General features: G+C 55.0%; 1 protein-coding gene across 1 annotated transcript; it reads left to right on the top strand.

The window, feature by feature from the left end:
* Positions 1–28,257: 28,257 nt before the first annotated feature.
* PADI1 (peptidyl arginine deiminase 1) lies at positions 28,258–67,772 on the top strand. Its single transcript, XM_019461532.2, has 16 exons — positions 28,258–28,519; positions 45,554–45,734; positions 46,918–46,990; positions 47,609–47,670; positions 48,997–49,114; positions 49,263–49,388; positions 51,066–51,238; positions 51,388–51,491; positions 52,491–52,614; positions 53,032–53,139; positions 54,676–54,827; positions 59,815–59,959; positions 60,753–60,846; positions 61,835–61,914; positions 62,656–62,781; positions 65,679–67,772. Exons 1-16 carry the CDS (start codon positions 28,428–28,430, stop codon positions 65,910–65,912), a joined length of 1,992 nt encoding a protein of 663 aa, XP_019317077.2. The 5' UTR covers positions 28,258–28,427; the 3' UTR covers positions 65,913–67,772.
* The last annotated feature ends 1,889 nt before the right edge of the window (positions 67,773–69,661 follow it).

Below are 69,661 nucleotides of genomic sequence, written 5' to 3'. Positions count from 1 at the left end.
CAGCTGAGAAGACAGGACTGGTAAGAAGCAAGCTGGGAGTCCATAATTTCGGCCATGATAAGCATCTTGGCATTTAGGATGAAGACTCGCCCTGGGTTAGAGTGATCCAGGAGGGCTTTCTGGAGGAGGGGGTCCCCGAGCAAAGCCCTAGGGAGAAACGGGCCGCGGACAGGCGGTTGGGAGAGTGGAGGGCATTCGGGCAGGGGGACAGGTGCAGAGGTCATGGTGCTGGAGAGGAACAGCGTTGGGGTGGCAGGGCCCACAGTCCTCTGAGGGCAGGAGGAGGCTGCTGATTGGGCCTGTTTAAGGAAGGTCTGACGCTTCCACACCTCGAAGGGTTAAAGGTTTAGCCGTTCAAGGAAGCGACCAGGGGCCTGCAGCCCTACCCAACCCCCTAGCTCTTCTGAACCCCACCCTGTCCCCAAACCACACCCTGCTTCTGAGGCCTTTGCTCCACTGTCCTTGGCCTCGAATGCCCTTTCCCCCTCCCCTGGCGAACCCCTGCTAATCCCTTAAGACTTGGCTTCAAAGTCGCCTCCTCTGTGAAGCCTTCCTTGATCTGCCCAGGAGGAACCGATTCCTTTCTCTCTATGCCCCACAGGCACCCCCAGCCTTCCTTCACCAAAGCAAACGCATTTTGCTCTGCCAGTTACCGGCTGTGTGACCCCGAGCAAGTTATTAAACATCTCAGTGCCTCAGTTTCCTCCCCAGTAAAACAGGGGCGATAATAGTACCAGCCTCAGATGGGTTAACACTTGTAAAGCATGTACATCAGTGCCTGGCATTTAGTAAGTAGTAAATGTTACCCATTATTAAAATAATTACTGTTACCTCATAGGGCTGTAACGAGGATTAGTGAGTTAATGCATGTCAAGTGTTCAGCACGGTGTTGGGCACCCGGTGAGCCCTTGACAAACTGGACCCATCATCCCCACCATCACCGTCATCCGTTGGCTCGGCTGCCTCCCCCCCACAGAACCCCCAAGGCACTGCTGTGACCTGGCCATCTTTGTTCCCAGTGACCAGCTCAGGACCAGTCACACAGTAGGTGCTCAGTAAACGTTTCAAGTGGTGATGAGGACAGGGCAGAGAGACTCAGAGCTGGGTGGAAAGGGCTCAGGGGCGTCATTTTGCCCTCCTCCGGATATTTTTAAAAAATTCTTTTTAGGGGCGCCTGGGTGGCTCAGTCGGTTGAGCGTCCCGACTTCGGCTCAGGTCACGATCTCGCGGTCCGTGAGTTCGAGCCCTGAGTCAGGCTCTGGGCTGATGGCTCAGAGCCTGGAGCCTCCTTTGGATTCTGTGTCTCACTCTCTCTCTGCCCCTCCCCCATTCATGCTCTGTCTCTCTGTGTCTCAAAAATAAATAAATGTTAAAAAAAAAATAAAAAAAAATTCTTTTTAATGTTTATTTATTTTTGAGAGAGAGAGAGAGAGAGAGAGCTGGGGAGGGGCAGAGAGAGAGGCAGACACAGAATCTGAAGCAGGCTCCAGGCTCTGAGCTGGCAGCACAGAGCCCGACGCGGGGCTCGAACCCATGAACCGTGAGATCGTGACCTGAGCCGAAGTCGGACGCTTAACCGACTGAGCTATCCAGGTGCCCCTCTCCTTGGAATATTTTAAAGGCAGTGCCACTGGAGGGTTAGAAATTTCTGTCTAGCTGTGACCTTGCTCCGGGAGGGTTGTCCCGTGAAGTTTTAGAGCCAGGGGTACTCAATTATGCAACCTGGTAGCTGTGTGGCCTTGGGCAAGTCCCTCAACAGCATGAGGCCTCAGTTTCCTGCTCTGTTTAAGGGGGGAGGTGATAACCACGGCCGGCATTCGTTGAGTGACAGTCCCCTGCCAAGTGCTTTGCACCTGGGGGCCAACTGAATCCTCAGTCACTCCGCGAGACAGGTACTGTTGCCACAGAGGCACAGGAGCGCCTGGGTGACTGTCAGCTGAGCGTCTGCCTTTGGCTCAGGTCGTGATCTCAGGGTTCATGGGTTCGAGCCCCGAATCTCATTCACTGCTGTCAGCACGGAGCCCGCTTCGGATCCTATGTCTCCCTCTCTGTGCCCCTCCCCCGCTCTCTTGTCCCTCTTTCAAAAAATAAATAAACATTACAAAGAATTATTAAAAAAAAGAAACAGGCACAGAAGGATTCCGCGCGGTAATGCTGGTGAAGGGTTTGGCTCACACGTCTGACCCTGGGGAGCACTCAGCACTTAGAGTTGCCAGGGAGGAGCGCCTGGCGGGCTCAGTCAGTGGAACATGGGACTCTTGATCTCAGGGTTTTGAGTTCAAACCCCACGCTGGTCTTAGAGCTTACTTAAAAAAAAAAATTAAAAAGTTAAGTCTGCATTAGCAACAAAAACAGCCAGTGAAATCAAAGAGGGGGCATTTATTTCCTTTGCAGAGGGAAGCAACACAGGCCCTAGAACCCTCTGGATGCTGAGTAGGACTGAGTCAGGCCCATCCTCAGAGTTCTGTACCTTCATGATGCCCTTCTGTGTGAGGCAACGTCTGTGCATTTCCAGGTCCTTCTCTGGAGCCTGGTCAGGCCACCTGCCTCTCCGACCTGTCTCGCTGCCCACCCCCCCCCCCCCCCCCCCCCGGGCAGCGGCGTGAGTCACACAGTGCCCCCTCCCTGGCTGTGAGCCCGGCCGGCTACCTACGGAGCCTCACATTTTGATGTCAGTTAATTACAGCCATTACTGTCATGATGAAAAAGGTTCGTGATCTTGCAGGCCCAGGAAGCCCCGAAACGCCCCGAGGGGAGCGCCTCTCTGTGGATGCTTGGGACGGGGGGTTCTTCCTTGCCGGCCAGTTCTGTCTTCCTCCGTTGGACTAGGAACCCTTTGAGGACAAAGACAGTATCTCCCTCCTCAGGCTGCAACTCTGGACAAAAACTCCAAAAGAATGTTTTAAAATGCATGGCCGAGCTGGCAAGAAACCAAAAGAAACACTCGAAAGCAAAAAATAAGCGAAAACAAATGAAAACTAAAGAATGCATACGCCTGTCAAGAGGTTTGTGTACTACAGAACCCGGCGATCTCACTCCCAGCTCTTTACCCCAGTGAAATGGAAAACCTGCACTCACGCCATAACCTGCACGCGAATGTATATAACAGCTTTGTCGTAATCACTAAACACTGCAAACAACCCACCTGTCCTTCAACAAGCGAACGGATCGACAAAATGTGGTACGTCCATACAATGACATGAACTACCCTGCACGGGCAGCTCCCCGAAAAGATGCCTGTAAGCTAGCGTTTGCGGGTTTTGCAATCGAAACCAAATTTACAGAGAGTAAAATTTGCCCCTTTTAGTGGAAAGTTCCTTGAATTTTGACAAATGCGTGTACGGCCGACCCTTGAACGACCTGGGGGTCAGGGATGCTGACAATCCCTCCTTCACCATGCCGTCGAAAATCCCCACATAACTTCTGACTCCCCAAACTCAACAGCCCGCTGTTGACGGAAAGCTTTACTGATAACGGAACAGTCCATTAATGCACGTTTTGTATGTTATATGTATTGTATACCGCGTCCTTACAGTAAAGTAAGCTAGAGGAAAGAAAATGTTGTTAAGAAAATAGTAGGGAAAAGAAAATACTTTCCTGTCCTGTATTTATCGAAACGAAATCCAAGTATAAGAGGCGGGGCGCCTGGGTGGCTCAGTTGAGCATCCGGCTCTGGCTCAGGTCATGAGCTCGTGGTCCGTGGGTTCGCACCCCTCACTGGGCTCTGTGCTGATAGCTCAGAACCTGCAGCCTGGTTTGGATTCTGTGTGTTTCCCTCTCTCTCTGCCCCTCCCCATCTCATGCTCTCTCTCTCTCTCTTTCAAAAATAAACATTAAAAACATTTTTTTAAGTGGACCCGTGCGGTTCAAACTGTGTCATTCAAAGTCAACCGTAGTTCTATACCCAGCACTACGGTCAAGATCCAGAAGTTTTCTCTCTTCTCAAATCTCCCTGTGTCCCTCTCTAGTCAACCTATTTTCTCATCTCCAGCCCTTGCCAAACACTGATCTGTTTTCTGCCCCTACAGTTTTGCCTTTTGCAGGATGTCATATAAATGGAACCATATAGTAGGTCACCTTTTGTGGCTGGCTCCTTTTTAGCATAAAGCGTTCAAGGTTGACCATGCTGCTGTGTGGGGCGCTAGTTTATGTCATGGTGTGGACGCACCACATTTTGTCGATCCATTCGCTTGTTGAAGGACATCTGGGTTGTTTGCTGTTTTTAGTGCTTACGGATAAAGCTGTTACATCCACTCACGTACAGGTTATGGTGGGAATGTAGGTTTTCCACTTCACTGGGGTAAAGAACCGAGAGCGAGATCGCCGGGTTGTATGATCCACACATGCTAGACTTTATAAGTAACTGCAAACTGTTTTCCAAATTGCCTGTGCCAACAATGGGGACCTTTGCTTTTAACACATACACGTGAGGGGCGCCTGGGTGGCTCAGTTGGTTGAGTGTCCGACTTCAGCCCAGGTCATGATCTCATGGTCCATGAGTTTGAGCCCCGCGTCGGGCTCTGTGCTGACAGCTCAGAGCCTGGAGCCTGCTTCAGATTCTATGTCTCCTTCTCTTTCTGCACCTCCCCCGCTCACACTCTGTCTCTCTCTCTCAAAAATAAATAAACATTAAAAAAAATTAACACATACACATGAGACAGGAGACATAGCCCTAGACCTGACCATGTAGAAAGGGGGATCTGAGGTTCCCCGTAAAGTCAGAACTTCTGCAGGCAATATCTTCAGTGAAGGGGTAAGCTTGAAAAGTATCTGTCTTCCAAAGATGGCAGGAAAAGTGTTGGCCTTGGCTTTGACTCAGGACGGAGTGGGGGAGAAACCCTTCCCAGAGCCAGCCTTCAGGGGAGACCAGAGCCCGAATTCCTACTTCTCGCTTGTTCCAGAAACCTCAAGCTGAGAATTAAAATAGTTCCTGGTGAATTATACTCCGGGTATCCAGCAAAAGCAAACTAACATCCTTTCTGGAGGAAAACCTATCAATCAAAACCTCATAAAAGTCCCACGGATAGAGTCCTAATGATCAAGAGCTCACAATGACATATTTTAAAAAACGCACAAACCCCCAAGATTCCGTGAGCAAGTTTCTAATAGACACGAAAAGCAGCAGAATCAGATCTGTAAATATGTCAGGCATGGGAATGAGAACATTCCTGTGAGGAAATAAAGGCGCCGAATAATTTAAACAAATAAAAGAAAGTACAGACAGTATGAACACAGAACAAGAGACTATTAAGAGTGACCAGGCATGGTTTCTTATAATATTGTAGGTATTTGCCAAAGAGAGATGAAAACATACGTCCTGGAAAAAGATTTGTGTGTGAATGCTCATGACAGCTTCTAATAGCCCCAAACTGGAAACAGCACAAACGTCCATCCAGAGGCAGATGGTTGAATCAGAATGCTGCCTAGAAATAAAAAGGAATGAGCGACAGACACCTTCAACTACCTGAGTTCATCCCCAAAACACTATGTGGGGAGGGAGAAGCTAGATGCAGCGACAAACTGTACGATTTCATTTTAGGAGCTTTTATTTATTTTTATTTTAAAGAGAGGGAGAGAGCATGAGTGGGGGGTGGGGGAGAGAATGAGAGAGAGAGAGAGAGAGAGAGAGAGAGGATCTTAAGCAGGTTCCAAACCCAGCACGGAGCCCGACTCGGGGCTCGATCTCACCACCCTGGGATCATGACCTGAGCCAAAATCAAGAGTTGGACGCTCAACCGACTGAGCCACCCAGGGTGGCTCATTATGAACTTGGCGAAGAGGCAAAAGCTAATCTATGGTGGCAGAATGCACATCGGCGGCCACTTTTTTTTTTTTTTGGATCATGGAAACGTTCTACACCCTGATTGATTGTTGTCAAAACTCATCAGACCGTGCACTCCAGATTGACGCTTTTACTGTATGCAAATTATACAGCATAACTACACCTTGGTAAATTATACTTCAGTAAAGTTAATTTAATAAAAGCAACAAACAGGCAGTTTGAAAAAGACTTAAGCTGAGCTTCTGGAGATGAGATACATAAAATCAGAATAGAAAATACAACAGAGAGGTTGCGTAGTAGATTCAACACTGAAAAGAGACTCGATCAACCAAGCGATTGCTACGCAAACACCCAGATCACGGCACAGAAGGGCAACGAGACGGCAGTTGTAAAGAGGAGGTGAGGAGACGTGAAGGAAGACGTGAAAACATCTAAGACAAACGGACGCGGCATTCTAGAAAGGGAGGAACGTTTTTCAAAGGGATAAAGGCTGAGAATTTTCCAGAACTAAGGAGAGATGAATCCTCAAACTCAGAAACCCAAGCAGGAAAAAGAAAAAGAAAGGCACATCTTGGGGCACCTGGGTGGCTCAGTCGGTTAAGGGTATGACTCTTGACTGTGGCTCAGGTCACGATCTCCGTTGACGGGATTGAGCCCTGCGTCAGGCTCGGTGCTCTGCAGGCTTGGGATTCTCTCTCTCTCTCTCTGCCCCTCCCCTGCTTGTGTTCTCTCTCTCTCAAAATAAATAAACATAAAAAAGAAAAAAGAAATACCCATCTCGACGATTACATTGAAATTTTGGAATAGGAAGGATAAAGAGTAGACCCGAAGGTAGGCTGATAGCTAAGAGCTGACCTTTGATCGGGGACATCGGAAGCCAGAGGCCGCGGGAGCCAGAAAGCGCAGGGGAAAACAGCTCACTCCACCAGAACCGGATGCTTCACAAAGCTATTTCTGTGGCGTGAGAGGGAGTTTCAGGCTGTTTCGGATCAAGAAAAGCTGCGAGTGTAGTTCCCAACGAGACACGTTTAGAGGGGATGGTAAAGGATGTGCTTCAGGAAGCCAGAGCACGATCTGAGACGGGAAGTCTGATCTGTGAGTAATAAACACTCCAGACATGTGGCTGAATCTAATTAAACACTGAATCTATAATTAGTGGTAGTAATGTCTTTTTTTTCTGAGGGCTTGAAAAAATACGGTGAAAACACCAGACAACGGTAGCACGTTAAGTCCGGGGGGGCGGGTGGTGACAGGGTTTAACGTTGTCTAAGGTGGCTTTGCTGTTTTGTAGGAACGTGACTTAATGCACATGTGTTTAGGACAGAGGTCTGCAAACCGGGGCCCTTGAGCCAAATTAGGCTCCGTGCCTGTTTTTATACATAAAGTTTTATTGGAACACAGCCACGCCCCTTCCTTGAGGTCTTGTTTGTGGCCGTTTTCACGCTACCTACCGAAGCAGAGTCGAGCGATTGCTTCACAGACGGTATGGCCCGTGAAGCCTGGAATTTTTACTACTGGGCACTTCGTAGGACACGTTTGCCGACCTCTGCTTCCGGACAACTACTGAAAGGAGACAGACAGAGGATATAATGTCTAAATGGAGGGGGAAAACGGAATGAGGAGCAAACTCAGTTTAAAGGGAAAAAAGGTGGGGTGCCGGGGTGACTCAGTGGGTCAAGCATCTGACTCTTGATTTCGGCTCAGGTCGTGATCTCATGGTTCATGAGTTCGAGCCCCGTGTTAGGCTCTGCGCCCACAGTGCAGAGCCTGCTTGGAATCCTCTGTCTCCCTCTCTCTCTGCCCCTCCTGCACTCTCTCTGTCTCTTGCTCTCTCTCAAAATAAATAAATAAACGTTAAAAGATGCCCCACTGTCCCAGCTCTGGTCAGGGTGACCAACAACGTCCCTGTGGCTGAGCCCGGTCATCCAGAGCTTCTCGACTGGGGTGCTGTGCAGGGAAGGGTCCTGGATGCCCAGATGTGGGTTCATTCAGCTCGTGGGGCATCGGGCAGGGCCCAGGGTGGCCGGAGATGCTGAGTCTGTCACATTCTGTCTGTCCCTGAGCAGCCTTGTCTGTTCCCTGTGGCCAGACCCACACTGGTGTTTTCTCTGTGCGCCATGATATGGAAAAAGTTGGGAGGTCTGGCTGGGGTCAATCTTTAGTCCTTTTCTTTCTTTCTTTCTTTCTTTCTTTCTTTCTTTCTTTCTTTCTTTCTCTTTCTTTTTTCTTTCTCTCTCTTTCTTTCTTTCATTCTCTTTCTTTCTTTCATTCTTTTTCATTCTCCCTCTTTCTTTCTTTGTCTTTCTTTCTTTCTCTTTCTCTCTTTCTTTCTCTCTTTTTCTTTCATTCTCTTTCTTTCTTCCTTTCTTTCTCTTTCTTTCTTTCTCTTTCTTTTTTCTTTCTCTCTCTTTCTTTCATTCTCTTTCTTTCTCTTCTTTCTTTCTTTCTTTTTCTTTCTTTCTTTCTTTCTTTCATTCTCTTTCATTCTCTTTCTTTCTTCCTCTTTCATTTTCTTTCTTTCTTTCTGCCTGTCTGTCTGTCTTTCTAAATGTTTATTTATTTTTGAGATAAAGAGGGTGACGGGGGAAGGGGCAGAGAGTGGCAGGGACAGAGGATCTGAGGATCCAAAGCAGGCTCCGTCCGTGCTGACGGCTGCAAGCCCGATGCGGGGCTCGATCTCAGGAACCGTGACATCATGACTTGAGCCAAAGTTGGACGCTCAACCGACTGAGCCACCCAGGCGCCCCTTTAGTCCTTTTCTTAGACTCATGTGCCGCGTTTCACACAACCGATCGTGCCCCTTCCTGAGACACCCTCTCTCCCGGACACACCCACTCCTACCTCCCTGGCTGCTCCTTTTCAGGCTCTTTTGTTCTCCCCAAACTCTGGTTGTCGGAGGACTGCAGGGCACCGGCCTGGAGCCTCCTGTCTCCTGTCTACACTCCCAGGAGCGCTCAGCCAGGGCCCTGGCTTTGAACTAGCCCAACAACTCCCCACACTGCCACCTCCAGCCCAGCCAGGCCTCTGAGCCCCAGCGGGACTATCTGTGCCCCACGTATCACCTCTTGGAGGCTTAAGTGGCACCTCACTGTCAACACCTGCAAAACCGGCCTCCGGATTTCCAGCCCCGCAAGCCTGCCCCTCCCCCAGAGCCCCCCTTTCAGTCAGTGGCAGCCCCAGGCTTCCGGTGGCTGACACCTAAACGTGGAGTCACCGTTGGCCCCTCTCTTTCTCCCACAGCCCACACGTGATCCATCGGTGAACCTGTCGGATCTGCCTCCAAAAAACAGTTTCAATCTGACCACTTTTTACCTGCTCCACTGCTGGGTTCTCATCGGGATTATTACTGCTGTCTCTGACCGGTCTGTCTGCTTCACCCTTGCTTGCCATGATCTGTGGTCGGCAAGGCGGTCAGAGGGATCGTGGTAGAAACTGGGCCAAATCATGTCTCCTCCAACTAAACCCTTCCCGTGATTCCCAATCTCATGCGGATGCGGGAGACCCTTCCTTCTGCCTTCAAGGTCAACACGAATCTACCTTCCACTTTCTGACCTCATCTCCTAGCACCCTGTCCCTCTTCTCCACCCCCTGGCCACACTGGCCTCCCAGGAGGTCCTTGGATGTGCTAACCAAGCTCCTGGCTTTGCACATTCTGTTCCCCTTCCCAGCACTCAGATCCCCTAGACATCCCCACTGCTTGTTCCCTTGCTTCCTTCAGGTCCCTACTCAAATGTCACTCGGCCAGAGAGGCTTCCTGACCCCTGTACAAAACAGCAGCCTGGCCCTGCTCTATGGTGTTGAGCACCGTGCCTTACTGCTGTTGGCGTTAACCTTGATCACCTGGCTGAGGGTGTGTTGGTCAGTTTCCTCCACCTGCTGTGGGTTGAATTGTGTACCACCCCACTCCCTAAATCCATATGCTGCAGTCCTAACCCCCTGATCTGGAGCTCGGGTCTTCACAGACAGAAGCAAGTCAAAATGAGGTTGTTAGCTGGGCCCCAATCCAATATGACTGGAACCAACCAGAAAGAACCAGAAGGAACCCACCCTGTGGATGTGCCAATCTCAAAATTCCAGCCTCCAGAATTTGAGACAGTTTGTGGTACTTTGTTACGGCGGCCCCGGAAAATATATACCCCATTGTGAAGTCACTCTTTCTTCCCCCTTTCCACGCTCTGCGCATTGGAAGAAAGTCATTATGTGCCGCCCATAATTAGGCTGTACCTCCTTGAGGGCAGAGTATCTACATAAGCTGCTTGGAATTCTCATCCCTGGACAATATATGTGTTAGTCATGTGTTTGTTGTCTCCTAGGGCTTGGATTCTGGCTCCCTGGTTCACTGCCATGTCTCAGCCCCTAGACCGGTGCCTGGCTCATAGCAGGGACTTGAATATTCGAATGTACAAAACCGATGAGTCAGCAGCGACAATACTTGGAAGTAGACTATACTATCTACTTTTTTTTTTTGGGGGGGGGGCACAAGTGAACGAGAGGCAGAGAGAGACAGAGAGAATCCCACGAGGGGGAGAGAGAGAGAGAGAAAAGTGGGGCTCACCCGAAGCGGGGCTCGAGCTCGCCCGATGTGGGACTCAAACTCACGAACCATGAGATCATGACCTGAGCCGAAGTCAGATGTTTAAGTGACTGAGCCACCCAGGCGCCCAATATATTATCCATTTTAAAGGCATATATAGTCCGGGTGGATGAAAAAGCACAACTTTGTACTAAAAGAAACCCCCTGGTATTAAATCACAGAAAGTTCGAAGAGTCGAAGAAGAGAAAAGAGACAGATGAAAAGAAATGTCAACCTAGAGGAAACTGGTGTGGCTTTAATAATTGTGGATAAACCATTATGAGGAAACAACACTGTGATTGTTTTAATAACAGAATAATTATACATAAATAAATAGAGAATGAAGGGGCTTGCCACATCATGTTAAAAGGTTCAGCACACTGGAAAGCTGGAACAGTTCTGACATGAGTTCAAAATATATAAAGCTGGGTTTCCTGGCTTTTCTTGTTGCCTTTCTTCTTTTTTTAATGTTTTCAAAAATTTATTTTTGAGAGAGAGAGACAGCGTGTGCGGGGAGGGGCAGAGAGAGACGGAGACACAGAATATGAACCAGGCTCCAGGCTCCGAGCTGTCAGCACAGAGCCCAATGCAGGGCTCGAACTCACAAACCGTGAGATCGTGACCTGAGCTGAAGTCGGATGCTCAGCCAACTGAGCCACCCAGGTGCCCCATCTTTTTGCCTTTCTTTTGTATATCCCAGACTGGATACCAGAGAAGGTAGTAACCCAGAAATATCAACAGGCACAGACAAAAAAAGTCCCACAAAGGTCTATCTTCTTGAGCCAAAGCACCGGAAAGGAGGGAGTTGGGGAACACAGGACCCTCTTAGATAATAAACCACTCTCCTCCAGCTGAACACCGCAGACAGAACCGTCTTCAGGATCATCCCAGCAGCAAAATGGAAAAGAGTTGAGATCATACCATGCGTATTCCCTGACCAGAATGGAATTAAAATAAAAATGAATCCCAGAAGGTAACAGGAAAACCCCCTAACTCCTGAAGACTAAAAAATACACCTGTCAGTGATCCGTGGGTCAAAGAGGAAGTCTCAAGAGAAGTAAAGAATACACGGAGCTGAATGAGAATTGGAATACGTCATATCAAAATGTATGGGGCACAGTGAACACAGTGCCGAGAGCGAAATCTACACTCAATGCTCATTTAGAAAGGAAATGTAGAAGTCTCAAATCAATATTCCAAGCTCCCACTGTAAGAAGTTGGGAAAAGAAGGGCAAAAGAAAAGCCAAAGCAAGCCGAGGGAAGAAAATAATAAAGATAAGAGCAAAAAATCAATGCAGTCAAAACAGGAGAACAACAGAGAAAATCAATGGAACAAAAAGCTGGTTCCTTGAGGAGATCGATAAAATCGACAAATGTCTTGGGGCGCCTGGGTGACTCAGTCAGTTAAGCAACTGACTTCGGCTCAGGTCATGATCTCGTGGTTTGTGGGTTCCAGCCCCGTGTCGGGCTCTGTGCTGAGACAGCTGGGAGCCTGGAGCCTGCTTCTGATTCTGTGTCTCCCTCTCTCTGCCCCTCCCCCATTCTCACTCTGTCTCTCAAAAGCGAACATTAAAAAATAAATAAATAAAAAAATTGACGAATGTCTAGGGACACTGACGGAGGAAAAAGAGAAAAAGCACATATTGTCAACACCGGGAGTGAAGCCAGGGATATCAATAGAGATCCTGCAAATATTAAAGGGATAATAAGGGAAAAATACAAACAGCTCTACACACAAGTTTGAGAACTTAGGTGAAATGGACCACTTTCTCAGAAAACACAAACTGCTAAAATTCGCCTGGTGTGAAATAGGTAAGTTAGTTCTATACCTATTAAAGACATTGAATTCATAATTTAGAGACGCCACAAAAAGAAATCTGTCCCAGATGGTTTCGCTGGAGAATCCTACCGCGCGTTGAAAGAATTAACACCCATTCTACACAATCTCTTCCAGAAAATGGAAGAGGGGTGGTCATTTCTCAGTCCATTTCAGGAAGCCCTAATTACACATAAAAATCTAAAACAGTTAAAATATCACACATATAGAAAAAAAATTTTTTTAATGTCTATTTATTTTTGAGAGACAGAGCATGAGCAGGGAAGGGCAGAGAGAGAGGGAGCCACAGAATCCGAAGTAGTTCCAGGCTCTGAGCTGTCAGTACAGAGCCGGATGTGGGGCTCAAACTCATGAACCACGAGATCATGACTTGAGCTGAAGTCGGACGCCTAACCAACTGAGCCACCCAGGCGCCCCAAAATATCACACATATAAAAACACAAAAGTCACAAAAATATATGAAGGCAAAATGGATGGAACTCTGAGAACTGGACAGATCTATGAATGGGGGGGGGCGGATTTTAACATCTCTCACTAATTGATGAGGCGGATGAGGAATCAGTAGCCAATAGAAAGTTTGACAAGCGCAGAGGACCCCTGGGTGGCTCAGTTGGTTGAGTGTCCGACTTTGGCTCAGGTCATGATCTCTTGGTTCATGAGTTCGAGCCCCGTGTTGGGCTCTGTGCTGACAGCTCAGAGCCTGGAACCTGCTTCGGATTTGTGTCTCCCTCTCTCTCTGCCTCTCTCTTTCTCTCAAAAATAAATAAAAAAAAGAAAGTTTGATAAACACAAATAAGTCTCCATCCGCTCAACAGATCTGAGGCTCTGAAACTTAATCACGGACAAACGCATATTCTTCTCAAGCCCAGGAATGTAAGTGAAAACTGGCCATGTGAACACTGCCCATAAGGCAAGTCTCAACAGAATCGGGATAAATCGTATCATCCAGACCGCATCTGACTCTACTGCAATTAACTTAGAGCTCAGGAAGGAGAGTGAGAAAAACCCGTTCGTTCGGAAATTTTCAAACACGGCCCTTTCAATAACTTGTCGGTCAAAGGAAATTGCAACGGAAATTAGGAACCAAACAATAGTTGGAAGACAACATCTGGAAACCAGTGGGCTCAGCTACAACGGGTCTTTGCTTCTGGGAGCTTCTCCGTCCCACTTGCAAACACGCAAGCAGCTCAGGCCTCCAGGGAGGTGCCTCTGCTTCCTCTCTGACGGAAGCCCCCAGGGCGGGAGCCCCTTCCTGGGGTGATTGCAGAACCGTCAAATCACCCTATGGCTGCCCAGCTGACTTCCAAAGCAGCTACACCATTTTACATCCCCACCAGCTGTCTAAAGGCTCTGGTGTCTCCCCATCTTTGCCAACACTTGTCATTATCTGTTTTTTTTTTTTAAATATATATTTTTAATGTTTATTTATTTTTGAGAGACAGAGACAGAGCACGAGCAGGGGAGGGGCAGAGAGAGAGGGAGACACAGCATCCGAAGTGGGCTCCAGGCTCCGAGCCGGCAGCACAGAGCCCGACGCGGGGCTCGAACCCACGAACCTCGAGATCGTGACCTGAGCCGAAGTCGGACGCTCAGCCGACGGGGCCACCCAGGTGCCACATCTGTGTTTTTCATAGTGGCCATTCTGGTGGGTGTGAGGTGCTCTCTCACCCTACTGACTCGTGATGCTGAGCGTCTTTTCATGTCTGTTGGCCACCTGGATGTCTCCTTTGGACAAATGTCATTTAAATCCTTCGTCCATTGTGTAGGGGCGCCTGGGTGGCTCAGTCGGTTGAGCGTCCGACTCTCGATTTCGTCTCAGGTCATGATCTCACGGTTTGTGGGATCGAGCCCCATGTTGGGCTCCATGCTGACAATGCGGAGCTTGCTTGGGATTCTCTCTCTCTGCCTCTCCCCTGTTCGCACCCGCTGTCTCTCCTTCTCAAAATAAATACATAAACTTAAAGACAAAAATCCTGTGTCCGTTTTGTAATCGGGTTGTCTTTTCACTGTTGAGCTGTAAGAATTCTTGATATGTTCCGAATGTTAGACCCTTGTTAGATGGCAGTTTGGAAATATTTCCCCCCATTCTCTCGATTGCCTTTCGCTTTCTGGATATCGTCCTTTGAGGCACAAACGGTTTAAATTTTGACGAAGCCCAATTTATCTTTCTTTCGTGGCGAAAATTAAATTTACATGAAAGGAAAAATGTCTGCCGGACAAATGTGAAGGCTTAGACGTAATGGACACATCTCTAGAAAAATATAACTTCTCCATACAACCCGTGGCGTGCTGGTGAATGCTTTACACGATTGGCTTTCCAGACCAACAAAACACACCCTCACCCAAGCCAAACCCCCTGCTGGTCGCACTTAACCAATTTCCACGGTATAACTGTTCCCCCACGGCCGGTTTCAAGCTCCCCGTGAGACATCGCGGAGGACAGAGGTGGAAGAGAGGTGCCCCGTCGACTCTGCGGAGCCGGCCTCCAGCACCCCGCTGAGCTATGACACAAGACATAGACACCCGCCGTGTCTTCCTGCACGTGACTTCCCACCAAGCCACCCTCCACCCTCGTAGAGTTGCTCATGCCGCAGCTCGTGAGGGATGGCAGAGTCCTACCAGAGAGGGACAGTCTGGGAACTCACCCCTCCTGTTGGCCCGGTCCCTTCCTAAGCACCATTGCTCAGCAGCGGTCCTGCCTGAACCTTTGAGCCCCATCAGGCATGTGCGGACTCATGCATCGCAGACTGTCAGCGAACAGCATCTGGAAACTGAGGCTCAGAGGAGGCCAGCAAAATGCCCAAGGTCACACAGCAGGACCAACTGGGACCTGAGCCTCTGAACTCCCATCCCAGGCTTGGAGCTGTATGAACTTGAGTGTGGCCACGAACCCTCTTCAGCGGGGCCCCTCGTGCTGCCTGGCACCGGCCTGGGGATCCCCATGGGGTCAAACATACCCCAAGGTCAGCTGTGGCTAGGCCTGCCCCATTGCTCCCTGTGGGGAGTTTAGGTTTGCTCAGGAAGCTCCAGGCCAAGGCTGCAGCATGCGGCAGGAGGCGGCAAGGTCAGCTGTGGGCCACGGCTAGAACCCTGCCTCCACGGGACCTCTATCCTGTGAGGTAGACAGCTCAGAGGAGGCGGGCAGCCCCTGGGACCCTTCCCGAGGCTGCGGGTACAAAGGAGAGCTAGAGCGTGGGCTTCAGAGGCAGACAGCCGGGCTGGCATTCCAGCTCCCCACACAGGTGCTGCATGACCTTGGGTGAAGTGTCTCAACATCTGTGAACCTCCGGTTCCTCTCGTAAACGGGCCCAGCCTGACAACGGTTGTGATGAGCTCATGTTCCAGGGCTCTCTCTGGGCTGGTGCACCGGAGCCGCTCTGTAAATAGCATGTTCCTCTGCTTCCTTCCCCTGGCTTTCTCTTCTCCTCCCTAGGGGATCCTGGTGGCTGATGGTGGGGGGCTGGAGGGAGGGATGACGTGATCCTATGCCCCACCCAAACCTCGGCAAATCCCTACCACGGCCAGAACCTGGGTCGGCCTCCTCAGGGGATACTCTGGGGGAGTACAGAGCCAGGGGTGGGGAAGGGGGTTCAGCCCCAAGCCAATCCCCAAATATCCCCAATACAGAAGATCTTTCTGCCACCTGGGCTGTTCCCACAAGGACAGGTTGAGGTGCAGACCTGTTCTACCTGGCCCCAGGCTGGGAGAGCGCCTGACAAGGGTTAGGGGGCCGAGCCGTGCTGCTGAGGCGCTCTGTGACCTTGGGCAAGTCCTTGCCCTTCCTCTGGTCCTCACTGTTCCCTTCTGTAAAAGGCAGGAGTGGGGCTAACTCAGCCCTGGGGACCCTCTGGCTCTGACCATTGACGATTTCCAGCCCCTGCCCAGCCTTGGCTCACATAGAAGCCGTGCCCCAGGCTCCCTGGGCCAGACCAATAAACCAGGCTCATAAATGCCTGGCGGGACGGCAGGCCTCTCGCGAATAAAAGATGTTTCCCAAATAGGATTGAGAAAGACCAGCTCTGGGCGCCCCTGAGTCAGCCGTCACAGGGGCACTGGTTACGGGGCGTTTAGCTGCCCGGCCTTCTGGGCCAAGGGTATGGGAACATCAGCTCCCTTAGGCGCCCATCCCTCTTTCTTGCCTCCTTCCTCCCCTCCTTCCCTCTGGAGATAAACTTGGGCTCTAATCCTGTCTTCCTGTGTGACCTTGGCCCTGCCGCTTCTCCTTCTTGGGCCACAGTTTCTTCATCTGTCAAACAGGGAGGCCAGTCCCTGGCTGGCCTTGCTTCCGGGTGGTGGTAACACATTAAGCACGTCAAGGAAGCACGTCAAGGAAGACGGTATATATGTGAACGCTTTTTGCCACAAGTTGAGTAAATGTGGGGTTTAAGAATGACGTTCGTGGTAGAACGGGTCCCTTTCACAGCCAGGAAGACTTTCCTTAGGGCTCCTCCATCGAACTGGAGATTCCTCTGGGACAGAACTGTGCCTCCCCCTTTAGATCGGAAGGCTTGATAGAGAGGAGCTTTGCTTAACTCTTATCTCTTACAAGGTAGGAGCTGTGTTTCCCCCATCAGACTAGCTGATCCCTACGGTCAGAGGCTGTGCCTCCCTATCCGATCGGAAGCTTCCCAAGGGTAGGGGTTGTGTCTCCCCCATTGGAGAGGACACTCCTGTTGGACAGGCAGTTTGGCTCTACACTCGGTCTGGGGACCCCACAGAGTGCGGGCTGTGCCTACCCCTTCAGACCGGGGGCTCCTTCACAGCCAGCACGCAGGAGGACTGTGCTGTGGGCGGCTGCTGTGTGCGTGGCTGGCCCTTGGGGACCAGCGCTGGACGTCAGGGAGAAAGAGGCCGCGTGGGGACTCGGGGGAAATAGGAAGCACAGGGAGCAGGAAGTGCACGCTAAAGCTGAGCGGTGGCTCAGAACGAATGAGGTGCCCGCCCTGCCAGGCCACGTTGTCACCAGGCACTCTCAGGCCAGGGGGCTGGGGTCAGGCTGGGTCCTCCAGGCCCGCGTTGGGGCCGGTTGGCTCTCAGACTCGGCCAAGCCCTGACCAGCCTCACTGTGGCTTCCCTGGGGGCGTCGCTGGGGCTGGGGGCCCTGGGATGCTGTTGGGGAGCCGGTGGGGGAGGGGTAGCAGGAGGCGCGTGCCTCACCAGCTCTCAGGGTCAGTGCCGGGGGCGCTCCGAGGATCAGCTACCCCTTCCTCTCCTGGTACAGACGTAAGGACCGAGGCCACGGAGACGGTGCCCGAAGCCACCTGCCAGTCTGCACGCGGCGTGTTGGCCCCGGATCCCAGGGCTCCTGACGCCTGCCCCAGTGCCTCTTCCACCCTGCCTGCCTGCTTCGTGCAGTTGCACTCTTGGGGAGCCTCCTCGCCCATCTGGGGGCGAACAGAACCCTCCCCACACACCCCACTGTTAGCACTGAGCTGGGTGACTGGGGGGGAAGGGGGGGCCATCTGGGAGACTTCCTGCTCCCCTTACCTTTGCTCCGGGGGTCTCCCATCCTCCTCCCCTCTTACCCTTTGTTCTCTGGCTCTGTAACCGGGCCCCTCTTTCCATGAGACTTTGCAAAATAGACCCCCGAGTAAAGGCTCCCGTGGAAGCAGGCCCCCGAGGGGCCCAGGGGTCCCAGCCGGGGAAGCCAGCTGTGAGCACGGACTCTCCCCGAAGGTTCTCCCGCTTGGCATCTGTGGCCCGTGAATGTTGAGTGTCCTACTCGGCTTACTACGCAGGGCTGGTGGTTTCTATTTTTCGTGTGGATTATAGGCCATTTTTAATGTATCCCGGATGTGGGCCTTTTGTCGGATAGGCAGATAATGAGTATCTTCTCCTGCACACGAAAATTTAATTCACTCAGCCATGGGTCGTTCCAGGAGCGTCGGTGATGACCGGCCAGGCCCCGTTGGTGCCGAGGCCTGTGCTGTGCCCCTGCCCTCCTGAGAGCTCCCCTCCGGGGGAGACAGACGTTCAGAAGGAGAAAGAAAGAGCTGTTAAGAGGCCAACGCCTCTCACCGAGCTGATAGGATTTTCTTTACAAACATTTTATTAAGGAGAATTTCTTCAGAACCCAGGTGGGGTGAAAACAAACAAACAAACAAGGTTCCCCTGTGTTTGTTTTCTGGGCTGGGTCTTTATATCCTTTGCAGTGAGTACTGCTTCTAGAAGTTTCCCTGATGCTGCAAGTCCCAGTGGGTGAACATGTGCTCACCTGCTGACCTCGCTCCCCTGGGTTCTGCCCTGGTTTTGCGTGTTACGGCTGGACCCATCGGGACCCGGTGGGGAGCCTGAGGACACGCTTAGCTGATGTCAGCAAAAGTTAGGAACAGCCTCCCTGTCTCTTGCCAGTTCTGTGTGGCAGTCTGAGTCGGAAGGGGGTGGGGAGGGGGGGGTGTGGAGATGCCCAGATCCTGGTTCCTGGCAGAGGTGACAAGTCTGGGGGTTCCTGAGCTGCACTTCCCGGAAACGATAGCAGGAGAGACGCAAGAAGGATGTGGCAGGGGTGTGTTGACAGCCTCTAGGGTGTTGGCGACGGGCCATCTAATAAGACCTGGGTCCCGCTGGCTGAAGACTTAGTGAGATTTATTGTGTCTTCTTTGTAAGCAGGCAAAGCTCCAGAGGGCCCGGCTTTTACCTTTGGCTCTGTGGCCGGCTGCTGTGTGACCCAGAGCCAATCACTTCCCCTCGCTGGGCCTCAGTCTCTCTGCCCCTTGCACTTCCTCCTAATTTACCCTGGCAGTGGTGGATCCAGTTTTATTGACTGAGTAACCTGATGGCTCCCAGCCTCAGTTTCTTCATCTGCGCAGTGGGGATAAACACGGCCACTACCTGGGAGGTCGCAGTGGTGGTGGGGGGTGGGGTGGGGTGGGATCGTGTGGCCACAGGACCCAGGGCGGGTGCTAAGTAGGTGATGGGTACATGTCTGAGTGCGGGAGCAGGAGGCTTGGGGGATGGGAGCTCCTGGGGGAAGCAGGGAGTTGAGAGAGGGACCCTCTGCTCTGGGTCTCACGGAGCTCCTGGGCTGCCTGGCCCCAGCTCTTTCTGCTTTTCCATCCGTGTCTGCCTTTTATTCTCCCTGGTTTCTGTCCCTCCCTCTGTCTTGCAGTTTGTCTGTCTTTGTCCCTGCCGTTCTCTGTGTCTTTCTTCTGTCCGTTTGTTCTCTGTGGGGCTTCCTTTGTCTCTGTCTCTCCCGGTTTCTTCCTGTCTCTGTGCACCTCTCTGTCCCCTCTCCCTCCACCTCTCCTCTCCGGAGGACTGCCTGGCCAGGCTGGCGTGGGGAGAAAGCTGGAGCTCAGCCCCTTAGACGCTGCTGGGCTCCCACAGGGTCGAGAGATAGAGCGCAAGGGCTTGTCAAGGGGTGGCCGGACCCCCTGCCTGGAGAACTTGGCGGCTGCCGCCGACTGGCTGCGGGTGGGTGGCCGAGATCTCCTTTACCGCCTTGGTCGACTGATTTCATTCGAGCTGGCTTCCTGATCCCCCAGAGCTGAAGGCCTGGCCACTCCCCGTCCCTGCCCTCGGAAAGATGTAGTCTTGCTAGAGTGATGAGAAAAATGGGGTTAAAACAGGTGGTTTCCAGGAGCAGAGCCTGGGGCTGCTCCTTAGACAACACAACATTCCCTGGGGGCCAGAGGCATGCGGGGACGGCTTCCTGGAGGAAGTGGACTTCGAGGGGCCAGCGGGGGAACTGATATGTAGAGTGCCCGCCAGGGGCCCAGACCGTACTGAGTGCTCTGTAAACATGACCTCAGTTTCTTCATCTGCACAGTGGGGATAAGCACAGCCACCACCTGGGAGGTGTCAAGGGCAACGTGTTGGAAAGCCCAGCTCTTGGACCAAATGCGCATGTAACAAGCCCCATTTTGCAGATGAGGCCAAAGTAGTCCTAGAAGGGTCAACTTGGTCACCCAGCCAGTGAATGATGGTCCAGGGCTGGACCTGCCCTCTGGACCCACGCTCTGTCCACTGTTGTACAGCCTGACCGACTGCTGACCTCCCTACACCCTCCTTCTTCTTTCCCTGTGTGGGAGAAACAGGATGAGCTGTGTGACCTTGGAAAAATTGCTGGCCCTCTCTGAGCTTATTATTGGTGACAGGCCGTTGGCTTTCGGAGAGGATCTGTGGAGCCCTAGGCTCCTTCTCAAGGGCTGGGGGAGGGGGGCAAGGGTGAGCAGGTGGGCTTTGGGCCCCCACCTCACTTGGTCCTGAGTGTCTCTTTTGTCTGTTTTAAATGTAACCCCCTGAAACTTCCAGCTTATCTCTAAAGCCTCTTCTTTCCCTGACTTTTTAGGAGTCTCTGTGCCCCCACACCCCCACCCCAGCCATCAGGGCCCTCTCTGAGGTGGGCATCTGCCCCCAGGCTGTCCCCCAGCCCCAGGGCTCAAGTCAGACCAAGGCCAGCGGGGGCCAGATGGCCAGGGCCCATGTCATGGAAGGTTCCAGGGTGTGAAGGTGCCAGAGAGAGTTGGGTGACCGGGGCTCACATGGCCTTAATGGTGTGAGGCATCTTGGACTGGGTGTCTCTTGAGTCCTGCCGTCTGGTCTCTGTGTCAGACACAGGACAGTCTTGCCTCCCCAGGGCAGAAGTTGGGGGTGCGTGTGATGCGACAGGAGGGGTGAGGCCAGCGGGCCCTGCAGCCTGGAAGCGCCGACGGCAGAAGACTGTGGCAATTAACACACACGCTCTGAGTCCCCCGGTGGGGCCGCGGCTCCGTTTCCACCCTCCTGAGCAAGGGACGTGTCCTGAAACTCCCTCGGACTAGATTGGCCCCTCTCCCAGCAGTTCGCTGCCTAGGTCGGATACAAGAATGAAAGATAGTGCTCAAAAAACACAGGCTGCGATCATTACTATCTTTCTCTCCTTGCGTGTGTCCCCGGGCCTCAGCACATTTCCCTGTCGTGGCTCTTGGAAAACTTCCTTGTGACAAAGCGTTCATACGCCCGCATTCCCCATTAACCGTGCTCTCCTATAAGGCGGGATGCGGTCAGGATTCGGTCCTCTACTTGTGGCCTGGCCCATGGTAGGTGCCCAAGGGGGACAGAGGATCCGAAGCAGGTTCCGGGCTGATAGCACAGAGCCCCACGCGGGGCTCGAACCCACGAACCGGGAGATCATGACCTGAGCCGAAGCCGAACGCTTAATCGACTGAGCCACCCGGGAGACCCAGGAAAGAAGAGATTTTTAAGGAACCCTATCAGGCAGCCTGAGAATCCAAGCTTCTAACTCTGGGGTTGATTCCCTGTCTTCTACTTCACGAGGCTGTGTATTTTGAGGCAAGTTGCTCTCCCTCTCTGGGCCTCTTTGTCTTCAGCTAGATCTACTAAGCACAGTAGGTGTCCATTCCTGTGTTTTTACTTTCTTCCCCTACTCTCTGACTTAATTTTCTCATTTAAAAATTAATCTTATTCAGGGTGTATTTTGTAAGCTGGCCCAAATTCTTTCTATTAGGACATGGGATAAAAATCCAGGAAAGACATCCGGGTGCCCCGGGTGGCCCAGTCGGTTAAGCCTCCAACTTTGGCTCAGGTCATGATCTCGCGGTTCGTGAGCTGGAGCCCTGCCTCGGGCTCTGTGCTGACAGCACGGAGCCTGGAGCCTGCTTTGGATTCTGTGTCTCCCCCTCTCTCTCTGTTCCTGTCCCATTTGTGCTTTGTTTCTCTCTCTCTCTCCCAAAAATAAATAAAGATTAAGAAAAAATTTTTTAAAATCCAGGAAAGATGTGGAAGTGTTGAGTCTGGGGGGCAGTTGTAGGGGAAGGCAGGAGGGCTGGGGATTGGCAGAGGTTTATGGAGACCCCCCAGGGCAGGGAGCAAAGCCCCAGGGCAGGCAGTTGGTGGGGGCGAGAACAGGAGTCCGGCACTGAGTGAAGAAGGGGTTGTCAGGGACCTGTTCTGGGGGGGCCTTGAACACCAGGCTGTTTCTATTTCTTGATGATCAACTATATCCCAGGCACTTTACATACATCATCTAAAATTTCTACATTATTCTAGGCTTTCCACATTAGAGCACTATGCCTCCAAAGAGTTTAATCATTTGCCCAGGGCTCTGAAATCTAAGAAATGGCTGAGCCCAGACAGGAGCCCAGACTGGAACCACAGAAGGGTCCGTCTCCCATCCAGCCACCCTCCTTTACCTGGGAGCCTCGGGATGCTGGAGCAGCCTTGTCAGGGGGAAGGCCAGATCAGATGCCTGTTTCAGACAGGTCACTGCTACCTGTGGTGTGGGGTGTAGTGAGCCTGGGGACTGGGGGAGCGGGGGGCTGCTCAGGTCTTGGCCCAGACTCGGTGGCCAGGACCAGGGTGGGGGTGGGGGTGAGAGTCAAGGTGCAGGGGGCCAAAGGGGTTTGGGAGTTAGAGCTGATGAGTCAGGTGGGATGACTGGATATTGGGGACGAGGGAGGGGAAGACCAGAGAGGTTGCCTGGGTCTCTGGCTTGGCACCTGGGCTGGAGGCCACACCATTTGCTGAGATGGGACAAAGCCAGCTGGGGGCAGAGAAGGAGGTGATGTGCCTGGGGGGCTGCTGAGTCGGCCACTTGTGGGGGTGGGGCTGACTCCACCTGACCACAAGCCCCCTGGGCCTGTACGTGCCCAGCCCAGTCCTGCACGTGATGCCATTAAAGCCTCTGACGCTGCCCCACGGAGCCTGGGACGTCCCAGAGCCGAGGAGGGAGTCAGTGATTCCTGAAGGTCCGTGGTGCCCGGCAGAGACCTGGGCCTGTGTTTCCGGCTCTGAGGGGATGTGTGGATTGAGTTGGGTGACTCATGGCCCTTGCCGCTTCCTGCTATTAGAGCCACTGGCCCCAGGCTCTCTGGCTGTGCAGTATCGGTGGGTCCCCTGCTTTCTTGCGCGAGTTGAGTCAGAGCCCCCGAGGCCCACAGGGGGTCCAGGATCCTATCCTGGGTGCCCGGGGTGGGAGAGGCGGTTGGGGTACCCTGGAAGACCCCAGAGGGGTGAGTCAATATAAGGAGTTGATGGTGACCGCTCTGATGCCCAGAACAGCAATGTAGACAGAAGAGCCCAGGAGATGTTTTCTTCAATGAATGAATGAAAACCTTGGATCCAGACTTGGCCTCCTGTGACTCCACAGTTGTTTCCCGTCTGTCATCGCCCTTCTCTGAGCCTTGGTTTCCCCAGCTGGAAAATTAAGGGGCTCTCAGAAGCCCTTCCAGCTTGAAATGGGAGAATCCTAGAAGGCAGGCGGAACTGACCCTGTGGCACTCAGGGATGCCGGGAGCGGAGAAAGGCCGCAGGCAGGGGGTCCAGAGAACTGGGCTCTGTTAGCCCCGTCACCCCCTGCCACCTCCCCTGATGGCTATCCTAGGTAAGCTCAGGCGCAGGTGGTGTGTGGGGGCTGGGAGAGGGGTCCCCCGAGGAGAAGAGCCCACACTTGGTATCAGTAAGCATATGGGAGCAGTCCAGAACCCATTCTGACTTCTCACCAGGCTTGAGGCAGACAGATTCCTTGCCCCAATGATGCCAAGGCTTACCTGGGGCCAGGTAGCTTTACCCTCCTGGGCATCAAGTGACTTCCCCAGCCTGACTTTTTCCTTCCACCACCCTCCTTATTCACCAGTTTTTATCTATTTTTTATTTGTTTAAGTTTATTTATTTACTTAGAATAGAGAGAGCAAGCAAGCAGGGTAGGGGCAGAGAGAAAAAGGGAGAGAGAGAATCCCAAGCAGGCTCTGAGCCATCAGCACAGAGCCTGATGCAGGGCTCGATCTCACGAACCACGAGATCATGACCTGAGCCAAAACCAAGAGTCGGACGCGTAACCAACCGAGCCGCCCAGGTGCCCCTTCACCAGTTTTTTAAATAAGTCCATGTTGGGTCTCAAACAATAGCCCAAGGGGACAGGTCTGACTTACAAATGGGTTTTGCTTGACCTATAGTGTTCTGTTTTTAAGAAATACTGAATTTTAATGCATTGGGCAAAGTAGGTTTTATTCCCTTTGCCAGTTGCCAGTTGCCCTGTTGCGATGCTCCTGGCTCTTCCCACACTTACGTTACCCGCCAGACCCCCGAAGGCATCTGAGTCTGGAAGCCCTGCTCTAGCTCAACAACCCCGTTTTGTGAAAGGGGGGATGGGAGGTGGGGGCTCCTGGGTTAATGGAATCCTAGGTTGCCCGAGGCTGGAAGAGCCCTGAGGGTCCCTGAGGGTCTCCTCTTCAGGTCTCTGCTCCAATATCCTTTCTCCAGCGAGCTCTTCCCTGATCAGCCTACTCAAACAGCACCCCTTCTCCTCTGCCCCTCTACCCTGCTTCACTGTGTCTCATTTCCTGACCCAATGAGGTCATTCAGCTCCCCCACCCCTGCTCCTCCCAAATTTGACCAATCAAGCCTGAAATCCCAAGTTCAAATAGACCACAGCATAGGTGAACAGGATGTACCTTTTGCGGGTTGTGGGCAGGGCAGGGTCCCGGGCAGGTCATGGTGTCTTAAAGGAAATGTTCTAAAAGCCCGGGAAAGGAGGGAAGGAGACAACGAGCAAAGAGCCAAAGGTAGGCAGGGAAGCCAAGAGCAGGAAACTCCTTTTATATTTTCTTAAAGAGAGACTTCATTTTTTTTTTTAAGTAGGCTCCATGCCCAATGTGGGGCCACAACTCATGATCCTAAGATCAAGTGTCAGATGACCTACTAACTGAGCCACTCAGGCACCCAAGAGAGACTTCATTTTTTTCCAATAGTAAAAATATTTGCTTACCAAAACTTTCAAATAATACACAGAAGCATAAGGAAGAAGGTAAAAAAACACACCGCAAATCAGAGATATTCTATCTCCCAGGGACCCAGTCAACAGTTAAAAGCCAACCCAGGGTCAGATGGTGTGGGCTCGAATCTTGGCTCTGCCGCTTTCTAGGTTCAGACCTTGAGAAGGTCCCTTAACTTCTCTGTGCCTCGGTTTCTTCATCTGTAAAATGGGAATGCACTGATGTTCCTCTCAGTCTCTCTGCCACCTCTCTTCTATTCCCTCCCTCTTTCCTCTGGCTGTGAGAACATTTCCTTTAAGACACCCTGACCATGGGGCGCCTGGGTGGCTCAGTCGGTTGAGCGGCCAACTTCGGCTCAGGTCATGATCTCACGGTCCGTGAGTTCAAGCCCTGCGTCGGGCTCTGTACTGACAGCTCAGAGCCTGGAGCCTGTTTCGGATTCTGTGTCTCCCTCTCTCTGACCCTCCCCCGTTCATGCTCTGTCTCTCTCTGTCTCAAAAATAAATAAACGTTAAAAAAAAAAAAAAAAAAAAAAAAGACACCCTGACCTGCTCAGGCTCCTGCCCTGCCCACAACTTGAAAAAGGCACATCCTGTACACCCATGCTGTGGTCCATTTGAACTTGGGATTCTCAGCTTAGTTGGTACCTGCCACCTAATATTGTGAGCATTAGGCGAGTGAATACATGGAAGGGGCTGAGAACAGTGCCTGGTACATGGTGAGTGCCAAGCAGGTGTTTGCTAGCATCTCCTTATCACTGTCACCATGATCTTTGTCATTTTTGCAAATAGCTCCTTATGCAACAACCTGCCTTCTTCCCTTCCTCTCTCTTTCCCATCCATCTGTTCATCCATCCATCCATCCATCCACTCATCCATCCATCCACCCATCCATCCATCCATCCATCCATTCATCCATCCACCATCTATCCATCCACCAACCCATCTACCCATCCATCCACTCATCCACTCATCCATCCATCCATCCATCCATCCATCTATCCATCCAGTCATCTACTCATCTACTCATCCATCCATTCATCCATCCATCCATCCATCCATCCATCCATCTATCCATCCATCCATCCATCCATCCATCCATCCATCCATCAACCCATTCATCCATCCATCCACTCACCCATCCATCCATCCGTCCATACATCCATCCATCCATCAGTCCATCCGTCCATCCACTCATCCATCCATCCATCCATCTGTCCATCCGTCCATCTGTCCATCCGTCCATCCACTCATCCATCCATCCATCCATCCATCCATCCATCCATCCTTCTCTAATGGGTATATACCTATGTGCTTTTTGGGAACCTGTTTTTTACACCCCACATTACATTACATATGAACAAAGTGACTCATGTTCTGATGAGTGGGGGTGGGGGTGGGGTGGAAACCATTGTGACCCCCTGGAAACCCCTGTGCTGTGTTGCTAGGTCCTGTGTCCACAGAGTAAACCTAGACTCTGTGTTGGTGCCATTGGGTATAAAGAACTTTGCAGATTAAGAACATTTGTAATTAGATATGTTGGCAATAAAGAAAGATGTTTCAGGGGCGCCTGGGTGTGGCTCAGTCGGTTAAGTGTCTGACTTTGGCTCAGGTCATGATCTTGAGGCCCATGAGTTCGAGCCTTGCATTGGGCTCTGTGCTGACAGCTCAGAGCCTGGAACCTGTTTCGGATTGTGTCTCCCTCTCTCTCTGCCCCTCCCCTGCTTGTGCTCTGTCTCTCTTGCTCTCAAAAATAAATAAACATAAAAATGATAAAAAAAGAAAGACATTTCAGGAAGATCTTCAAAATCAAACTGAACAAATAAATGTTTGAGGGGCACCTGGGTGGCTCAATCGGTTGAACATCTGACTCTTGGTTTCAGCTCAGGTCACGATCTCATGGTTTTGTGAGTTTGAGCCCCACGTTGGTCTCTGTGCTGGCAGCACTGAGCCTGCTTGGGATTCTCTCTCTTTCCCTCTCTCTCCATCCCTCCCTTGCTCGTGCGCTGTCTCTGTCTCTCTCAAAAATAAATAAATAAACTTAAGAAAAACGTGCCATTTTAATGCTTCCTGTCTTCCTAGTCAGGCCGGGGGTTCCTGGAGCAGGGGTTGTGTCCCCCTCCTGCCCCATCTGACTGGCATCCCCCAGGCAAGCGTGTTCCTCCTTTCTCCCTCTCTCTCTCTGCCACCCTTACACCCAGGCCTGTGGACGGTGGGGCTTCTGGTTGTGCGTCCTTATTCTGCCTTGTGCGATGGCTGCCAGGAACGAGGGGACGCTGTGGCCAAGGGGGTGTCCCGTGCTTCTCAAGGGAATTCTCTTCCTCTTCCTCCTCGTCCTCGATGCCCAGTATGGAGGGAGCACGTTACTCGTAAAGCATTGCTTCCCCTGGAGGCCTAATAGACACTTCCTGTCTAACTGGTCCAACATGGGCCGGCCGAGCCCCCTGCCTGCCCTGCCCACCCCCAGCCCTCCCCATGTCTCTATGACAGCTCTATCCTTCCAGCGGCTGCGGCCCGAAGCACTCCTGTCATCCCAGACTCCCCTCTTTCTCTCACGCCCGGGTCCAGTCCGCCAGCCACCCTCCCCCGCCCCTGGGACCTAGCCACCGGCGACTCAACTCTTAATCGTGTCTTCCAGAATACAAACGCTGTCAGGGCAGGGTGTGCGGTCTGTTTCACTCTTAGCTGCGTCCCCATCGCCTAAAGGGGGGCCCAACACGGAGTAGGTGCTCAGCGAATGCTTGTCCACTGAGATTCCACAAACACCCTGACAACAGGCAGGACGGGCACCTGCTGGAGCTGCAAAGAAGGGATTTTGAGAAACGAATCAGCCGTCCCCAGCCCACTGCCCTGAGCTCCCTCTGAGGGGCCCTCCCCACAGGCTGGCCAGGGGTGCCCGCCGGCGGGGCGGGGGGAGGGGGAGGCTTCTGCCATCTCTGGAGAATCCGAACCAGTCGAAGGGAATGGGTATAACTACCGTCTTCGGCGCCGGGAAACAGAGTCTTGAGAGGTGGGGTAACTGCCCGAGAGCATAGGTTGTAAGGGGCTCTAGGTTGTAAGGGGACTCAAGCCCCGGAGGTCTGACTGCCCTGTGCTTTGTATATGCTACCTGATCTCTTAGCGCGTGAGATAAGATCTCCACCCGGTACTTGGTCGGCCCTCAGAGCCAGGAGTCTCAGAACAGAGGCAAAGCTGGAGAACGAGAGACGCGGGGCTGATGGGGAGCTCCCGCTGACCGCTGAGCCCTCCTCCCTCGGGGTCCCTCCATTTCCCCCCATCTCTCTGAGGGACCTCGGTGCCTCCTCTCCCGGCCTCCTGGATTGGTAGCCTGAGTGAGGAGGGCTGGGCACGGAGCCAGGAGGTGGGGACTCGGCTTAGGCAGCTAATCAGGTCACAGGGTGAAATTAAAAGGGAGGAGGAAATCACCGACCCATCAGAATGTGCGCTCCTTCCTGGTGACTTGGTGCCCAGGAGAGGAGCTGGGGTGACCGGGCGCGCCAGGGCCGGGAGCCAGGGGCGCAGGATGGCCCCTCAGAGAGCGGTGCAGCTGTCCCTGAAGAAGCCCACCTATGCCGTGTGTGTGGTGGGAGTCGAGACGTATGTGGACGTTCACAGGTGAGAACATAGAGGCAGCCACCTGGCTGCATTGGGCCGGGCCACCCCGGAGGACCCCAAGGCAAGGGGGGGTGGGTGCCCGGTGGACAGATCGAACATGCTGGAGGGTGCTCGTAGGAGGTTGCTCTGACGGCAGAGTAGGGGGAGTGGGACGGAGAGTCTGGGAGGGAGGAGCTAGGGTATCAGGCCCATCCTGGGGCTCTGTCTCCTGGGCACCTGGGTCAGGTCTCTGGCCTCAAGCCCGTGGTTAAGGGTTCCAGCTCTGGGCCCCGGGCGGTGCGTTCTGACGTCCGAGCGGAACTCGTGTGCAACGGCGGAATGACCTGGGGCTCAAGACCGGGTCGTCCCAAATTCCGCCTTCTGTTTCTTGCCCACGACCCGTATGTCTGAAAGGAGGTGTGGGGTGTGTGGCATCTCGATCCTTGGAGGCCAGCCCGGATGATTGGGATCAGGAGGGGAGTGTCAGAGGGATGATTCAAGGAGTTAATAGAGGACAAGAACCTGGTCACTGAGGGAGCTGGACTTGGGGACCTCGGGTGTGGGGCTTTTCCAGCTCTGACACTGTCTGTGGTCTCCATGCCTGCTGGAGGAGATGGAAGGTCATTTCAGAAACTTAGGCCGCACGTAGTGCTGCTGACGAAGGCCAGAGGCATTTTACTGGGAGCCAGAAGACACGGGTTCTGGTCCTGGCTCTGATGCTCGCGTGCTATCTGGCAGGGGGCCAAGTCACTGGCCCTCGCTGGGCCTCATGTCCTCATCCGAGCCCCGACAAGGTGAGCCGAGCCCCTCTTGAGTTCAGCGTGGAGGTCGAGTGCGCAGATTGTGGGGCTGGACGGACTTGGGTTCCCCCTGCCATCACGTCTCAGAGGGCGGCAAGAGCAGAGGACAGATCGGGGCATGTGTGGTGGGAGCGGAGGGCAGTGCTGTCTGGGGACCCCCTTCGGGATCACCAAGCATCTCGGCACCCTCAGATTTGGGCGCTGGCCCAGCCGTGGGGCAGGAGGAAGCTGCCCAGCCTGGCCCGCGCTGCTGTGCCTCTGGTTGACTCTGGGAGGGGGTGCTCCTGAGTGAGCGTTTTGAGAGCCCCCCCACCAAAGAGCCTTTCAGGAGCCTTCACCGGGGCACGGGTGGCGACCAGGGACATAGCCACCGAGAGTCTCGAAACTGGAAAACAAAAGTTTATTCTGCAGCAAGCTGGCTGAAAAGTAGACTGAAGGCAGGGCTTCCTGCCCATGGGGTCTGTGATAGACGGAGAAGGGCCATGGGACTGTCAGCCTGGGAAGGTTTGAAGAAGAAGCCTGAAGGTCCCCCAGGGCCTGGGCTGACCAGGAGGAGGGGACTCCACCCCATGATGAACTTGGGGCTCCTCTGCCCCATTGCCAGTTGTCTGGCTCCGGCTGAGGCCAAAAGCAAGGGGTTTCTACTTAGCCTTACTGGTCCAAGGGGGAAAGCCCTCCCGAAGAGGGGGTGTTTCAGTCGCCAGGGCAGCCCAGGAGCTAAGCCCTCTGGCAGGGCCGGTGGCGATGGGCATGTGGGGTGACGTCATGGGAAGTGATTAATTCCCCCCGGTGCTGCGTGGACTGGTTATTTGGAGAAATATTTGTGTTCGAGGTAATTGTGCGCCCCGGCCCAAGGAAGCTTTAGAAATCCCGTGACTCAGGGGCGCCTGGGTGGTTCGGCGGACCGAATGTCCGGCTTTGTCTCAGGTCGTGATCTTGCAGTTGGTTCGTGAGCTCGAGCCCTACATCGGGCTTGGTGCTCTCAGAGCAGTGCCCACTTTGTTCGGATTTGCTGTCTCAAAAAGAAATCAAACGTTAAAGAAAAGAACACCCTGCCTTAGCATGTGCTACAGATTCTGTCCCCTTCCCTTCCCTCCAATGGACTAGCTCACTGCCCTGACCCAACCCCCCCCCCCCCCCGACCTCCCCCAGCGGGCTAGCTCACCACCCTGACCCTCCAGGTCTGGTTAGACTACCCTGGTGGTCCTTGTCCTTGCTCAGAAGTGACCCCTGGAGGACTCAGGCCAAACAAGAGGGGGTGGGCAGTGTGGGGAATCCATGCCTGGTGCGGTCTGGTCTCTTTGTCTGCCCAGAGGCCATAATGAATGTTTATTTTCTGGAATGGAGGAGAAGGCTGGCTGGCTGGGGGACAGAGACATTCTCCTGGATCTCTCCCAAGCCTCCCCGAGCCTCCCCGAGCCCTGCACAAAAGCATCAAAGCAAAATAGACGCTTCCTATCGGACGGGTAGGATTGGATGTGTGCAGGGAGGGGGCACTCTGCAGGGCCTCTCTGATGAGCCAGCGTGAGGCCCCAGGCTGCTGGCTGCTTTTTCCTGCGGTTCTGTGTATTTCAAAGAAGGAAAGCACCAGAACAGAGTTCTGAAACTTGTGGTGGAATATGTATATATATATATATATATATATATATATATATATATATATGTATATATATCTATATATTCTTAATGTTTACATGGAGTAAATTGATGCTTTTAACTTGCACAGAAGTACAATGAAGCATAATTGTGCTGCTCATGGGATAATTACAGGATTGATGCAGACACTAATTCGTCATGACTGACAGGCTCCGAGAGCCAGGCTGGGACCTGGGTTTAAAAGCCGGGTGAGGACCTTCTCTCCTCCTGGCTGCATCCTGTGCCACACGGCATTCCTTTATTAGAAGTAATCTTACAGTTTAAGTGTGAGGTGTCTAGAGAATGTGAGGCCAGGGTCCTCCCTGTGTTCCACGGAGGGGTGACGGGCCGGCGTGTCGTGCTGTCTGGACAAGGGTGGGGGGTGATTTCTTGGAACAGAAAATGCTGGCATCTGGGTGGACCTCTGAGGTCAGCCACTCCTTAACCCTACAGGTGCCCCTGCCTCCCTGGTCTCCCTGGCCACCTGCCGTTTGAGACTTCGGGACCCTCCCTATCAGCCACTCTGCCCTCCCCTCCCCGCCCCTCCCATCATTTTTGGCCCTGGAATTCCATTCTCATTCTTCACCTCCCAGTCCCTGCCCTTCCCTTCTTGGTGGGCGGACCAGCCGGGGACCCCGAGAGGACACTTGAGACACAAGGAATGGGGGTGTTGCTCATGTGTGAGGTCGATTCCTCTTGACCCCCCCCCCCCCAAATGGTCTCCTTGCGACATGTCCTCAGCTTTGCTCCGTCCAGAGAAGCATCCACTCCCTTCTCTTGGGGCTGCTAAGCAGCTGTTCAGCTCTGTCAGGTGGCCCTGATGCTCGAAGTTGTGGTGGGTAGGATGTGGGGCTCGAAGGAACTGGCAAATCGCCACCCAGCCTAGGACAGCGGCCCCTCGGGGAGCTCCGCGCCTGTTTCGCCCACGCTAGATGGGGGTAACGTTTTTTGTTGCTGTGACCTGCGAATTTGGGCCCCGTTTTACAGATGAGGAATTCCACAGTCCACAACACGCATAAGCACAGCCACACTTGCTTTTCCTTCCGCACACGGGGGGCCTGCGGGGGACAGGGAAGCAGTAACTCATGGCTGACTCCCCATTCAAGGCTCTCTCGCGGGGAGGTTTGCCCCTGGTTTGCCTCTGCTGGGAGGCCTGTGGGTGACAGCCGTCCGCCCCTCCCCGCCTCTAGCCCCCACTCCCAGGAAGGCAGGGGCCCGCTTGAAAGAAGGGCCTACCCAGCCTGGGGCCTCCTTCCAGGCCCTGGGTGCGTCCTCCCTGAACAACGACAGAGCAGAATTTACCCATAATCATTATCTCTGGGAAGGAAGGAAAGAGGGAGAGGATACAGCCGCACCCTAGATTTAGGAGAAAATGCCTGCCCGTGACGTGGAGTCTGTAAGGTGCCAGTCATTGCCCTCCCCGACCTCTGTCAGCCACTGCCAGCACCCCGGGAGGTCCAAGGAGAAAGCCGCACCAGGGTCGGGAAGTTGAAGGACTCTCTGTGGCCTTTTACCCCACGGCGCACAGCGGTCATTTAACAGATGTTACTGAACAGCTCCACGCCGACCTTGACTCTGGAGGCGATCCATCCAGCCCGTACCCGCCGGTGAGGGGCTCCCATCCTAGTCTGAGGGCAAAAAGGACTTCAGGACGTGGATGTTAACAATCCACAGTTTCGGTCAAGTGGGCGAGTGAAGGGAGGTACCAGGATCCTCTGAGCCACCAGCCCTCTCTCCAGGATCTGCCTGTTCCCCACGGTCTTTGTGACGGTAACGGCCGTGGGCAGGACTGCAGTCAGTGAAATGTCACAGCAAGCCTGTGAGACGCGGGCAACTACGATCCCCACTTTGCAGACAAAGAAACCGCGGTACAGAGAGGTCGGGAGACTTGCCCCAAGTCACGTGGCCCTCCCGTGCTGGAGCTGGGATTTGAATCCAGGTGTGCCCGACCCTAAATTCTCTGAGTTCGACCCCCAAAAGCTTCGTCAGCTGGGAATCTTCTGTGTTGCTGGGTCAGTTCGAGGGGCGGAGTGGCGGTCGAGGCGGAGGCTGAGCTTTGGAGTCAGGCCCCGAGTGGGGTCCAGTCTCAGCTCTTGCGCTGGGTCCCTTTGAATTTCAAGACGTCTTCTGTCAAATGAAGAGAGCAGCTCAGCAGGCGGGGGGCCGTGGGGATGGAATTAGAACAGGGTCAAAGTGTGGTGCAGACTGTGGATCACCTGCCCCGTGTGGACCCCCCCCCCCGCCCCGTGCAGGGCTGGGGTGAACCATCTCCGCCCTCCCCGTGCCCAGCAGGTGCTCAGGGAATGCGTGTTGAGGCCGAGCAGCCCGCAGCACTCGCAGGAAGCTCCGTGCGCCCCTGGCGAGCTGCCGTCCTTTAGGACTGGAGCCTGTGGGGGCCGGCCAGCTCTGTGGGACTCTTGGCTCCCAGCAGAAGCACTCACAGAGCTGGCCGCGTCAGAAGGGACTTGCTGGATCCTGCTGGCTGGCCCTATGGCATCTCTTGTGGCTTCAGTCTAGAAAACTTCAAGTCTAGGGTGTCTGGAAGGTGGCACCTTGGGGGCATCCAGTGGGCAGGTGGCTGGCCGGGCTTGCCTGGCCTGGTCTGCTCGAGAGCTGCCCGCTGGCTTGCTTTTCAGCCTTTCCCTCCAATTCTGCATTATTCTCCCCTCCTGCCCTTGCCTCTCCCCAGCACCGGGCCCTGGGCCACCCTCCAGGGCGCACTGGTCCTTTGCCACGATGCTCCCATCCCCCGAGACCGGGTCAGCACCACTCTGCCCTCCCGCCCGGACCCTAGGCTGGGAAGAGGGGCCCCAAACCTCCGAACTCTATCCCCGGGGGCTGGTGAAGTCCAAGTGGCAAGAATGACGGAGGGCACGGGAGAGACTTGTCCAGGATTGCCGTGTTTCTCCTGTCCTTAGAGGTCAGGCAGTCAATTTCTGAGTAGTTGAGAGAAGAAGGTGTGGCCTGCTGAACCCCAGTGGGAGGAAGCTTCTGGGAGGCAGGGTGCAGCTAAGCAAAAGGAAAAGCTTTCTAATTACCTGAGCTGTCAAAACACAAAGGGGTGTGAGAGAGTGAGTTGTCTGTCATAAGAAGTGTTCAAGCATAGAGCCCTACCACGGGCAGGAGGCGGGCCAAGATGATCTCCGAGATCCCTTTCTGACCCCAGGCTTATGCAGATACTTCACAGGCTCGTTGTTTTAGGGCAGGCAGGAGCCAGGAGTTCCCGGGTGCTGCCCTCTTGGCCTTCACTGACCTCACCCCTGTAAAGTTCAGGTGCGTGTGTGGGAGGAGGGGACATGACTTTCCTGACTCAGTGCCCCACATGCTGCCCTAGGCCTCGCCTGTCCACTGCCGAGGAACCATACCGAGGAGCTCATGTTGCAAAGTTTCAACATTTTCCTTTTCCCTTCCTGTATCTTCCCCAGCGATCTCATCCTTCCGGTCCCCGCTGGGGACGTGCTCAGGGCACCCGCGTTCCTTTTAACGTCAGCCAGGACAGCATAAGAGAGAAGACAAACCTGCTGCTCCCTCCTCCCTTTGCCAGCTGTGTGACCCTGGGAAAGTTACTTAACCTCTCTGAGGTTTTTTCATCTGCTAAATGAGGACAGCAGCACGTACTGGGGAGGGTTGTTGCGAGGATGGATGAGATCATGAGCATCAAACACAGAGCACGTGCCTGGCCCATGGTAGGTGCTTGAAAATGCCACCCCCGATCCACCCCACCTCAGTATTACCTGTGGCACATGCCACCCTTATGCCCTACCAGGTGGGTGGACACACACCTTGCCAGAGCCGGTGGGCCTGGCGGGGAATTGCCCGTTGACTTGAAATTCCTCGTCCCACCCTCTGCGCCTCCTTCTGCGAGATTCTCTAGGAATCTACTCTGTTCTCCTTGCAGCCTCTTTATTAACCTGGTCCCCCGGGCCCGGGCTGGGGCGTGGGGTGCGGGGACGTGCAGGGTGAGTCAGGCAGGACGCTGCTCTGGGCGACACAGACGAACCGTGAACGGACCCCAGGGCAGGTGTGAACCAGCCCCGTGGGAACACCAAGGAGAGGACGCCGGGATCTGGCCCGAGTGGCCTGGGCTGGTAGGGGGCTCTGGGGGGAGCAAAGGTAACGGTGACAAGGGCAACCTCATGCCTCTTAAGCACCCACGGTGTGCCAAGCGCTCTAAATGCATCATCTCATGGAATCCCTCCAACAGCCCTAGGGAGTAGCTCTTTGGATTAAGCCCATTTCACAGAGGGGGAAAATAGGGGCCCAGGGCAGTTGAGTGACCAGGTTTGAGGGCGCCCACCACGCTCCGCACAGAGCCCACAATTCCCTCCACCGAAGGGGTGGCATTTGAAACGGGTCTTCAAGCACGCAGAAGGTTTCTCCTCCCCCTTCCCCGTCCTCATCCTCCACCCCTGCAGAGATAGGAGGAGGGCGCTGGGGAAGCAGAGGGCAAGGGCAGGGCCCCGGAAATGATGATAAAGACAACAGTGGTTACATGTATGGTAATGACTCAGACCCTCTGATCTAAGGGGTGCTTTCAAACCCGTGACCTCACCTGACTGCGAGTTTGGGCTGGATCTGGGGGCTGCGGGGTGAGACTCCCCTGGAGGCAAGCAGGCGGGTAGGTGTGACCCGAGAGGCTCCTGCCGCCGCTGCGGGTGGGCCCGGAGCTCGCCACAACCTCCCACGCCTGCTGGCGACACCCCCAAGAGCCGCCCTGCATCCACGGCCCCGCCCGCAGATCCGGGAGCCTGAGCGACGAGGAAAGGGCGCTGCGAACCCTCTCATCGAGGCCCGGGGCTCGGGTTCGTGGGTGGCGGATGGCATCGAATGAGAATCTGAGGCGGCAAGTGCCTGCCCGGCGTCACCTGCCCAGTGTGGGCACCACGGAGAAACAGCAGCCCCTCCGGGGGTTCCCTTCCTCTCCCTCCCCCTCCCAGTTTGCGAAGCTCCTGGTGGGATAGCCTTGGCTCTTTAACACCTTTTCCATCCCGAGAGGCAGCCCAGGCACGGGAAGTTGCCGGGATGTATGTGAGTGACGGAACCTGGAAGGCGGGTGGGTGGGCACAGGGCAGGGGAGACCTGCAGAGGCGGCCGTTTAGGGACTCATCTGCCACCTGCAGGGAGGAGACAAGCCGAGCCCGGACTCCCGGCACCCCGGAGACTGCGAGCTGAGACGCAGTGACTGAGCAAGGTGGGGGGCGAGGAGCAGGCTGGGCTCGGAAGGTCCGCTCTTCGCCCCTCTTCTTTTACCCCTGTTGTTGTCCTCGCTGTTTCTATTATTTCTTACTCCAAATAAGGGAGCTTTGCGCCAGGGCCGTGACTTGGAAATGTCAACTTTTGCCCAAAGCCGGGGACCGGCCCCCCGGAACCCCGCTCCCCTTGAAAGGCTCCCACGAGCCGGGAACCTTTCTGCCGCCAGCTGGGGGCCCGGGGCTCATGCCTACTCGCTCTCGGGATCAGCGGGCCCAGGCTCTGGGGCCAGGAGGTTTGGATTCAAATCCAGGGCAGTCTTGGGTTCCGGGGTTTATCCCGAACACAAGGGCTCATTGTGCTTCCGCTCCAGGCCAGGTGCTGAGCTGGATGCTCAGGTGACAGCAGCATTAGAGAGAGTCAAGTGGGGGTGGGGGGTGGGTGGGAAACGGCTGCATTCTAGAGGGAGAGACGGGAGGGGCAGGCAAGAAGCAAATATGTCAAAATGAGCAGATGTCGGGGGCAATGACGTTGGGTCACGGGGCTAGGGAGCATGGGGTTCGTGGTGTCCTCTCTATCGCACTGTCCTAAATTGGGCAGAGACGACGTCTCGGAGAAGGAGCTGAGGGAGCGAGTGGATATCTGCGAGCCGAACATTGTGATTAATGAGAACTGCAGGTGCAAAGGGCCTGGGGTGGGAGTGCGCCGAGCATGCCGGAGGGGGAGCAAGGAGGTGGGTTCGTGGGAGGGGGAGAGGAGTCACATGGCCAGGAAGCCAGTTGGAGGCAGACCACAGAGGCTCTGTGGAAGGCTTACGAGCAGGAGGGACACCATGGCACTTAAAAAAAAAAAAAAAAAAAGCGTGTCGAGAACAGACCGAGGGCGGCAGGAGACCAGCCATTTTACAAAATCCGCGTGAAAGCAATTGGTGGTCCGCACCAGGGCGTTAGCTGTGGAGGAGGTGAGAGTGTCAGCTTTGTAGATGTTGTGGACGCGGAGGCGTTAGGGTCTGCTGGGGTGCTGGGTGTGAGTGGGAGGGAAGGGGGGAGGGGGGGCACCCCAGGATGAACTTGAGGACAGAGAGGGAGTGCAAGGTGTTGGGCACGTTTGGACGGGGTGGGGGTGGGGAAGTAGGAGTTCGGTTTTGGACGCTTCACATTGATTTACTTATTTATTTATATTATTATCGTTTTCTAGAGTAGGAGGTCTTTTTTCCCCTTCTTTTAATTATTCCAGTATAGTTAACATGCAGTGTTGGCTAGTTCCAGGTGCACGATACAGCGACCCAACAATTCTGTACGCCCGTCAGCGCTCCGTACGATAAGTATGTTCTCCGTCCAATCCGCTATTTCCCCCATCCCCCCATGGGTAACCTCCCCTCTGGTAGCCATCAGGCTTTTTGTGCAGTCTGTTTTTTCGCTTTCTCTCTCTCTTTTTTTCTTTGTTCCTCTGTTTTGTTTCTTAAATTCCACTACGACTGAAATCGTTTGGTATCCGCCCTTATGTTCCTTGGCGTTGTACTTTCTAGATCCAGCCACGTTCGCATACGGCAAGATTTGTGTCCTTTCTTATGGCTGACTAATATTCCACTGTGCGCATGCGTATACGACACGTGTCGCTAGCACGTCTTCTTGACTGTTCGTCTAGTGATAGACGCTTGGGCTCCTTCCATAATTTGGCGATTGGTAAATAACGCTGCGACAGCGCACGTATCTTTTCAAATTCGCGTTTTCGTGTTGCTTGGGTAAACACTCAATAGGGAGATGACGGGATCCTATGGTAATTCTATTTTTAGTTTTTTTTGACTCACCTCCGTACCGTTTTCCAGAGTGGCTGCCCCAGTTTGCGTTCCCACCAAAACGCAAAAAGTTCGCATTCACATCCTTGCCAGTCCTTGTTGTTATTTCTTGTGTTTTTGATTTTAGCCATTCTGATAGGTGTGAGGTGATATCTTACTGTTTCTTCCTTCCTTCCTTCCTTCCTTCCTTCCTTCCTTTCTTTCTTTCTTTCTTTCTTTCTTTCTTTCTTTCTTTCTTTCTCTTAGAGAGTGAGAAGGCGAGGGGAAGAGAGAGAGGGAGAGAGAGAATCTTAAGCAGGCTCCGTGCTCAGCTCAGGGCCCAATGCAGGGCTCGATCCCACAACCCTGAGATCATGCCCTGAGCCACAGTCAAGAGTTGGACATCCACTGACTGAGCCACCCAGGAGCTTCTCTCACTGTAGTTTTGATTTGCATTTCCCCGATGATGAGTGATGTGGAGCATCTTTTCACCTGTCTGTTGGCCATCTGGATGTCTTCCTTGGAGAAATGTCTGTTCATGTCTCCCGCCCATTTTTGATTGGATTGTTGGTTTTTTGGGGGGTGGAGTTGTATAAGTTCTTTACATATTTTGCATACTAACCCTTTATCAGATACGTCATTTGCAACCATCTTCTCCCATTCAGTAGGTTGTCTCTTAGTTTTGTTGATTGCTTCCTTTGCTGTGCAGAAGTATTTTATGTTGCTGTAGTCAAAGAGCCGATTTTTGCTTTTGTTTCCCTTGCCTCGTGAGACATATCTAGAAAAATGCAGCTATGGCCGATGTCAGAGAAATGACTGCCTATGTTCTCTTCTAGGAATTTTATTGTTTCAGGTCTCACATTTAGGTCCTTAGCCCATTTTGATTTTATTTTTGTGGATGGTGTAAGAAAGTAGTCCAGTTTTATTCTTTTGCATGTTGCTGTCCAGTTTTCCCAATACCATTTGTCGAAGAGACTGTCTTTTCCCCCAGTGCATATTTTTGCCTCCTTTGTTGAAGTTTAATTGACTATATAATTGTGGGTTTTTTTTTTCTGGATTCTCTATTCTTTTTTTTATTTTTTTTAATGTTTATTTTATTTCTGAGAGACAGAGAGAGACAGAGAACGAGCAGGGGAGGAACAGAGAAAGAGGGAGACACAGCATCCGAAGCAGGCTCCAGGCTCTGAGCTGTCAGCACAGAGCCCGACGCGGGGCTCGAACCCACAAACCGCGAGATCATGACCTGAGCCAAAGTCGGACGCCCAACCAACTGAGCCACCCAGGCGCCCCTCTGGATTCTCTATTCTGTTGCATTGATCAACGGGTTTCTTTTTGTGCCAGTTCCACACCATTTTGATTACTATAGCTTGGTAGTATATCTTGATATCTGGAATTTTGATACTTCTAATTTTGTTCTTCTTTTTCAGGATCGTTTTGGCTATTCAGGGTCTTCTGTGGTTCCATGCAGATTTTAGGATTATTTGTTCTATTGTGTGAAAAATGCTGTTGGTATTTTGGATTGTATTAAATCCGTAGGTTGCTTTGGAAAGTATGGACATTTAAACAAGATTTGTTCTTCCAATTCAGCTGCACGGAATATCTTTTCATTTGGTTGTGTCATCTTTAATTTTTTCATCAGTGTTTTATAGTTAACAGACTACAGGTCTTTCACCTCCCTGGTTAAGTTTCTTCCTAGGTATTTTATTATTTTTGGTGCAATTGTCAATGGAATTGTTTTCTTAATTTCTCTTTCTGCTGCTTCATTATTAGCGTCTAAAAATGCAACCGATTTCTGTATATTGATTTCGTATCCTGCAACCTTACTGAATGCATTTATCAGCTCTGGTAGTTTTTTGGTGGAGCCTTTAGGGTTTTAAATATATGGTATCATGTCGTCTGAGGATCATGACAATTTTACTTCTTCTTTACCAATATGGATGCTTTTTTCTTTTTGTTGCTTGGTTGCTGTGGTTAGGACTTCCAGTGCTATGTTGAATAAAAGTGGTGAGAGTGACGTCCTCGTCTAGTTTCTGACCTTAGGGAAAAGGCTCTCAGTTTTTCCCCACAGGGTATGATCCTAGCTGTGGGTTTCTATTTAAGGCCTTTATTATGTTGGCGTATGTTAACTCTAAACCTACATGTTGAGGGGTTTTGTCACAAATGGCTGTTGAACTTTGTCAGATGCCTTTTCTGCTTCTCTTGAAACGATAATATGGTTTTTTCCCTTTCTCTTGTGTAGAACAGGTATTGGCTTTTCTTTGAATGTTTGGTAGAATTCACTTGTGAAGCCATCTGATCCTGGACTTTTGTTTGTTGGGAGCTTTATTTTATTTTATTATTACTGATTCAATTTCATTGCTGGCTATTGTTCTGTTCGATTTTTCTGTCTCTTCCTGTTTCATTTTTGGTAGGTTGTATATCTCTAGGAATTCATCCGTTTCTTCTAGGTTGTCCAGTCTGTTGGCACATAATTTTTCATCATATTCTCTTATAATCCTTTGTATTTCTGTTGTGTCCCTTGTTATTTCTCCTCTTTGTTTCTGATTTTGTTTATTTGAGTTTTCTCTCTCTCTCTTTTAGGTCTGGCTAAAGGTTTATCAATTTTGTTGATCTTTTCAAAGAGCCAGCTCCCGGTTTCATCGGTTTCATCGATGTGTTCAATTGTTATTTTAGTTTCTACTTCATTTGTTTGGCTCTGATCTTTATCATTACCTTCCTTCTACCGGTTTTGAGTTTTGTTTGTTTTTTAGTTTCTAGGTCCTTTAGGTGTAAGGTTACATTGTTTAGTTGAGATTTCTCTTGCTTCTTGAGTGAGGCTTGTACTGCCATAAACTTCCCTCTTACAACCACTCTTGCTGCATTCTGAAGATTTTGGACGGTTGTGTTTTCATTTTCATTTGTCTCTAGGTATTTCTTTTTAATTTCCTCTTTGATTTCTTGTTTCATTCATTGAAACATTCTTTGTTTAGAAGCATGTTATGTAACCTCCAAGTATTTGTGTTCTTTCCAGATTTTTTCTTGTGGTTGATTTTTAGTTTCATAGTGTTGTGATCAGAAAAGATGTATGGTATGACTACAGTCTTTCTGAACTTGTTGAGGCTTGTTTTGTGGCCTAACATGTGATTTATTCTGGGGAATGTTCCATGTGTACTTGAGAAGAATGCGTATTCTGCTCTTTTAAGATGGAATGTTCCAAATATATCTGTTAGACCCATCTGGTCCAATGGGTCATCCAAAGCCACTGTTGCCTTGTTGATTTTCTATTTGGATGATGTGTCCATTGGTGTAAGAGGGGTGTGAAAGTCCCCTACTATTATTGTGTTACCATCAATTACCTTCTTTATGTTGGTTATTAGCTGCTGCATGTATTTGGGTGCTCTCATGTTGGGTGCATAAATATTTAAAATTGTATCTTCTTGCTGGATTGTTCCCTTTATGCTTATATACAGACACATTAAATTTAAAATGTCTGTTACTCACCTAAGGGAGATGTTCAAAAAACAGTTTGCTATAAGGGTCTGGAGATGGAAAGTGGGGTTTCTAAGCATCTCAGTGTGGCAGGTGGAGATCATCAAGGGGATGAGTGTCACCAGAGAGGACTGAGCACCAAGCCCTGGGGCCAGGTGGGCTGGAGCCCCCTGGGACACACTCATAGGAATGTCTGTAAGGTGGCCCTGCCTGTCGTTGGGTGTCTACTCCAATTACGTGTTCCAGATCTGGGGGATAACCCCCCGCCAATAGAATGGGTTTGGGGATAACCCCCACCCCCCAATAGAATGGGTTTGGAGACCCACTAGACCCACTGGGAGCTGGACCTGAGCTAACCCCATTGATCACCTGACTGCTAAAAGCCTCTGCTCTGACTAGCAGGTGGCCGTGACATGTGGGTCTCTTGGAATTAGCCTCAGTTCGGAGCCAGTGTCTACTAAAACCAGAAAAGTCTGATTATTTCCTTTTCCCCAGGGCACGTCACCTGGTAAGGGCTGTGAGTTCCTTTGGAGAAGGCTAGGAGAGAGGTGAACAGGGCCTATTTTTAGCAGGCAGGGTCCTTCCCTAAGAGCACCTCATTGCCCATTTTTAGGAAGTTTACCAGCCTGCTGCTAAACACAGCCATGACAGTATTTAAAATGAAACTCTACGTGTTTGCAATCAAATAAATTATATTTAAAACAACGGTAACAACTCAAAACGCACTGCTTCCTTACGATGTTACTGGACTCTACTGCGATCTATGCTCCGACATCATTCACCTCCGTCCGTCCGTCCGGGAGAACTAGTTGCACACCAGGTGTGATCGTGTATTTCTTTGCAACTCTGAATTCGTTGATGTTACATTGGCAACTTGAATGTGGCTGTTGCTGGAAGCCTCTGTACCACAGAAATTGGCAAAGGCTACAAACCAGGACTCACATTTATTGCTTTATTGATGAAGGAAAGGAGATCAATGCAGATTAACTTTAAAGGTGTGTTAGGTTGAGATTAGCACAAAAAGGCGGGGGTGGGGGGGAAGCTGTTAGTCCAGCATTAGCTAACTCAGCAAAGAGGTTGCCCGAGGCACCGACGGAGTGAAAGTTTTCACTGCTTCCCTTCCATTTTCTTCTTCTTCTTTTTTTAATGTTTATTTGTTTTTGAGACAGAGAGAGACAGAGACAGAGCATGAGTGGGGGAGGGGCAGAGAGAGAGGGAGACGCAGAATCCGAAGCAGGCTCCGGGCTCCGAGCCGTCAGCACAGAGCCCGATGCGGGGCTCGATCCCGTGAACCGTGAGATCGTGACCTGAGCCGAAGTTGGACGCTCAACTGACTGAGCCTCCCAGGCGCCCCTCCTTCCATTTTCTTCTTGGACACAAATGAAAACATCAATCCACATTTATGTCCCTGATTAGTGGCAGGCCACAGGGACCACAGGGAGACAGAGTCGGACAGCAAGCACACTCAACTTCCGAGGCGTTTTCCTGTAAAGGAAGGGAGCTGAAGAGACGAAGGCCCCGCCACCTCAGGCAGATGGGTCGTAGGCAAGAAGCGGGGGGAGAAATTTGGGGCAGCCCAGTCCTGTCCCCATCTTGAGCACCAGGTCATTCTAGGGCCACACCCAGGTTCCACTCGGACGTCAGAACGCAGAGCCCAGGCCCCAAAGCCTGGCCCCAGGGCTCAGAGCCGGAACTCTGGAGATGGAACCCCAAAATCGGCCTGACACCCTAGCCCCTCCCTCCCAGGCTATCCAGCCCCCAGAAATGTTGTAAGGCTGCTGGGCAGTGACAAGGGTCCCTTGAGGACAGTGATGGCGAATCTGGGTGGGCTGCAGTCAACTGTGTGGGTGCAGGTGCACAGTGGGGAGGGAGGCAGTTTGATGGGGGCTGGGGCGGTGCTTAGGCAGTCGGATGGAGAGCAAGGCGCGCAGAGAGTCAAGCGGTACCGGGGAGTGACTGTGACACAGGCTAGGGACTCTAAGCCTGCGAAGGGGAGGGAGAACAGGCAGCCCTGGGCTGCCCAGGGGGGATGGTGAGGGCTCCACCTTCAGTGGCTGCGGAGCTGGGGGCTTCATGGGGTTGGTGTGTTAGGGGAGGGAGCTGGCAGGTGAGCAGGAGGAATCCCCGGGCTGCTGGTAGGGGAGTCTGTGGTGGGCGCAGTTCTCAGTGATGACAAAGTCTAGGGTCTGCCCTGGGAGAGGGTGGAGGACAGGGTCGCTGGGGAAGGAGGTCAGGCACTGGGACGCCCGGTGCCGGCCCATCACCCACCTGGCTTCTGAAATTGTAGGTAGTGGCAGACGTCGGCCCCCTCCAGGAATGAGGGCAGAGTGACAACGATCTGGAAGTGACAGGGAAGAAAGAGCACACAGGACCCCCACCCACCTCTGGGCCCAGTCGGCGGGGAGTGAGGGGGAACTGGCCACCGTTGAGAGGGCTGCAAGGGGACGCTGCCCACTGTGGGGAGCAGGTTTCTGAGGCAGCAGGAAGGTCAAGGAAACACTCTGAGATGAGATGAGCCCCCCCCCACCCCCCCACCCCCCCGCACACCTGGTGGCACATGGGATGGTCTGGGAGTGGGGGCAGATGGGAGGCGGGGTCAGATCAGAGGGTGAACATCAGGCGGTACTTGGGTTCCCGTGCTAACTGTTTAAACGAGGACGAAGGGCGTGCGAGATGGGGGTTCCCGAAGGTACCATGGCTCATGGGGACGAGTGGGGGTGGCGGGGGCGGGTCTGGCCAGCGGCCTGCAGGGCTCCAGTCTCTTCTCTGTCCCGGCTGCCTCTGAGAAATGAGGAGAGTGATAACTGCTTTGCAGGGCCGTGCTGAGCATCAGGGAGCCAGGCACTGAGTGGGACTTGGGGTTCTTATAACCACAACCCCCATCAACATTGTCAATGGAGGCAGTTTGATGGGCGCAGGTGACCGTGGTGGTGGTTTCGGAGGGGTGTCTGGTTTCTCCAGAGGGTTTAATATCTGGCTGGGTTCTCAGCAGCCCAGGAAAGGATAGAGGCAGGACCCCTCTGGCCCAGCATCTTTGCAGACAGGTGGACGTCTGCAAGTGGACTTGACCTTGAGCCTTGAGGCTGATGGCTCTGTCCTGGGGAACGGCAGGGAAGAGCCCTGACATGTAGGGGGAACGGAGAAACACTGACGCATAGTTCTGTTGTTCAACTTCCCCTCTAGGGTATGGGCTCCGCATGGCCAAGAGCCTCATGGAACCCTGGGGCCTAGCTATCAGAGCGGAGTGAGAGAGATAGGGTGGAGGGGGAGAAGGTGGGGGCAAGGTGCAGCATTAAATGGAGTGATGGGGGGCTCACTGAGAAGGCGACCTTTAAGCAGAACCCTGAAGAGGGTAAGGGAATGAGCCCTGTGGATATCTGGGGGAAGAACATCCTATGCAGAGGAAACAGTCAGTGCAAAGGCCCTGAGGCAGGACAGACTGGCAGCTTCATGGACCAGCAGGGAGGTCAATGTGGCTGGAGCAGAGAGGATGAGGGGGAGCAGAGTGGGGGAGGAGAAGGTCAGGGAGGTGGCAGGGGGCATATCACAGGGGGCCTGGTAAGCTACTGTGGGACAGGAGCCACGGCTTTTGAGCGAAGGAACAGCACAATCTGCTCAAGTGTGCTGTGTGTGGAACAGAGGGGGCACGGGTGGGGCCAGGGAGACCAGTGAGGAGGCTGCCCGGCCGTCAGGTGGTGAGAGGTGGATGGCCAAGTGGGTTCCCTATTGGGTTGGAGAATTTGCAAGTATCAGAACGGGAAGCCTTGGGGTGGGGGGTGGGGACTCCAGAGGTTGGCGGTCTCCGCTCTCTGGAGCCTCGGGGACCACTGTCAGCGTGCGGGGGTTAAAACCGTGGCTCAGCTCCATGCCCCGCTGCCTCTTGGATTCCACCTGGGGTCCGCTGAAGGGGCCCTGTCACTAGAGCCAATGCTCTGCTCCAACCCCCCAGGTTACAGTCAGGGAGACTGAGGCCAGAGGACAAGGTGCCCAGGGCGGGGTCCTGGGGAATCAGTGGGGAGCTGGGATGGAGTCCAGGCTGCCTGATGCACAGCTGGGCTGGTCTCCTGGCCAGTGGCAGGTTAGGGGGTGCTGAGGCTTGTGTCGCTTGGCTGCCCCAGCCCCCACTACCCTGCTGCGGCCTCCGTCTCGAGTCCCCCGGAAACTGTCCTCTCTCCTTTCTATCAGTGATGTGCCCAAGGGTGCCGAGACCTTCGGAGTCTCCGGGAGCCCCGGAGTGGAGGTGTTCGTGATCTATGACCCAGCACGGGTGACAGTGCCCACAGGCAAGACCCGCTGGCCCCTGGACGCCAACGTGGATGTGACCGTATCCGTGGACGCGGCCAGTAAGGACTTACATGATCTCAAGGTAAGCGCCCCCCCCCCCCCCCACCTCCCCGCCCTCGTCTCCACAGTCAGAGGCTGCATCTCCCAACCCCCACCCAAGCTCAACCCCACCCACGTATCACCCTCTGACACCTCCATCCACGTAACGCGTCCCGATACAGCTCCACAGACACCCCGCACACGCAAGCACACCCCGGCACGGCAACGTCACACGTACACGCGCGGATGGATACGCCCATAAAAACGGCCCGCCTGCGCGTCCGCTCAAGTTCACAAGCACCTCCCACTAAGCCCCGTGTCCGGGCTACACACAGACCCGGAAACAAGCCCCCGTAGCGGGCGGGACCCCGCAGCAACACCGCGGGCCCGCGCATGCGCGCGTGCCCGCAGACGCAGGTGCCTTCCTGGATGTGTGTGTGTGTCCCCGTAGCGAAGGGAGAAGAAAGGCTTCTCTCCTTCACGGATGACGCCCTCGTCACTCACCCCCGGGCACCCACGGCACGCACGGCGACCCACTGGGTCACTGACTTGGCCCTTTCTCCCCCGACAGACAAGAGGCAGAGGCTGTGCGGCTGTTCTCCCCCTCCAGAGCAGGGGCCCTGGAGCCTGCCAAGGGTTCAAATCCTACCTCCTCTGCTTCCTAGCTGCATGCCCGCAGGGGTGGGGGGAGGGGGCCGGAGTGGCCCCACTGTGAATGGGCCTGGACTCCTGGGGCCATGTTGGGGGCCTGGACCCCCTGGTGGAGCACTTGGCGTGCATTCCGGGCCATGGGAGAAGCCGTGACCATTGGCTTTTATTGGGGGGATGTCCCATTTTCCAGATGAAGACACAGAAGGCTAGACAGGCCGAGTAACTTGCCTCCGTCAATGGCGTCGGCGGCCCCTTCCCTCCCTCGTCCTCTTTGACGTCTCCACGGATTCCCGAGGGTCTCGTTGCTCCCTCTGGGATGCGCCCCGCACGGCCGGGCCCTGCTTGCTTCTTCAGCCCGGCCCTGGACCAGGGAGCCAGGCACAGCCTCTCTAGCAGGGAAGGCAGCCCTGAGTCCAAGCCGGGAGACTGTGAATCTTGGACCTTCTGCGGCGGGGAGCGTCTTGGGGTGCCCAGGGGTCCCCACCTCTAAGCAGGACCGTCCCTCCTACTCCCTCTGCCGCTGCCACCTCTAAAGGGGTGGCCGTGCTGGCTCAGGGCTGACGATGTCCCCACAGGTGAAGGTCTCCTACTTCGGGCGGCAGGAGGCTGGCACCCTGGGCCACAGCGTGCTTTACCTTACCGCTGTCGGTAAGTACTGCCCCCCCCCTCCCCTATATCCCCTCCCCCCTCCATGTTGCCCCCCTGAGGGCCTTAGGGGAACCCCTCAGTGCAAGGCCCATGGCCATCTTCCTCCACCAGCAAGGAGCTTCTTCAGAGGCCTTCCATTCGTTCTAGAACCTCAGGGACGGAGACCCAGCAAGACTTAGGGCCACCAGAATCTAGAAACTGCACTGCCCACAGGTCACCAGCTAGACCCACCATAGGGCTCCTTTCTCTGGAGGCCGTTCTCCCACATGTCACGCTGTCGGAACCCCAAGATTCCCTGAGCCACGAGCTGCCCTCGGCCAGAGCCCGGGCAGCAGGCTCCGAGGACCGCAGAGCCAGCACCTAGAACCCGGGCCTCGTTCCAACTGCCAGAGTCAGGGCCGCCCGGAGCATGCACGTCAAGAGCCCGAGACTGGGTCCCTCCAATATCCAGAACCAGGGGGCGCGGCCACACGGCCCCCCGTCCTCCCAGGCGTTGGGTATGGTCCCCAGAACAGGGCTTCCTGGGTCTCATGAGTGAAGCTTGCCTCGGCCGGGATGTCATGGGTCTGACGACGGGACCGGGTGAGCCCCTGGCAGCCCCACTCCATCCCTTTTCAGACGTGTCCCTGGACGTCGACACGGGTCGCACGGGCAAGGTGAAGAGGAACCACGACGAGAAGGTGACAGTCTCCTGGCTCCCCCAGATGGAGCGGTCGACAGGCAAACCTGGGGGTGGTGGGTCCTAGGGTCTGTGGTAGCCGAGAGTGTAGGGAACCCATGTGGGGACCTGCCAAACGGGCGCGGGTGGGTGTCACTTCCACCGTGCGATCGACATGCTGCGTGACTCCCGTGAGACCCTCTCTGAGCCTCTCTTGTGCCACTTTGGAGTTGGGATTGGGTCTTTTGCTTGATGTGCCTTCTATTTCCTTGGCTGTATTTGGACCCCCAAACGTGGTAGGTGCTTCATAAAAGGTCGCTGAGTGACTGACTGAAGGCTTCTGACAGAGGAGGCTGGGGCGACAGCCTCAGTTAGACCCCAGAGAGTGAGGAGGAGGGTGGCGTGAGTTCGAGACATTACCGCAGGGCAAGTATCTGGAAGCCATCCTGGAAGGGTAGAAGGTATAGTTTATAGGGAAAGACCCTAGAGAGAAAGCCTGGGCCACAGGGACAGGCTTTGAGGACAAGATGGGGAAGGGTAGCCATGGATGGCTGCGCAGGTTGTTCACTGCACAAGGTTGCTTGGCTAAGCGGGTGAGTGGGGCTATGACACAAGTCATGTCTAGTGCCCAAGCACAGGGCAACATTTACCCAGAAAGGTGGACAAGAGTGCCATATGGGTTAGCAATGGCCCTCTGAAGTCCCCCATAGGAGTTTGAATCTGACCTATGGGACTTAAGGCTCATTTCCCAGAGCATTTCTTTCCTTCTCTGTGAAATGGGGCAAGTGAGCCGTGCCTTGTGGGGTCTGGTGGGCATTAAGTGGAGGTGTGTCAGGGAGAGCTGCGACCAGAGGCGGGGCTCCAGCTATCTTTCCCACCTCAGCTTAGACCTCTTTGCAGGGCCTGCAGGACTGAGGGTAGGTGCCAGAGATGTCTATGCGACAGGGCCCAGGAGAGTGCTGAGACGGAGAAAGTTCCCCTGGGATTGTCCAGCCCCATCAAGGTCAGGGTGAGGTAGCCTCTGTCCCCCAGTCAGGGCCAAAGCTCAGCAGGTTGGTGGAGGTTGTTTCTGGATATGGCGACACCACCCTTCCTCCTCCAGTGTGATGGCCGGGTGAGGCCCCTGGGTATGGTTGCCCAGGTTGTTCACTATACAAGAGTGGGGTGGATCTGGGTCTAGACACCTGAAACTCCAGTCCCCACATCTACGATGCCTCTTTAAATCTTTAAGCAAACCCAGAATACAGCAGTCTCCATTTCAAAGAAGCAGCCAGCTCTAGCCAGCTCCAGAGCCCCTTCCCAGGCCATCCGGGTCCCGCTGACCCCCCAGTCTCTTGTTTTGCCACAGAAAACCTGGCGCTGGGGCCCTGAGGGCTATGGGGCTGTCCTGCTGGTGAACTGTGACCGGGACAGTGTCGTGTCCGCGGGGCCCGACCTCACCAACAGCCAGCTGGCAACACTGGATGGTGTGTGACGGGGGTGTGTGTGTGCGTGGCGGGGGGGGGGGGGTGGTGTCCAGGGTAGTGGCGTGGGGTGGTGGAGGCTTGCGGGGTGGAGGGGGGAGCGTGTGGGTGGGGTGCAGGGAGAGTGGTCTCCAGGTACCACTCTCTCCAGACCTGCAGGACATGTCCCCCATGGTGCTGAGCTGCGACGGCCCAGACAGCCTCTTCGACAGCCACAAGCTGGTCTTGAATGTGCCGTTTCCTGATGCCAGAAGAGTGGGGGTCTTCTGCGCTAGGGGTGAGTGGCCCGGTGGGGCTGCTCTCCCCCCTGCTCCACTCGTTCTCTGCTTCCCAAGCTCTTTTCTTCTCTGACCCCTATCCCCGCTCGCTCCCGGCATCTTCCATAACGCTCTCTACCGCTGATGAACAGCCTCTCCAGCGGCTCGCCGCGTGTTACCTAAGAAGGAGGGTCCGACACGAGTCCCGTTTTACAGAGGGGGCCAACTGAGGCTCAGGCGCACGCATCCACCGTCTCCAGGTCACCCAGCCGACTGGGGTGGAGCGGGCGTCAAACCCAGGTCTCCAGAGCCCCTCCTCTGGTCGGTCAGCACGGGGTGAGCTCTGTCCAGGCTGGGTGAACTGAACCCTGAGCTGCCTTTACTCCTTTTTATAAATGGCAAGAGGTCTCTCCTCTTCCCTTCCCTCTTCCTCCTTACTGTCCTCTGTTCAAACTGACCCAGAACTTGTTGTTGTGGCTGAATGAGCCTGGCGGGAGCCCGAACGTTCCTCCTCGTGTCCCCCTGGTGGAAGTTCAGGCAGACGCCCCGCTCGGAAACACCGTGATACCAGAACATGAGCAAAGTCTCAGTCAGTCAACCGATAGCCTTTCCTGCTGTGAATAAGAGCATGCCAGGGTGACATTTCCCAGACACCTTCGGGGGGGGACAGAGGGGCACAGGACAGAAGTACTGTGGGCCAGGCACTTTTAAAAATAAATGAAGGCAGGGGCTGGGGGGTGGGGGGGTGTCTGGCTGGCCCAGTCGGTTGAGCGTCCGACTTCGGCTCAGGTCACGATCTCGCGGTTTGTGAGTTCGAGCCCCGCGTCGGGCTCTGTGCTGACAGCTCAGAGCCTGGAGCCTGCTTCGGATTCTGTGTCCTCCTCTCTCTCTCTCTCTGTCCCTCCCCTGCTCGTGCTCTGTCTCCCCCCCCCCTCTCTCTCTCACAAATGAATAAACATGAAAAAAAAGTAAAAATACATAAATAAATGAAGGTGAAATTCACGTCGTACAAAATTAACCATTTGAAAGTGGATAATTCAGCGGCCCTTGACACGTCCTCACTGCTGTGCGAACACCACCCCCGTCCAGTTCCTAGACAGTGTCATCACCCCCCAGGGAAAACCTCATTCTTCTCAGCTGTCACTCCCCCTCCCCTGCCTCCAGTCCTAGGCAGCCATTGATCTAGCCACTTTCTGTCCCTACGGATCTACCAATGTTGGACATTTCCTGTCGACGGAGTCATCCAGTATGTGGCCTTTTGCGTCTGGCCTTTCACTCAGCATAATATTTTCAAGGTTCGCCCGCATCGTAGCAGGTGTCAGCGCCTCATTCCTTTTTATGGGTGGAAAACATACCATTGTGTGGACATACTATATTTTGTTCACCCATTCCTCCATTGATGGGCATTTGGGTATTTTGCACCTGTTGTGGTGCCTGCTTTTATCCCCGTATCTGACTTAAAGCTTATGCTGATCCCAAGAGATGCTGCCAGCCATTTTACAGGCGAGGAACGGAGGCTCAGAGAGGTTGAGTCACTGAGCCAAGGTCACACAGCTTGCGCGTGGCCGAGCTAGAGAGGAGCGGCCAAGTAGATCTAACACGAAGGTGTAGTCGGCTCGGCCCTGGATTCCGGGCCTCTGGTGTCCTTCCTCCCATCCTTTGTCCCAGCACTGGCCCCTGACTCTGGCTCCCCCTAGGTGGGACTTCCCTTGAGGACTACAAGCAGGTACTGGGACCTCAGCGTCTGTCCTACGAAGTTGAGCGGCAGCCGGGGGAGCGGAAGATCAGCTTCTTTGTGGAGGGACTCGCCTTCCCCGACGTTGATTTCTTGGGGCTGGTCTCCCTCAGTGTCAGCCTGGTGGACACGGGGGTAGGTACCGTGCCGGTGGCTGGGATGGGGGCTGAGGGTTTGGGGGACCAGTCTGGAGTCTCTGGGGCCGGGCTGGCTGGGGGCTGGGGGATCTTGAGGCCTGATGGGGCTCCCCGCAGGGCCCACTTAGTCCTCATTTCGCCCCCTAGACTCTGCCTGAGGTGCCCCTCTTCACAGACACCGTGGCCTTCCGCGTGGCCCCCTGGATCATGACCCCCAACACCCAGCCCCCCCTGGAGCTGTACGCCTGCAGGTAAGGCCTCACCCTCCTGCGCAATCCCACCATCTCTGGACCGGTAGAGACAGGAACAGAATGCCGTGTCCAGGGCTGGGCCCTCACTCACTGGATGGATTCACCGAGGGCACCCACGGGCGCAGGCTGGGTACGGGATAGCAGCAGGCTGGCTTGGGCCGGTCGGTTAAGGCCCCCAGCTGAGGTCACCGGCTCAAGCTTCAGCACCCCTGCCTCTACCCTGTCCTGTCTGTAGCAGCCCTGGAACAGCTCAGACTTAGTCCGGGCAGTGAGACCAGGCCCTGTTCAGGCAGCTGGAGGTTGTGGGAGTCCTAGCCTCGCTCTGGCGTGGGGTGCTGTGGGGCTGAGGAGAACACGGGACCCAGCTGCTGGTGTCTGCCGTGAGCCCTGGCCCAGCCTGGGATCCTAGTCCTGTGTGGCCCAGAATCCTCATCAGTCCCCTCATGGACAGGTGGGCCTTGATGGGCGAGGCTACTCAAGGCCCCTGCGTCAGAGGTCAGACTAGTGGGAAGGGCTGCAGCTGACTTGGAACATAAGTCACAAGGCCGGGATGGTGTAGAGAAACAGGTTTGCTCTGTGGGTGTTTGGAGGGGAATTCTTTCTTTCCGTTTGCTCACGAACCCCACCCTGGTTCCTTTGCGTAGGCCAAAGGGGCAGGAGTAGAGGGGGCTCCCTGCCCCCTGGCTGCCACCTTAACCCAGTCCCCGGGGCTACCTCCTCCATGGCTGTCACCTGGTTTTGGTGGCCCGCCTTTGGGCTCCACCCACCTGGGTGCCTTTGGGCTCCACCCACCTGGGTGCCTTTGCACTCCACCCACCTGGGCTTGCCCCGCCCCTTGCACCTACCACCGGATATGATGTGGGGACATCACCTGCCTTCTCTAGGGCGGGGGCTGTGTTCGAACCCCGAAACCCAGGGGCCACATGGGGCCCAGTGCCGACTGGACCCAGGCCACCGCCAGAGGTCACTATTACGTTCCCCTCTCCCTGGGTTTTGCAGTGTGGTAGACTCCCATGGCTCAAATAAGAAATTTCTGGAAGACATGTCTGACCTAGCATTGAAAGCCAACTGCAAGCTGATCATCTGCCCTCAGATTGAAAATCGAAATGACCGCTGGATCCAGGTGGGTACGGGAGCAGGCCCGGGGAAAGAGCAGGGGTGGCCTGGGAGGCCTGAGCCCCTGTCCTTCACCCCGACTTTGGGAAATGGAGCCTGCACAGCTTTGGTCTCCCTAGAGAAGCCAGGACTCGGTCAGGGCAGGGGGGTGGGGGGCGGGGCGAGGTGCAGGCAGCTTCCGGAAACGCTTCCCCACTGCCTGTGTCACTCCAGTCTCTCCTGTTCCCTCGAATGCTCGGGTCCCAGACAGAGTCCTCTCCCAGTTGGGGTCCCAAGAGGCCTCACCTCCATCCCTGGCCCCCGTGCCCCCAGGTCTTGGGGGAAATCTGTGGCACCGCCCTGGGCGAAGTCTGGGGGCAGGGCTCACCGTGTCAGGAAGACGACGCTGGGGATACCACTGTGATCTCTTCCTCTCCCCTCCTAGGACGAGATGGAGTTTGGCTACACCGAGGCCCCTCACAAGGCCTTCCCAGTGGTCTTTGACTCCCCCCGAAACAGAGGCCTGAAGCATTTCCCTTACAAGCGGATCCTGGTATGTGGCAAAGGGCAGAGGGGAGGTCCCTTGGGTGGCTCTGTAATAGGACCCTGTAATCAGTCTTCCCTGGTCCTGGTCCTTTAGGGGGGCCAAAAGGACACAAATGGTGGGGAAACGGGGAGTCAGTGGGGGGACTGGGACAGAACATGCAAATAGCTTGCAAACAACATGCAAATCCTCCTCCCCCTTCTGGGTGGGGCAGGCCAGCAAAGTCGTCCTGGGGAACCCTTCTCCCCCACTGGGGAGTCGACAGAGGGGTCAGTCCTGGGGAGACCGCCTCATGGGGGAAATGCACCAGTAGTGAGCCCTCATGACTCTTGCTTTTACGAGGTGGGGCCTCTTTTGGGGTAACACACTTTTTCTGAACACCTACTGCGTGCCAGGCCCCATGCGGCCTCTTCTGCGCAGGCTGGGGACAAGAGCAGCCCCAGCAACCGTGCGGCCCTGACTTTACACGGCCACTCATGTGGCTAGCTGCTGTCTTTATTCCCTCTTTCCTGAGGCTCAGAGAGGTTAGGTAATGGACCCCATGCCACCTAGCTATGGCACCAAGGTGCAAAACCAGAGGGGCTGTCTCCACACCCCTACTTCCAGGCTGAACTGCCTTTCGAGGTGGGCCCGAGGCCTGCAGCCTGTTTACCAGCTCCCATACCCCCACCGCCAGGACAATGCCTGTGTTAGGGTGGGGGCTGGGAGGGAGATGCCCGGGAACTTGTGGGCACACAGAGCAGGGGCATTTACCTCAGCCTAGAGGGGCCAAGAGACCAGTCCCATCGCAGGTGACAATGAGCCCTGTGGGGTGACTCTGAATCGACCAAGGGCTTGACCCCAACCCCAGGCTTCACCTGGCCAGGGCTTCCTCCACTGATCCCTGCCCTCATCTTTTTTTTTTTTTTTATACAATTTAAAAAAATGTTTATTTAGTTTTGAGAGAGAGACAGAGAGAGCAAGCCAGGGAGGGACAGAGTCTAGAGAGGGAGACACAGAATCTGAAACAGGCTCCGGGCTCTGAGCGGTCAGCACAGAGCACGACGCGGGGCTCGAACTCACGAACCTTGAGATCACGACCCGAGCTGAAGTCGGACGCTTAACCCACTGAGCCACCCAGGCACCCTGCCCTCGTCTTTGCCCTGTCCCCCCTTCCACTTTCTCTGGGTCTCATTTGCTGTTCTTTTCCCAGCTGCAAACGGAAGCGAAGATTTTTCCGACCTCTCCTCTTCCGTACCTATGCGTACGGACCTATGGGTGGCTCCCCAGCAGGTGCACCTTCACCAGCATCCTGCAAGTTCTAGTGTGCTGTATCTTTTATCATCTTTTGCTTCAAAGTCTTGCCTCGTTTCCCCCTGGCTTCCTTCTTCGGCCCGTGCGTTCTTTCTGAAGCGTGGTGCCTGATCTCTCAGCATTTGGGGATTTTCTAGTTACTCTGTTGTGGACGTTAATCGCCCCCCCGCCCCAACCCCTGCCAAGAGCTGTCGCTTCCTGTCCCAACTGACCCCTCCTTCTGGGGTGGGGGGCTTGCTGGTCCTCCCCTAGGGTCCCGACTTTGGATATGTAACCCGGGAGATCCTATTCGCTGGTGCCTCCAGCCTTGACTCTTTCGGCAACCTGGACGTCAGCCCGCCCGTCACGGTGGGCGGCAAGGAGTACCCGCTGGGCCGGATCCTCATCGGCAGCAGCTTCCCCAAGTGAGAGGCCCTGGCGGGGGGTGGGAGGGCGCGGGGGACCGCCGTGGCGCCCACCTGTAGCTCCCTCACCACCAGTACGGGTCTCCAGGCTCAGAGGTGGTCTTAAGTCCCACGCTCAGTCCTGGAGTCAAAGACCCAGAGTCCTGGAATGTTAGATTTAAAAGGTCATAGAATCTTGGGGGAAAACTCAGAAACGACTGACCCACGGTCTCTTGGCCTGCCTAGTATTTCGTGAGTGTAATTAGTCACCGACTCCGTATGTGCGGGGAGGCCTTCCATAAAATCCCAGATTTTCAGCTTCTTTAGAAACACTGGGGTTCTGGGGAGGTGATGTGCCAGCTGGAGCAGAGGCGGGAGAGGGACAGGTTGACCTTTCCCAGCAGGAGGTCAAAATAGCTGATGTTCTAGCAATAGCTTAAAAAGCCCCGGGGTCACCCTGTGGCTACCGGTGAATGAGTGGCTGGTCAGGAGACACGGGTGACAGAGGTGACTTGGTGGGTGCCCGCCCCCTCCCGCCCCACCCCCTGACAGCTGTCATCAGGCAGGAAACAAGGTGCCCAGGATTTAGTGCTCAGACAGGTGACAGTATCCTGCTGAATGGGTCCCCACCTTGCTGCGGGCCACCACAGAATGCGGTGAGCTGTGCGGGGATCCTGGTGGGGTCCCCTGTTTCCCGCCTGGAGATGAAGCCCGCTGCAGGCACCGGAGCCACCTTCTCGTCTGTGTGGGGTTGGCATGGAAACCAGGTGAGCCCAGCTTGCCCCTCCCCCAAGTCCCCAAGCCCTGACTGACTATTTAGAGCAGCCAGGCAGTCATAGGAAGGTCACCCAGCCCCTAGTGCTGACCCTGGTGGCCCCAGGGCTCTGGATCAGGTGAGGCAAGGTTTCCTGGCACCAACCGCAGGCACGTAGCTGGGGGCCCGGGGCTAAGGTCGGCTAGAGCAAGAGGAGTGCTCACCTTGGCGGTGACTCAGGCTCAGACACCACTCTGCGATCTGATCCTGCCCACAGCCCTGGAGGCGGGAGGACGCCGGGGCCTCTGGGTAGAATCCTGGACTTCGGGGATGGACCCAGGAGGAAGGAGCACAGTTGGACTCGAGTTCGAGTCCTGACCCTGCTGTATATACTAGCCATGTGGTTTTGGGTATACCCGGCACACAGTAGGTGCTCAGTTAATTCATTTGAAGCAATTTATTTCATGCCTACTATGTGCCAGGCACTGTTGAAGATACTAGGGATATACATCAGTGTGCAGCAGATACTTTATCAAATGAACACATTAGTTTATAGTCCATGCCTCAGTTTCCTTGTCTGTGAAATGGGTCCATTAAGAATCTCTGGGCTGGCTATAAAATCAGCACTAGTGGGGATAAAGAATCCCCCACTAGTTTAGGTATTGTTTAGCCGGGCCCCTAGCAGTGGGTCTGCTTTGAAGCAGGTTGGAACTTATCGGACAGAAGTTATCGATCACCTACTACGATTTAATTCTTAGAGCCGTCCTATGGGGCTGGGACGATTGTTATTCCCATTTTACAGATGAGGAAGCTGAGGCTCAGAAAAGCGAAGTGAGTGCACTCATTCACGCATTCATTTGCCAATTCAGCAAATATTTACTGAGACTTCCCACAGGCTTAGATAAAAGAAACAATCTAGAAGCTCTAGATAAAAGAAACAATCTAGAAGCTCCCAGGGTCAGAGCAAGGACTAGGGATGGGACAGTGGGGGCCTCCAGTGCAGCTGTGAGCCAGTTCGTTGACCATTGTATTGAAAACCAGGAACAAGGTCCTTGGTAAACAGAAGGGGTCCTGAGGCTCAGAGAGGGACAGCGACCGGCTAGGACCGCACAGCGAGTTAGTGGAATAGTCAGGATCCAGGTCTCCTCCCTGGACTCCAAACAAAAGTAACCCTCTGTCCTGTGTTCCTGTCTTGGCTTCTTTCTGTCCTCGGCAGTGAACAAACAGACAGCCTGCATTCATTCTAACAGGGAGAAACGGACAGTAAGCAAACTCAACAAGTAAGTAGATAATATAGTGTGTTAGATCAAGGAAGCCCTGGTGAGAAATCGCCATTTAAATAAAGTCCTGAAGGAAATGAGGGAGTCAAAGATGGGGGTATTTGGGGGGGAAAGCGTGCAAAGGACTGGCAATGGCCAGTGCAAAGGCCCTGAGGCAGGAGTGTGGCGGAGACATTAGAGGAGCAGCGAAGAGGCCTGGGGTTTGGAACAGAGTGAGCATGAGCAAGGAGGGGCTTGATGGGAGATGAGTTCAGAGAGCTTAGCGGGGCAGAGTTCAGATCGTGACCTGGGCCTGTTATTTGTACGTACATCAGAGAGGACTCATGGAGATTAAGCAAGATACTTAGTGGGAGGAGCCTCAGGCAGGCACACACTAGGTGCTCAGTAAGTGTCACAATCATTCTCTGAGCACCTAGGTCTGTTCTCTGCTTGGCTCCCCATAGTTAAAATCATCTTTGAGCAATTCTGCCCCCTAGTGGTGGCTTTGATGTGACTTGAAGAGCGGGTCTGTCCCATCACCCCCGCCCCCACCAGCCTCCAGGCAGAGGGCAGCACAACGCGGGGCTCTGTCCCTTCCCCCACCGTATGTGTTTCTGATGCCTGCCACTCTGCGCCCATGAGAAGTTTCTGGAGTCCAGCGCTTCTCCACCATCTCACCGTGTTTAAGAACTCCTTTTAAATTGCCGGCCCTCTACCAACATAACAGAAATACAAGGAAATAGTTGCTACACTCTTATCCCCCAAGTCAAATCAGCGTTGTCATTTGTCACTGTTTGTCAGGTCTCCCTTCTAATCTTTGTTTATGACATATTTGAGTGATAGAGACCAGGGATTATTACACAGCTGTTCAAAAAAAAAAAACCACTTTTTTTTTTTAAAGCATTTTGAAAAAAGCTGTTCAGAAGCACATCATTCGCTGAGCCTCTATTATGTAAGAGGTGCCGGGGATACAGCAGTGAACGTAGACAACATCCCAGCCCACCCGGAGCTTACATTCTGGTGGGATGCCAGACAATAAATGAGATATCAAATATGCCAGCTGATACCAAGAAGAAAAATAAATCTGGGAAGGGGGTTGAGGGACGGTTGTAATTTTCAAAGGGCTCGTAGAGAAAGAGGGTGACATTTGAGTTAAACCTGAGGAAAGATGGAAGTGAGCCATGACAGATGGGGAGTGGGCGACAGTTCCTGGTGCAGAGAACGGCATGTGCAAAGGCCCTGAGGCAGGAATGTACCTGGTATGTGCAAGGGGCAGCGGGAGGCCAGCATGGCCAGCACGAAGCAGATGAAGAGGAGGGTGGACCGAGGGAGGTGGTAGGGATGGGTAGGGGCTGTGCGGGTTGTCCTGAGGACTTTGCTTTTACAGTGAGGGAGAGGGGAGTGGTGGGAGGGTTTTGTCCAGAGGATGGAGACGATCTGACATATTTAAAAACTCTCCATCCGTTTAGACTGCGGGGGAGCAAAAGGGTGAAAGCAGAGAGACCAGAGAAAGGGGCAAGCCACTAAGATTATTTAGAGGAGGAGGGTGTCTGGGCCAGACGGTGGCAGAAGGGGAGGAGGGAGGGGCTGGATGGTGTTCTGTTTACGGTAGAAGGCACCAGATTCGATGCAGCCTGGGGAGCTTGTCCATGACAAGCAGGCAAGGTCAAGGAATGTGATGCCTTTTTTGGTAAAACATATTGAAAGAAGAAATCTCTATACATACGTATGCGTGTTTCCTCATGGCTACCTGTGCCAGGGGCAGGTGGAAAGTGCCCAGAGTATATAACGCATTGTTCTGACTTTGGAAAAGTCACCCCCTTGAACTTCCGGGGCCTCAGCTGCCTCATCTGCGAAATGGGGACATGGCCTTGCCTGAGGCAGGGTCGAGCTCCACACAGGCGCAGGCAGCTTTGGGTAACGACTCCTCCCACAGCTCTGGGACCCCGGCTCCCGAGACCCACTCCCTGTCCTAGGCCACCCCAGCCCCTCCTTCTGTTAGTAAAGGGTGGTTTGCAAATACCCAGAGCCCATTTCGGGAACTGCTGGGGACGAGACAGACCGTGTTGAACACAAAATGATGGCGACAGGGCTTCTCTGGCGCATGAGTCATTATTATTTTTTTAAGTTTATTTATGTAGGGGCGCCTGGGTGGCTCAGTCGGTCAAGCGTCCGACTTCGGCTCAGGGCGTGATCTCACAGTTGGTGCGTTCGAGCCCCGCGGCGGGCCCTGTGCAGACAGCCCAGAGCCTGGATCCCGCTTCCGATCCTGTCTCCCTTTCTCTGCCCCTCGCCTGCTCACACTCTGTCTATTCTCTCCACCAAAAATAAATACACATTAAAAAAATAAAAAAAAATAAAGTTTATTTATTTATTTAGAGAGAGAGAGAGCCAGAGAGAGAATCCCAAGCAGGCTCTGCACCATCCGTGAGGAAGCCGATGTGGGGCTCGAACTCATGGAACAGTGAGATTATGACCTGAGCCAAAATTGAGTTGACGCTTAACTGACTGAGCCCCTCAGACGCCACAAGACCCCTCCTTGTAAACAAGCACCGCCTGCCCCCCACCCCGAGTCTGCCCCCCGAGTGGTCCAGGCCCCACACTTTGGGAAACTCTGGGCTAAGGGAGGGGTTCACCAGGTGCTGGTCATGTTTTGACCCAGAGACTGGGCATCCTGGGTAAAGAGTCAATGTCTCTGAGTCCCGGGATGGGAAGTGAGGGTCTTTGACAAGCGGAGCTCTCTCATTTGACTCATTTTAGTGCGCAGGAGAGGGCAGGGCCTTCCCAGCCTTGGTGTAAGGAGGGAATGAACTCTCTGGAATGATGGTCCGGAGGGACAGTGAGTTGCTGGGAGCACCTGGGGGCCGGGGCCCAAAGATGACCCGTTCAGAGGGTTGTCGTGAGGCTTGCACAGAGGTGGGATGCTCAGGAGGGGCCTGCAGGGAGCCAGCAGTCAGCAGGCACTGGTGACCCTGCTGTCTCCCTCCTGGGCCAGGTCCGGTGGGAGGCGAATGGCCAAGGTGGTGCGGGACTTCCTCCAGGCCCAGCAGGTGCAGGCGCCCGTGGAGCTCTATTCCGATTGGCTCTCCGTGGGCCACGTGGACGAATTCCTGAGCTTTGTGCCCACCTCTGACCAAAAGGTGCGTCCCTTCTCTCTGAGCCCCCTCTGCTCCTCCCCGACCTGATGGGATGGGATAGGGCAAAGCCACTTGAAATCAGCTCCCCGCCCGTGTCCGTGGTCAGCTCAGAGTCCGGGCACCCGGGGAACCAGGCGGTGTTAATCAGAGGGGGCTTCCTGGAGGAGGTCAGAGCTCAGCTCCGGAGGGTACTCGTTGGCCCCCCTGCTCATACACCCATCCTCACACTTGCTGGGTGTTTGCCCTGATCCAAACCTCTCAGCCTAGACCCAGGAATGACACGGATAGTAATTGGTAACATTCGGCATCTATGATGTGCGTGTGTATTAACTCATTTGATCTCCTGACACTTCCGTGAGGCGGGTACGCTTCTCGCTGACCCCATTTTATAGATGGGAAAACTGAGGCTCGGAAGGACAGTTACTGGTAGGGTAAGACCCAGACCCAGACAGAGGGCTTGGGACCGCTCGGCTGCCACCACTTTAGAGAGAGGGGCCCAGACCTCAGAGAGCACGCAGCCCGGGAGGGGCGGCCTCCCAGTGACCAGTGACCGAGTTCCCCAGAAGGCAAGTGAGGAAGGGCATCCAGGCAAGAGATTATCTTGGACAAAGGCCCCAGGAGTGTGAACCAGCTTGGGGGGTTAGGGGATGCTGCCCGGGGGTGCTTTGTGGCTGGCGGGTGGGACTGAGCGGGAGAGGGGAGCCGCCTGCGTGGTCTGGCCTCCTCCCGAGTTTGGGGTCTCCTGCATCTCGGGGAGAACCCGTCCACCGAGCCATTCTCCCTTCCTCTGTGCCAGGGCTTCCGGCTGCTTCTGGCGAGCCCCATCGCTTGCCTCAAACTGTTCCAACAGAAGAAAGAGGAGGGGTACGGGGAGGCGGCCCAGTTTGACGGTGAGTGCCGATGACCCAGTCACCCCGTGCGTGGGGCCTCTGCCCTCTGATTGCCAGCCCTGAGCACCTCTCATGCCTTGCGTGGCTGTGCTCTGTTTACGGGCCCTTCGCCTCGCTTGGATCCCTCAGCTCAGAACCGGCCATCACTAATTCTCCCAACACCCTCACCTGGGAGCTAACGATGAGCGCTGTCCCTTTACTGGGCCAAGGCCGGGAGGCCAAGAGGCCGGTGGATGGCCCCAGGCGCCCACAGAAGGTGACGACGTTCTCAGGAAGAGCGGGCGGCTCCTGGCCACACCCCAGGAGAGGAAGACAACTGGACACAGCGCACACCCCGCGGGATCTCGCCCCCGCCCCCAACCCCTTTCCCCAGAGGCTCAGAGAGGGGTGGCGTGCCCAGGGCTGTCACCGGGATGTGGCAGGGCCGGGGGCTCGAGAGTGGCAGGGGTGGGAAGCCAGGTGGGTGGTCGGGGCCCCTCTGGGGACCTGCCTCTGGGGCTTGCCAGACCTACTCGGGACCTGGCTGGCCCCCCTGAGCACCTCCCCCTTCCCCACCGCGGACCTCAGTGTTCTCATCTGAGAACTGGAGACCTGAATTCAAATCTTGATCTCGCTACTCATGGCTGGGAGATCAGGGTCGCGTTCTAAACCTCTCAGGGCCTCAGTTTCCTCTTATCTGAATGGGGGGGGGTGATAATTACCCCACCTGGTGTTGTTTTAAAGATGAACGATAATTTAGGAGGGTGCCCAGAGCATGGCGGGTGCTCAGTAATGGCAGCTGTACCGTGATCATCAGGCCCCGAGTCGGGAGTCCCTTCCCGAAGAGTCTGGGCTCCATCACCAGGAATTCCCGGCCGTACCGGCAGTCAGACCCTGGGCGCAGCAGGGTCTTGGGTCTCTGGCTTTCTCTATCCTTCAGCCCCCTGGCCCTGGAGGCAGCCCTGGGCGGTCCTTCCTGAGCCCTCATACTGTCTTCCTTCTCTTGCAGGGTTAAGACACCAAGTGAACAGAAGCATTAATGAGATGCTGGCCGACAGTCGCCTCAGGAGGGACAGCCTCTACGCACAGGTGAGGATATAAGGCCACGCTGCTTGCTCTTGGGGGGGTCCCCGTCCTCCCAGGAGAAGCAGCCCCAGGACTCGCTGGGATGGAGTGGGAGTATGGGGCTCAGCCCCAGGTCTCGGCCGTGAACGCACAGTCTGATGGAGGAGGCACAAAGGAGCCCCCAGGGAGCTCCCGGTCTGGTGAGGGGAGATCCAGCTCTGGTCTGGGGGAAATGACGAGTTTCCGGAGAAGCTGAGTGAGATGAGAAATTGGGGCCCTGTGGGGATGAGGGGTGGGGTGGGTGGGAGTCAAGGGGATCCGGCAAGGAGGAGACCGGGTGGGAGGAGGTCTCCGGCTGACGCCCGCCATGGGCGTGGTGCAGGGCCTGGCGCAGAGGCCCCTCACGTCTCCTGTGTGGAGCCTGGTACCTTCTCCGAGATGGCTGAGATGGACAGACGTGTGAGCCGCGCTGTGGCTGGGATGGGGGGGGGGGGGCGGCCACAAACACTCTTGGAACTAGAAGCTGCCTGGGTCCAAATCCCAGCTGTGCAGCTTCCTAGCTCTGTGCCCTCGGGCAGGTCACCGGAGCCTCAGTTTCCCCATCTGCGGGTGGGCAGTGGCACCCAGCTGTTGGAGGACCTGAGGAGCACGAGGGCGAGAGGGCTCTGCACGGGGCCCGGCGCGCAGCCGGCGTTCAGCGAGCGTGAGAGCCTCCCTGGCTCACTGGGTGCGCCCGCTGCCTCTCCTCGTGCCCCCCCCCCCCAGAAATGCATCGACTGGAACCGGGAGGTGCTGAAGCAGGAGCTGGGCCTGACCGAGCAGGACATCGTGGACATCCCCCAGCTCTTCTTCCTGAAGGGCTCCCATGCGGAAGCCTTCTTCCCTGACATGGTGAGAGCGCAGAAGCAGGACGGGGCACTTCCTGTCCCCGGGGCCCCCTGGCAGGGTCCGCAAGGGTGTCACTTGGGGTTCCAGAGGAGAAGCGCTTCCTGTCCGAGGGCAGAGACAAGCACAGAGACCGGGGCGGGCCTGGCGGATCTCTAGGTGTGTGTTTCCTTTTTTTTTTTTTTTTTTAAGTTTATTTATTTACTTTGAGAGGGAGATCGGGAGAGCAAGCACAAGCAGGGGACGGGCAGAGAGAGAGAGAGAGAGAGAGAGAGAGAGAGAGAGAGAGAATTCCAAGCAGGCTTCTTGCTGACACAGCACAGGGCACGACGCGGGGCTCAGACTCACGAACTGTGAGATCACGACCTGGGTCAAAATCGAGAGTTGGACGCTTAACTGAGCCACCCGGGCGCCCCGGTGTGTGTTTGCTTTTTGTGCGGGTACAGGACATCTCCGCCCGGGGGGTCTCCACCGGGGCGATTTTGCCTTCCAGGTTTTCTTGCTTGTTTTGTTTTTCTTGCCACAAGGAGGGAGGTGGCTACTGGCATCAGTGGGTGGAGGCCGGGGATGCTGTTGAACGTGGGTCAGTGCCCAGGGCGGCCCCCACCACTGAGGGCTTTTTGTTTCCCTCCCAAGTCAAGACAGGAAGTCTGTTTTGGTTTCAGTGTTTCCAGCTCTCACTCCCGGGGGGCCCCAGCCGCCTGCTCTGCTCCGCACCCCACCGGCTGCTCCCTGGTGCGGCTCCTGAGGCGGGCAGGCGGGCCCACGGTGGCTGCCTCCCTGGCTGTCATTAAGTCAGGCAGCTGACAGCCGATGCATAGCTGTGATGTCACCCGTGTGGCCTCTGGGAGGGGCCTGGTGATGCTATCGGCTGCACAACCATTAACGCCTTTGGGAAGGGATGTCAGGCTGTTGGCCCCTCGTGGCTTGGTTCCCCAGGATGGGAGACCCTCCCTCTTCAGCCTGGGGCCTGTAACTGGAGTCCCCCCCCCCCCACCCCGGCACCAGCACCGGCCAAGCGAAGGGTTGGGAGCGGGTCCCGAGGTCCTGATTGGAGGCACGGTGACAGGGCAGGGTTTCCCTGCCGGGACCCCGCACTCCTGACTCCTCGCTGCGGGGTCTTGGCAGAGGCCCCTAAGGCAGGACCTCGGCTCTACTGATGTCTGGGCCTGACTCCTTTGTCGTGGGGGCCCCGTCCTGTGCATCGCAGGATGGCGGTGGCATCCCTGTCCACTGCCCGCTGGGTGTCAGCCGCTCTCCTCTCACTGTGACAACCAAAATGCCCTGGGGCCCAGATCGCCCTGGTTGAGAACCGACCCTCCAAGGCGGTGCTGCCTGTGAGAACTTTCTCGGACGATGGAAACGTTCTCCGTCTGCACGATGGGACAGGGGAGCCACCAAGCCACATGTGGTGATGGGGGTCTTCACATGTGGCTAGTGTGGCCAAAGGATGAACTTTATACTTCTGTTTAATTTAAATTTCGACAGCCACGTGTGGCCAGTGGCTGCCCCATTGGACAGGGGGGCGCTGAGGGGGCGGCCTGGCTCTGGTTCTGGCCAGAGCTCATGACCTTGGCCGGCCCTCTCTGGGCGGTGGCCTTGCCCACACCGGGTGGAAGCCCCCCTCTGTGGGAATCTCTCAGCTCCCACCCAGACCCTGCTGAAGGAGCCTGGTGTGTCCTCACTGGAAGAGCCCACAGGGAACTCAGTTAACCCGTTTGTCAGATGAAGAAACGGGCCCTCAGAGGAGAGTGGTTGACTCCCCTGAGGTCATCCAGCAAGTGAGTGGCCTCCAGGCTCCTGAGTCCTCATGTGGGAAGAAACGGACCTGGCTCCCCTCCCTGCCCTTTGTCCCACTACTACCCAGCACGTTCTGGCTCCTTAGGGGGCAACTGGGTAGCTCAGGGCAGAGGCCATGGGACTGACCCCAGAGGACCCTCCAGGGTCATGTTGATCCCAGCTGTGGATGGCCCTGCAGGGCAGTCTGGAGGGTGAGGGGCCAGAACATGGAGAGCGTGAGGGCACAGAGCCCAGGGCAGGCCACCCCATGCTGAGATGACCCAGCCCTCCCCTCCAGACAGCAGGTTCAGCGTATCCCCTTTGAGCACCAAGGACAGCTCCTCTGGCCACCCATCTGGGGCCGAGGTTTTCTCTAAGACACTTCCATACCCTGCCCCGGGGAGACGTCCCTTCCCCAGTGTTAGGGCCCCCCAGCCGGGGAAGCAGACATGCCACTGGAGACACAGGCACCCCCAAGGGCTCCCAGCCCCTTGTCCCAACTCCTCAGCTCCCCAGGCAGCCACCGTGCCACACTCTGGCAGCATATGAAGAGCATGGGTTTGGGCGTGAGTTGGCCCCACGTCAAAGTTCAGTCTCCGCATTCTCTGATTGTGTGGCCTGGATTATGTCACTTAACCTTTCCCTGCCACCGACTCGCAGGGAGGCTGTGAGGCATAGTGATGACGTATCTGGCGTGCAGGAGATGTTCAGTAAACCATGACGACGATCAGGGCTTCCAGGGAGAGTGAAGCAGGCTGTGCACTGTACAAGTGCACCAAACCTAGAAAGACATTCACACCATCGACCTTGTAGATAGCTGCTGTACAGGGTTTCTGGCAGAGGAAGGTAAAATCTTGCCCTGAATTGTCCCGACAACTTTCTGATGGATGGAAGACCGCGTGGGAGGAAGGGGTGACTTTCATTTGTACAGAGTTACCATGCATGTTTCTGGCAGCCCTACCTGGTATGAATCCTCTCTTCCAACCGTGAATCCATTTCTTCTCTTCATGGACCCTAGTTTTTGAGGCAGCGCCAGTCCTGGTGGCCCGGGCATGCTGGGGAAGGTGGGTCGGACCTGGGGATGGGTCCCCTCTTGTCTCCCTCTTGCCTTCTCTCGTCTACAGGTCAACATGGTGGTCTTAGGCAAGCACCTGGGCATCCCCAAGCCCTTCGGGCCCATCATCAACGGCCGCTGCTGCCTGGAGGAGAAGGTGCGGTCCCTGTTGGAGCCGCTGGGCCTCCGCTGCATCTTCATTGACGACTATTTGTCCTACCACGAGCTGCTGGGGGAGATCCACTGTGGCACCAACGTGCGCCGGCGGCCCTTCTCCTTCAAGTGGTGGCACATGGTGCCCTGAGCCCCCCTCCACCCGCCGTCCCCTCTGCCCACCTGCCAGGGAGCCCCACCAGGGAAGGGGGCGAGGAACTTCCACCCGGCCCCCGTCCTCGTGGGGGAGCCTCGGGCGCTTCTCCTCGGGTGCCTGCGAACGTGCTGGCCACCGCAGGCCCCGGGACGCAGCGACGGACGCCCACACCCTCACCTCTGGAGTGGCCTGCACAGCCCGAGAGGGACTGTCCTCATTCCTCCCTCCCTCTTCCCGATCCGCCACTCCCAGAGGTTCTGGAAAAGAGCAACAGCCTTAGCACGTTCAAGGGCAGCCGTGCGTGGCCGCAGCTGTGCCCGACTTTGAGTCGCTCTCCCTCTGTTCTGATATTCCTCTCGCGGGTCTGCACCGGGAACGGCATCCATGGGGCCTGGGCTCAGAGGCAGGGGCCTGGGTCCAGGCCATCTGTGGTTCTTGTAAGGGCAGGCACAGGGAGGCGAGGCAGCCTCTTTTCCCGACCAGCTGTCCTCTCCTGCAGGGGACCCTCAAGATGTGACCTCCCAGCACCCCTCAGCCATATTTATAGAGGCAAATAAGGACGGGAAAACCTAGCATCTGGGGGCCTGCTTTAAAAAGAAAAGGCAACAAAAACCCTTTAATACCTGACTCCGTCCTCAGAAGGGTGCTTGTTACCTGTTTAGAAGGCCTTTAATTACGAGTGCTGGCTGCTTCCGCCCCGAAACGCTGAGAGGCCAGAGAGAGGCCTCAGAAGGGCACACGCGAGGAAGGCTGGCAGGCGGGAGGCCAGAATGGTAGAGGGGGCCGAGGCATGAGGACAAACGGCGGGGCCTGGCCTCCGTGTCTTAGGTCTCCCCGCTTCGGATTCTGGACTCTGGATGTGAAGGGGGCTGGCCATTCCAGATGTCACAGGGGATAGGAGCCCAGATGTTAGAAGAGGGTGGGGGGGGAGCCATTAGGTTATCTCGGAGGGTGGGGTTTAATTTCCTTTAATAGTCTTTAATTATTCCCCTTCGCCCTGCAGGCCGTGGGAGGGAAGGCTCGCCCAGTCGCTCTCAGCAACCCGGAGACCCTGCCCGTAGCCTGGGTTTCGCCTGTGAGGAAACCCCCACGGCAGGCGTGTGTCCCCTCCCATACAGGGCACAGAGCTGCCATGGGGGTGAGGGGATGTTAATAGCCTGGCCCCAGGTGGGGTCACGGGGACATGCACGGGCTTGGCCAGTGCCGGGTGAGAGGTGACCCCTGTCCCAGGCACACAGGGGCGCGAGGTGGCCAGCCTGCCCTCTCCCCGCCATTGCCCCTGGGGCCATCGCGGTGGCTATCAGCCCTGGGCCTTCGCCTCCTAGATTTTCAGTGGCCCCTGGGAAGACCGAGACTGAGCCAGCCCGCCACGGTCAAACTCTGTTAGCCACGGAACACTTGGCAAGGCTGCCGTGGACACCCGACGCGTGAAATGGATAAGACAGAGCTGCTCTGGTTTCAGGTGGCTGGCGGGGGGCGGGGGGGTATACCTGGGTTCTTCCCCTTCCGGAAGACTCTGTGGGACCCCACGTGCCAACTCCTGGTCTAACCTTTGCACTTTCTGCTCGTAACCATGACCCACAGCCCAGCCCGAGCCAAGACGGCAAGGAGGCCCTTCGGGGCCCACGGGCATGCGGCCAGGGTTGAGGTTCCCCAGGGAAAGGCTGTGGGTGGAGGGAGGTTGCAGAGAGATGGGGAGGGTGGGGAGCAAGCCTTCTGGACCTGCGCTGAGCGTGGGAAGCCCTGGAATTGCTTCTGGAGCTGTCGGAGAGCCCGATGTCCCCTCTGAGAATGTTCCGGGTGATGGATCGCCTCCTACCTGATTAATAAAAATGTCAACGTGCGTTTCTTCAAGTGGCTGCCTCCTCAGCTTCTGTTTGTCGGGCTGTGGGGAGGAGTGGGGAGGGGAGGGGAGCCCTATCCTAGTTCTACCCCCCCCCCCCACCAAGCTGCCAGCTCCTTGGCTTAGCTTCTGCTGGCTGGGACAACCCCCGGGGCCAGTGCCGGCCAGGCGGGCTGATTCAGCAGGATGGCTGGCACAGGCCCGTGGCTCTGAGGCCAACTGCCCCGCTGAGATGGGCATCAGGCGAGGGGCGGGTCCTACCTCGTCACCTCTTCTCCCTTCCTTGGGCTATCTCTTCCAGCCCTCAGAGGACAGGTGTGCTGGGCCCTATTGGCAGAGGTGGGAGATTCTCCAGCGGGACCTGTGTCCAGGGCCAAAGGCCACTATGATTGCCTTTCATTCCTGCCTCCAAAGTTACCAAGCTACCCGGTGGTCTGATTTCAGGGGCCTGAAAGTATTATCCCTCGCATCCTACACGCTGGCTCCTGCCTCGATTGCACCCTTTGCCAGTCACTCACTTACTCACTCAGTCACTTTTGAAAACAACCTTTTGTTGTGGACTCAGGCAAAAAGATGCTGCCTATCAGCCACTGACACTTTAGTCTGAATGAATGCCAGATGTGTTTCTAAGCGCTGGTATTAACTGGGGGGAGGTGAAGGCATGGGTCTATTTCCAAAGGGAGAGACAGGGCCCCGAGCCAGAGGCTGGTCCGGCCCCCAGCACAGTGGTCCAGGGGCCAGGGGGAAGCCTCCACTTTCTGGATCTATTTCCCAACTAGGTTCATAAGCAGGTAGGAAGACTGGGGCTTCCTCCTGAGCCCTGACTCTTACCCAGAGGTGAGTTGGCCAGCAAGCCATTTTATAGCCGAAAAAGTAAAGTGGTCACTGAAGCCAGCAGCCCAATAGCTTTCCTGAGAACGTCCTTCCCAGACTCTTGGGTACAAGAGCACCAGGCTTAGAGTCCCGCTGAGATCTGGGAACTGCTAGGAGTGCACCCACTGGGGACCTTGGGGAGCAGGTCCTGGTCCCCGCCCTGTCTCAGACTGGCAGCATGTCCAGAGAGAAGGGAGGAAGTTTCTATTCAGCACCTTTGGAGCCTGGCCGGGCAGGGTGTGTCCCCGCCATTATCTCTACCAGGCTAGTGATCAGCCTCATTCTCTACAGATGAGGAAACCAAGGCTTAAGAGGGAACGTAACCCTCACCTCACCCCCCAGGCCACAGAGCCGGTGCATGGTGGAGTCTGGACCCGAACCCAAGGCTCCTCTCCCCAGAGCCCTTGCTCCTGCTGTTTCAGGTGGCTGCATGGCCCCTTCTGGCCTCAGTTTCCCCACCTGACAAATAAGCCTTCCTACGCCCACATTCTAAGCTCTTCCTGGCCAGAGAGGGATTTAACCCTCACCACCCACCCCTTCCACAAGTGTTTGGCATGTAAAAATAATGACAATGCCGGTAATAGAATAATGCCAAGCTCCACACTAGAGCTCTACCCACGTCGTCCATTTAAGCCTCGCAAGAGCCATTTTCAGAAGCAACAAGTGAGGCACAGAGCAATGAAGTGACTTGTCCGCAGCCGCACAGCAAGGATGTGTGGTTGACGTAGGGCTGAAATCCAGTCCTGCTAATACGCTCCATGCTCGTAAGAAAAAAGCCGGTGTTTCTCAGTTTCTCAAAATGCTTTGGGGTGTTTATACAAAAAATCCAGTTGTCAGGCCGCACCCCTAACCTGCGGGGTCAGACCTGGAGGCGGGGCCTGGGAATCTGCGTTTGCACCAGCTCCTCCAGCAGGGTAGAGAAGCTCCCCTCTAAACCGTATCATCTCGGAAAAGGCAGGAAAGGGGGTGAGGAGGAAGAGCGTGGAAAGTCGAGAAAGAGGCCCAGGTCAATACTCCACGTCTCTGC

Source organism: Panthera pardus, unplaced genomic scaffold (assembly GCF_024362965.1).
Source record: "Panthera pardus isolate Hobbes unplaced genomic scaffold, ASM2436296v1 HiC_scaffold_11, whole genome shotgun sequence".
Classification (NCBI taxonomy): domain Eukaryota; kingdom Metazoa; phylum Chordata; class Mammalia; order Carnivora; family Felidae; genus Panthera; species Panthera pardus.
The sequence above is the reverse complement of the archived record's forward strand: the minus strand, read 5'-3'. Positions and strand labels throughout refer to the sequence as shown.

Coding starts and splice junctions, on each gene's coding strand:
- PADI1 (XM_019461532.2), top strand. CDS start 28,428: ATGGCCCCTCAGAGAGCGGTGCAGCTGTCCCTGAAGAAGCCCACCTAT. Junction 45,735..46,917: donor AGGACTTACATGATCTCAAG/GTAAGCGCCCCC, acceptor ATGTCCCCACAG/GTGAAGGTCTCCTACTTCGG. Junction 47,671..48,996: donor AGAGGAACCACGACGAGAAG/GTGACAGTCTCC, acceptor GTTTTGCCACAG/AAAACCTGGCGCTGGGGCCC.